This window comes from Pinus tabuliformis, chromosome 1_2, assembly GCF_031772625.1.
Source record: "Pinus tabuliformis cultivar Carrire ecotype Pingquan chromosome 1_2, CPIR1, whole genome shotgun sequence".
NCBI classification, from domain to species: Eukaryota; Viridiplantae; Streptophyta; class Pinopsida; order Pinales; family Pinaceae; genus Pinus; species Pinus tabuliformis.
Genome location: NC_142298.1, coordinates 1,085,088,785 through 1,085,160,873, shown reverse-complemented (window position 1 = coordinate 1,085,160,873; position 72,089 = coordinate 1,085,088,785). Strand labels below are relative to the sequence as shown.

Sequence of the window (72,089 nt, the reverse complement as noted above, 5' to 3'; positions counted from 1 at the left end):
ATTTTGATTTCTTTGTATGTAGATGATATGATCATAACAGGGAATGTTAACAATCTGATCAAAGAAATCAAACAACAGATGTCACAAGTGTTTGAGATGAAAGATCTCGGAAACCTTCATTATTGCTTGGGATTGGAGGTATGGAGAGACTCTAGACAAACTTTTCTTACTCAAGGGAAGTATGCCAGAAGCTTGTTGGAAAGGTTCAGAATGGAGCAGTGTAGATCAACAGCAACACCATTACAGCAGAACTTAAAGTTGAGCAGTGACAATGGTACTAAACAGGTGGATGCTACCATGTAGAGACAGCTAGTTGGAAGTTTGATATATCTGACTATAACTAGACTAGATTTGGCATATTCTGTTAGTGTGTTAAGCCAGTTCATGTGAAAACCACTCGAGAGTCACTGGGTCGCAGCAAAAAGTGTGTTGAGGTATCTTAGTGGTACTAGTAATTATGGCATTTTGTACACTGACACTTCTGATGTTATTCTAGCAGGTTTTTCAGATTCTGATTGGGTAGGTAACTTGGATGATCGAAGATCTATCACAGGTTACACATTCATTGGATCCGGGGTCATAGCATGGAGCAGCAAAAAGCAGCACACTGTAGCTCTATCTTCATGTGAAGCTGAGTACCAAGCATTGTGTGCAGCCACATGTGAAGCTATCTGGTTGAGAAGACTTCTCAACGATGCAGGAGAAGAGCAGAAAGAATCAACTATGATCAAAACTGACAACCAGAGTACCATCAAGCTTGCATACAATCCAGTCTTTCATAAAAATACCAAGCATATCGATACTCAAGTTCATTTTGTTCGAGAGAAACAACAGTCAAAAGAGATATGTGTTGAATATTGTAAAACTTGTGATAACATGGCTGATATTTTTACTAAGCCTCTTGGGCGTGTAAAGTTTGAATTGTTTAGAGGGATGCTAGGAGTTCAGGATAATCCTTTCTCCATTAAGGGGGGGAGTTGAAAATAATTAATATTATTTTGTATTAATGGAGAAATGGTTACACAAGTTTTATGTGAGTGGGTATGTTTTAAAATTGTTTTTGTTTAGTTAAGGATTAAGAAAAATAGGTTTATAGTCCAACACCTAAGACATTTGGTAGGAGTCAAAGGATGTCTTTTTATGAACTGGAAGCCACATAATTCAGTATGGCTTGGTTTTCCTTGAATAACAATGATGAAATAGTAACTAGTGATTGACGTCTCCACTCTTAGTCTGACAACTAAGTTATGATAAGTTTTCCCACAATGTAAAAATTTCTTGTATGAAAGGATATAGAATATAGTTTGAGTGGGCCTAATAGTTAGGAGCATGTGTTTCCTCTTAAGAGGTCACACGTTCAATTCCAAAGGCGGGTAGAGTATGTGTGACTCTAGACTTTAGGAAGCTAAATCATTACACAAAAGTAAGTCATTTATCCCACAAATAAGAAAATGTCATACACCAATTCCATGTTTAAAAATAATTAACTTCCTTTTAAAAAAATTTAATTCATCAAATTTTATAAAGTAAATTTAAGATGAGAAAAAACATGTTCACTCTCTTTGTATTCTCTTGAAGGATGCAAATTTTTCAACAAAGAATAACAACATATCATAATTTATGTAGTGATTTTTTAAACATATTTTATATGTTGCAAACGTTTACTCTAATAAATCATAAAAAGATTCTAACCATGTTAACTATTTAGAATAGAAAATGTATTGTAATATTTAGAAAAATATGATGTATTATTCAGTGAAATGCAGAATCACGCACCACTTTTTAATAAAATAACAAATTATTATTCTCATTTTGAAATGTAATTTAGTAATTTAGTGTCTTTAGTATAATAAAATTGCACTTTGGGAAAGCATATTCAGCAAATACAAATATCCAATTCTATATTGTTAAAATAGGTGAATATGCCCCATATATATATATATATATATAACATTCAATGTATCTTTATCAAATAATACCCCAAATTTGAATTTAACACTGATTTGAATGGCATAATTATTAATATTATATTAAATATTATTAATTGTCATGCAATTAATCTTATAACAAAAATCTCATTGGTTCCATGCGTTTTTTTTTTTGCAAAAATTGATCAAAGATAAATGTTCAATCATATTTGCAAATAAATAATAAAGTTGCACATGGGAGAACATGCTAAGCGAATACAAATCTCCAATTGTATATTCTTAAAATGGGTGAACATGCTAAACATATACGTTTGTGATAAATTTTCGTTCTTGATTGATGAAAAACATGAAATAATATGCGATGACTTCAATGATTTTTATCAAGTATTAAATAATATGCATAAGAAAAAAAAGTCTTCATTACTTTTACACATAATCCACAATACAAAGGGAAAAAACATTTTAAATTGGAGCCTAACCATCCAATATATGTCATAAATAGTTGGTTAGTATTTTTCAAAGTTCAATAATTAAACTAAGCCACAGGGAAAGCAAGTTATACAGCCTTGTAGTACTTTGAGCTTCTAACGAAAATTGTGTATACTTGTATTAATTAAAAATACAATTAAAATTATACTTTCTAAAAATAAATATTATTGACTAGAGCCAAAACTGTGTATAATTGTATTAATTAAAAATACAATTAAAATTATACTTTCTAGAAATAAATATTATTGCCAAATTTAGAGAAACTATCACCAAACAAATCCAAATCCGAATCCAAATCCAAATCCAATTTATGGAAAACAAACCGCACATTAAATTTTCACTCAGTAATCATTTTGTGCACGGTTTAGTTTTTGAGGCGAAATTATTACTTTGAGTGTTAACCCGGATTTTTGTGGACGCCCCAATATGATTCCCGCCACAATTCTTTGAGATGATGATAATGGGAAACATTAAATAGTAACATTATTAAGTTGAAGTGCATATTTATTTACAATATTAATCCAAGGTCTTGGTCATAGAAACGCACTTTAAATGGCTATGATTTTCTCATCATACACTTGGGAATTGTTTAACTTTTGCACAATCGTGATCCACGTCACTTAGACTTGGAATTTGACTTACCCACCACCTAGAAATTTTCTTTTTAACACTTTGACATCGCAAATATGTTAAATTGTGGATTATATTTTGATAACATGGTTATATGTATTTTAATTTTTATAATTCATTTTTGAGGTGTTTATTATGTGTTTATGTGAATTAAGTTGGGATAGTGGTTTTGAAATGTGCAGGTTGTTTTTCCTATTGTATAAAGAAATCTGTGTTGTTGTGCCGAGAGTTCAATATATGGAAGATGTGTAATTTTTTTCATGTTTAGTTTTGAATTGATGCATTGTTGTTTTAAATAAAAAAAAATATTAATCATAATGAAAAATAAAAATATTTTTTTGAATAAAAATCATACTAATTATAATGAAAAAATAAAAATAAAAGTGTATGTTTATTTTTAATTTTAATTTAAAATATTAAAAAAAACAATAATTTTATTCACAATTTAATGTGGAGGAAAGGAAATGTGGTAGAAATATTTCATTTTGTTGATAAATAAAATATTTTTATATCCATGTAAAGTAATATAATTTTATATTAATTTTAAAAATATATAATCTAAATGTCTAAAGAGAAAAAGTAATTAAAAAAAAAATTCAATTACTTCTTAATAAAAGGGTATCTCTTCTTTTGCAAGAGATTATCTTAGCTTGTACATTTCATCCAATGATTCTTTTGACATTACCTTAGCATGTACATTTCATCCAATGAGTCTTCTTATTCTAGGAGACTCATTTATCATCTTGAAACACATGCAACTTGAAACAAATACGCGATTTTAAATGAGAATTCATTCTTAGAAAAACTAAGAGGTTGATAAAAAAATATGAACTACAAAATTTCATGGTTCCATGATGCAGGACCGTTCAGCTCAAGAAAAAATCATTGTATTTTAGTAGATATAGGGGGTGTTGTGTTTTAAGGAAGCTGGTTTCCTAAGTGTTAAAATTAATGTAATTACTTAGCCTTTTGAGTGATTTTAATGAGAATATGAATTAATTAAGTATTGTGAGGCATATTTGTAAATGTTCACGAATGTTGGAGAACATGAAAGATTTAGGATAATTGAAAGATTTGGGAATCGGTTGTAAATCTGAGATTAGGAGTTGGTTTCATGATTTGTGAATTAAAGAGGATCCTTAGGGATAAAGATGAGATTTTAGGATTTTGTTGAGAAGTTTATGGATCTAAACCAGGAATTGGTTATAGAATTCTTTTGTATAAATGGAGCCTAAAAGGCATAGAAAGAGGTTAGCTACTTATTTAGTTAGAGGGTTTGACTGTAAGCCTACGGGCAAGTAGGAAAACAGAGGCCACTGATTAGAAAATCAAGCCAGAGAGAGTGACTCTTATGTAAATATTTATTTATCAACACAGAGGATTTGATTCCTGAATTGTGTAGTGTGTATTGATTAATTGAGTTATAAATTGTGTGTGAAAACTAGAGTTTCTGCATGTAGGTGGAGTTCAGGAAGAACACAGAGAAGTGATATGAAGGATCGTATTAGATAGCTTGAATCCATTTGAAGGATCACAGTCGAGATTCAGAAGTGACTGTGTTAAAAGCATGCGGAGTTAAATCAAGAGGGAGTTGTGTTGTAGGGCATCTAAATGCTGAAACCCTAAAGAAACCCGAAACCAAAGAAATAGTGAGAAATGGCATAAAAACGAAGTATAGGGAAGGATGAAGAAATGAGGTGACGATGTACACAAGCCGTTGGATCCAAGAGATCAATGAACAAGGTTGAAGGCAATGGGCGATCAAGATTAAGTCACGCAACATAAAGTAAAAGAAATGAACGACGAAGATTAAACCTAAGAGTTAGTGAAAGACGAGAGTGATTTCCTTAGGCAGAAGTGGTTATCACACGACATCAAAATCATAAGTGGTTTCTAGAGAATGAACCCGATGAAGGTATAACCCATATCTTAATTGAGTTGAAATACTGAGGAGATCGGACCGTCCATTGAATCTATGATCGGATGCATATTGTGTGCAAACAAGCATGGGGTTTAATTTGGAAATCATACCTGATGAGAGTTTATGCAACATAGTTAGATCTCATTGATATCCAGTGATGAGAACCGTCCATTGGTTGATGGATCAGATAGTAATCGCATGGAAGACTGTGCACAGGTTAACATTCTGAGCGGACTGGATATGGTTATGGACACAAGTTAAGTTTGTTTGAGTTCTGGAGGATTAGTGGAGATTGCACGATAGTCGTTGATCTGGTGGAGTGAAATCAATGGTGGAGGGTGAATGCGATAAAGGTGAGCATCAGAAAATGTGCAAAGGCTGCAGAAAGGCAGAAATGTAAAGTTAAGTGGGTTATTAGTATATTTCTATTATATGAACTTAAAATAGGAATAAAGTGAATTAAAAGGTTTAAGTCACGTGTAAACAAAGTCTAACCATGGTATGGTTAAGACGAGGGGATGTTAAGAATTAACCGACGTTAAGGAGGGTTAAATAAAGTTCCGCAGGAAAGGTTAATGAAGGTTTAGACTATTGGTTAGTCAAATATAATGTTTCCACATCAGATTTAAATTAAGAAGCCTTAAGCCTTTATTTTTGAAGGTTTTCAGAACGGATCAGGTGATTAAGGCCTGGGACCAGTGACATGTAATTTTATATGCATAATGTGGGTATTGTCGGCTTAGGCTAGCATAATTTTGATATGAGAGTAGAATTGTGGTTGAAACAGTTGATATCAGAACAGAAAAAGGAAATTTTGTATTATGTTTTAAGGATGTGGATGCAGGCAAGAGGAGATCAGGTTATCTAAATATGATAAGTGAAGGCATGACATAAGATGAGAGTAAGTGATACTCTTAAGAAGGGATGTAGAAGTATAAAAAAAGCATAGGGGTGTTTGTTTTTTTGAGGAAAATCGAGATTCACTCAATGTGAAGAGTGGATAGAGACTGCTTGTGAAGTCATATAGGTATTTTTTTTATTTAACTCTGGTTTGCGTTTTTCAGGTTAATGACAGCGTAAAGATCGATAGAAGGAAACAAATAAGGAAATTTTTATATGTTCTAAAGAAAAAAGTGAATGAAAGACTAGATAAATAGGTGGAAGTGAACTTGAAGAATCTGACTAAAGGTTGGACAAATAGGACAAGAGTGTTCTCAGAAGGAAGCTGAGCAGCAAGCTTTTGAAATCTTGGAATGATATTTGGTATAAATGTCATTGATATGCATGTAACAATAATTAGTGAAGCATCTCAGCAAGGATATCACAGCCTGAAGAGCAGTGATGAGGGAAGCCAGTAAAGGTTTCTGAGAGAGAGTGGTAAAACCTAGTATTTCAATTACATTCGAAATACTAGAGGACAATTGTGTTCTCATAAGTGCAGATGAGTTGAAGCCTAGAGCCTGGAGTGTTCATCATATGGTTCCAGAGGAGAGAACCAGATAGATGTCAAAAGACTGAGCTCAGAGGAGAGAAGCTTAGTGAGGTATCATGCAGCAGGGAGGACTTGTTGTTGCAGAGACTTGTGCAGCTCATAGTAAATGAGTAAGAAGCTCATGAAGATAGAGAAGGAGAAAATGCCCACTGATAATCATAGTAGAGGTTGTGAGGAAGACCACACCAGTGAAAAAGTGAAGAAGGAGAATGCAAAGGTAAATGGAAAGAGGATGAGTCAAGAGGAAATTGACAAAGAGATTGTTGAGATGAAAAAACAACTCAATGTATTAAGGATGATACTTGAGGAAAACCAAAGACTGGGTTGGGTCTTGAGAAAAAAGGTAGTGAAATGGTCTAAGTTACATAGAAGGCTACAACAGAGGTAGGTGAAGTGGCTGGTGGAAAAACTTAGAGAAGCTGAGTTGGAAATGGAAGTGTCCATTTGTGAACCAGAACAGGGTGAAGTTCTAGGTGAAGATGAAGACTTGAAGACTGAAACTTTAAGTGGGACCAAAAGGTCACATGATTTTAAATCTGATGATTTGTGTATGTTTGCAGGTGAAACATGTAAAGAAGGAAAATTTGCTGATATTGTCATAAAGGAGGAAGAAGACATGAAGAATCTAAATTCTGTTTTGAAAGAAGAAGTGGAGAAGGATATCAAGTAACCCAGTGAAGGGCTTCAAGAGGCTAAATAACAGACCATCGAAATATCTCTGAGTCATGTAGAGGACCTGGAACAACAAAAATACTTTAGTAAAACATTGATGTTTGAAGTTGTTACAACACGAGAACAATTTCTTGTGAAAGAAGGAGTTGAAATTCAGTCTGAAAAACTGATGTGTGAAGCAACAGTTGAGACTTTTGAACTCTGTAATTTTCAAATTGATAATTTAAGTATAAATGCAGGAATCATAAGTAATGATGAAGTACTTATGAAGTGTCACAGAGAAATTAAATTGCTAGAGTATTTACTGGAAAATTCAGAGTATGACAGTGTGATTGTAGAGGAAGGAGTTCACTACAGTGGACAAGAGTAGAAAGACATCATTAGAGTAGATGATGTGGAGGGGATACTAATTGATAGTCTTGAGAGTACTTTAGAGAATTATTTAGAGAAGTTGATTGAAAACACTGATGTGATGATAAAGGAGGAGAAATTAGAGCATCATATTGATGTGTTGGTAAAGGAAGAAAAGGCACAAAAGCCTTATGATTTTTATGTTAACAATTGTTTTGTGAGTGCATGAGGCGATTTCTAGAAAATCCAGAGAGAGGCTGTGAAATTTGTAGCTACTTTCTGTGCTAATCCATAGATTTCTAAGTAAACAATAAGGTTTCATTTCTTGAACAAGAAGAAAATCAGGGGTTGTAGAAACCGCGCCTAAGGTAGACACTAGCCGTCCGAACTCTAAAGAATTAAAGATTTCATTCCTCTTTTGTAATTCTTTCATTCCACTTTTACAAACTGCACGAAACCTCATGATGCTTTTCATGGGTAATCTTGCTAAAATTTGGAGCAACAAATCTTCTGTTAATCTCTTTGCAGTGTCTTATGCGGTTTTCATCTTGCCACTCCCTTCCATTTTTGTCAAGACTACAAGCGTTGCATTAACACGTATTCGAAATCACATGGATGGGAAGACTCCTATATATATATATATAAGCAAGTCCGTGAAAAAATCTGGTGTAGAAAATAATTAACTCTCTATGTATGCTCTATCATTCATTTCATTTGGAACCTGCTTTATTATACTTCCTACGTCAAGCAAAGATTGTGTGCACGTGTAGTGATTAAAAATGGAGTTCTCTATAATGCGATTTTTTGGAGATTCCAGTGACGGAATCCGGCGGAAGAAATTGAGGTTAAATCTTGATTTGTTGCAGTTAAAATGGTTTTTTAACTGCATATTTGGATTCAGCACCCTCGAAAACCCCTGAGACGCTTTCATTGTGCAGAAACTAGCTATCAAAAAATTGTACTAAGTAAGTTTTATTTGTAAAGTTATAGGAACTTTCATCCAAAAAAAATCCAATTTCAATTTATGTTAATCATTTTGCGCCCTGGTTAGTATTTGAAGCCAATTATTACTTTGAGTGTTAACCCAAATTTTTGTCATGCATCGATATGAATAGCTCCATAATTCGTTGATATCATGGGATGATAATGGAAAACATTAAATAATAACATTATTACCGAGCCAGGGGTTTTCGTAATGCTAAGATTTTCTTTCCATAATACATCATAATTCTTTGATATGATGTGATGATAATGGAAAGTATTAAATACTCATTTAATTTATTTTATTTATTTATTTACCATATCAATCCATATCTTGGTAATGCTAAGATTTTATCTTCATCATACATTTGAGATTTTAAATGGTTAAGACTTTTATTTATTTGCAAATGTTTTTTTAGTGGAAGTTTGGGTTTTAAATGGTTAAGGATTTTATTTATTTGCAAAGCTTCTTTTCATTATGTAGCTCAAAGTCCTTTTCGTATAAATGTGATGCTTTAAATGACTATAATTTTCGCTTTATTATACATCAAGGTTTTTAAATGGTTAGGATTTTTTATTTATTCGCAAAGCTACTATTCATTATACGTGGAGGGGTTTACATTGCTTAGCCAATTATTTGCACTTTTTTGACATTTTTTTCGGATTCTTATTCCTTGAGGTTTTTTTGTCAAGTTATATGATATTTATTATATTATTTATAAAATTAACATTTGCACCAAAAATGTGCAAATCTGTGCCGATAAAAGTATAAGAAAGTAAAGTGATGCTAGAATGGCCGGAAACAAAGATGTGGATGTGGAAGGCGTAGAAGTATAAGTTAAAGTAAGGTGATGTTAGCATTGTCAGAAACAAAGATGTAAATGTGGAAGGAATGAGGAATCAGGGGTTAAAATATTGGTAAAATACAATTCATTTAAACTTAATAATAATAAATAAATAAATAGAAACTTCGAATTCAATTTTTTCTCTTCATAAATTTAAATATTTTATATTTCTGCATCCATGTCTTTGCAAACTCATTTAAATTTAATAAAACAAAATAAAATAAAAACCTCCCATTCAAAATTTTCCATTCATATTATTTTTATTTAATGTTTTTTCATTGAATTATTAAATTAAACCTTAGCATTCAATTTTTTCCTTTCATATTATTTTTATTTAATCTTTTTTTGATAGAATTATTAAACTAAAATTTGATAAACCCATCTTTAATAATAAAATATACAAGATTTTGTTTAGATAACATTGTTCTAATTTTCTTCCTAGAAAATAACATTATATACATTGATAAGATCGAAGGCTATTTAGAGGAAGCAGGACGTGATGGCACGATCTTAGTTGGGATAGTCGTTATCCTTCTTCTCTATGCTGACGATATTGTTCTTTTGGCAAGGTGCCCTTCTGATCTTGATAAGCAACTCAAGCTTCTTAAGGATTTGTGCTCTACGATGGGTTTTATTGTTAACACTGACAAAACAAAAGTTATGATTATCAAATCCAATAACGACACTTACGCTAATTTTATGTATGACAATAATAACTTGGAGGAAGTGTATTCTTACAAGTACCTAGGAATTGATATCCATCACAAGCTCAACTGGAACCATAGCATTGAGAAAATGATTAATGGGGGGTGGAAAGCTTATTTTGGTCTTGAAAATAATTGTAAAACTGCAAACCTCGTAATGTGGGATAAAAAGAAGTTCCTCTTTGAAACTTTAGTCACTCCTGTTATCTTATATGGCTGTGAGGTTTGGGGTTGCAGCATCTCCAGAGAATCATGGAGAAAGATTAGCAAATCGAGAAGCGTTTTATAACTAATAACCTGAAAATTAAAAGTAATACACCCTATCCTATTCTCCTTATAGAAGCAGGTCTTTCCCCTATTGAGAGCCTAGCTATGCTTAGGTTTCTGTTGTACAAGCACAAACTCAATAACATAGATGATCATAGACTTCCTAAGCTAGCTTTAAATTCCAGCCAAAACCACCTAAGGCTCAATCGAGGATGGCATAAAGACACAAGGGCTTGGTTAAACTATTGGGAGATCAACGAGAATGATACATTGCAAAACATAAATAACATTAAAGATATTGTTACTTCTAAGTTCAAAGAAAAATTGTGGTGTGAGAAAGATTAAGCGTCTAAAAGAAAATTAAGTTATTATAAGAAGGTCATCAACCCCACCCTAGAAGATCAAAAGTATCTCTCTATTTTAACTAGCTCAAAGAAGAAAATTAATATAGCAAATATTAGAACGAATTCTCATGAGCTCCATAGTGAAACAGGTCGTTGGGCAGTTCCTAAAACGCCATGGATGGAAAGGATCTGCCATATTTGTGAGAATAGGAGCATCGAGGATGAAAACCACTTCCTCTTAGAGTGCCCTACGTACAACCACATTAGATCTCAGTTTCACAATCTTTGTTACAATACTGACCTTTCTAGCCTTTTACAATGTCAAAATTATAGTGAGCTCGGGAGGCTTCTCTCCAAGCTTTTTGAGCATAGGAATAAAATCTTAAATCAAAATAAACAATTTGTTTATTTAGGTCCGATAGATCAATGTTTGGTCTCATCATCATCATCATCATCATCATCATCATCATCATCATCATCATCATCATCATCATCATCATCATATAGATATATATATATATATATATATATATATATATATATATATATATAGATATATATATATATATATATATATATATATATATATATATATATATATATATATATATATAATCTTATTTTAAAGTAATGTTTAAGGCAAATGTCAAATTGGTTGAAAAGGTTTTATTGTTTGTAATACAAGAAACACGGCTCGTCACAATTGTTTAATTGCTAAACTAAAAAAAAATGCACATATTCTAGTATGAGAGAAAACAAGTGTTCTTAACCATTAAACTCATATAAAATGAAATTTAATGAACTAGTGAAACTATATAAATTAAATGGTTGATAAACACCAATAAGCATAAATCTATGATACACATCAAATCATTTACTTCATGATACATTTCATGTTGCTAAAATTAAAAAAATCATAAAAATTAATTAACTTATAACTTTATTTTAAATAATAATAATAATAATAATAATAAGAACTAATATACAAGTTAAACATAAATATATTCAAAAAGAATATGGAACCAGATCCTTGATTAAGTAGATTACCATGAAGATTCCTAATTTGTAAATAGATTTTGTGACAATATCATGAGTTGTGGCGAATCAATATCACATGTCCAAAAAACCATAACTCATTTCATATGGTACTTGTTCATATGATTTTTTTCTTAATTAATCAATTTAATTAAAAAGGAAAAAAGAGCATAATTAATTTGGAAATAAATCTTAGCCATTGATTTATGAATACTACTAAGAATATTTTAAAATAGTATGTGGAGATTAGATCACTACTATCCACCTAATAAATATTGATAATTAAATTAAAATTTTGGAAGCCTTGTTCCAAAATACATATATTTGTCCACACAATTATTAAATAAATAATATTTTAATTTAAATATATTATTAAATATTATCAAAGGCTAAACAAGAACCACTCTCATTGACTGCAATGTGAGTAGATGTTCTCACCTAGTCATCATCAAATTCTTTTGACCATTTCTCTCCTTCGACTTCATCTACATTTAGCATTCATTTATAATCACAAACTACAAATATATGCCCTTCAAAGTTAGTCACTTTAATACTATGTTGCACCGAAATATAACATCTTAATAATAGTTCAGCTTTAAAGCTCAATGGCCCTTAAATTGTGCTCCATTGTCCCCGATCCCCATCAAAAGTAACTAAGCTGAAACGTTGCCCATCATGTACATCATTTAACCAGTGGAATTTTCCATTTGAATATACTCCTTCTCCTCGAGGGTAAATTACATTGCCTACATGGATCTCCAATAGAGTCCATTTATTAGTCTTGGAATCATACATCTCAACCAGTGATGTATCATTGTCTATTGTAGAATTTCTTCCCACGATGAGAGTACAACATGTAGCGCAAATATCAAAAGCTAGAGAAATGAAATCGAATATTCTCTATTTATGTTCAAGACGTTCGGGTAGTTCTATCCAGGTTTTGGTCACAGGATTGCATATGTAAACTTCATCTTTTCCACTGCAACAAAGTAAGCTCTTTCATTCGGCCACAATGACAACAGGGATTGGAAGAAAATCCAGAGAGAGACTGTGAAATTTGTAGCTACTATGTTTGTTAATCCATAGATTTCTATGGAAACAATAAGGTTTCATTTATTGAACAAGAAGAAAAGCAGGAGTTGTAGAAACCGCTAAGGTAGACGCTAGTCGTAGGAACTCTAATGAATGAAACATTTCATGCCACCTTTTACAAATTAGACAAAACCTCACAATGCTTTTCATGGGTAATCTTGCCAAAATTTGGAGAAACAAATCTTTTGTTAATCTCTTCATAGTCTCTTCTGTGATTTTCATCTTGACACTCTATTCCATTTTTTTCAGGACTATAAGAATTTCATTGACGACTTTCTAAATCACATGGATGGAAAGATTCCTATATATATAAGCAAGGCCATGAAAAAAATATGGTGTAGAAACTAATTATCTCAACTATGTATGATCTATCATCCATTTCATTTGGGACCCGTGTTATTGTACTTTCGACATTGAGCCAAGATTGTCTGTACTTATAGTTATTTAAAATATAGTTAAAATTGTACTTTGATGGCCATATCATCTGGCGAAGTAAGTGTTATTTGCAAAGTTATAGAAACTATAACCAATAAAATCCAATTTTAATTTATTAAAAGAAGATGGGGAAATTAAATTCTCTTTGAGTAATCATTCTACTGACTAGTTATGTAAGGACCTGCGGTCCTTGGCACGCTCGCCAGATGAAGTGCGACCAAGTTCGACAGTGAACGAAGGTGCGAAGTGCGAGTCCTAACCAAAGTGCGCAAAGGTTATGTGATAATAACGCATGGAGGAAGGGCGAGACATGTTTATAGGCGTGGGAGCATGGATGGAGAGCACCCACGGGCCGACCTATGCTTACAAAGCGTTAGAACGAAGGCCGACATGGTTGGATGGCGTTTTGCAATGGAGGTATGGGGCATTGGCAAGTCGGCTGGGCAGCCAAGACTTTCCCAACGCAATTTATATATATGTGATGAGTTTGGAACAAAAGATAACCATTTGACAAGCAAGTCTTCAAGATGAAGTGCGTGGAGAAGAGGGCGCAAAAAAGAGGAAGGCACAGATGGATATGCACCCAAGTCTTAGGTAGGTCTTTTGAACGCACAAGTCTAAACGAAGGCTGGTCAAAGTAGGGCGTGCACAGGTGTGGTGCCTAGTTGTGCAAAGGAGCGCTCGATGGTGAAACGAAGGTGTGGGCGCCTGGTTTGTATGACGACTTGGCACGGGTTCTTGGGTGACTCGGGTGAGCACCCACCCGTCGTGCAAGTGCGCACGGTGTGACTTTTGGTGAAGTGTTGAGATTTTGAACGGAGGTGTGACTCGTGCGGAGGCGCCCGTGTGTGGCAACTTGGTTACGACGAGGCGTGCCCAAGTTGCGCAAATAACACGATCGTGCGACAAGGTGAATGAAGGGTTGGTGAGTCTTGCGGCGACCGCGCGGAGGTGCCGACGAGCTGGGCAACCGAGTTTGCCGAAGTTGAAAATTGGCTAAGTGTAAATTTGGGGTTTCCCAAGATTTAACTTGTACTTGTAAAAGAAGATTATATATATTGATTCGGGCAGACTCATATTGCAGGGAATTGCCCCTCCCTTTCTACTGTTGTGCATTTCTCTTGTATAATGATGTTTATGTGAATGTTATGGGCTTTCACTTTTATAAAGGATAAAAATAATACTTGGTAACGAAAAATAAACTAAGTGAGGAATGTTAGGCGTAGTCTACAACCGTAAGTATTGGTGAAAAGAAAATGATTGGTAGTGCTGCACCTTGCTATAAGAGGTTGAAAGACTACCACAGGTGTAGGGGCATGACAATTGGTATCAGAGCTGATGATCAGGAAGCTGATCGGGTTGACGATGAAGTGTTGATCCCACTGCACTATCGTGACAGGTGGTATCAGAGATGGTGAACTGAATCAAGGAGCTGATTCTACAAAGACCGAAGACTTGGAAGGAAGTTCAAGTTTTGCAGGTGACAGGTGGAATATCAGGGTGATTCAGGTGAATGGTGAAACAGGTTTAGCAGAGGTGAATCTTAATGCTTGGACCAAGCTGAATGACAAGGCATGGCAGGTTTGGAAGAATGTGAAGGGAAGCTCTTGCTTACCTTATACAGGTTGAAGCGGATGAAAGAAGAGAATCCCCAGATTCAAAAGGAACTTGAAGTCTTGGAAAAGAATGTTGAAGATGAACTTCTTCAACTTGGTTGGACAATGGAGCAAGATGAAGTTGCAGATTGTGCTAACAAGGAAGAGGAAGCCGTGATAGTTGAAGATGTTGCAGATATGACAACGATGGAGGATGAACTTGAAATTGATCAAGTTGGACCAGGATCGTGTAGTTTGCAGACATGGATGGATGAGGATACTCACATGGAGGAACCTCATGATGATGAAGTAAGTATTGATACTTGTGTTTCATTTGAGCATTTGGTAGATGGATCGTATGCAGGGAAGAGCAAAGTCAGTTTGTCGATGCTAGGGAACATCTTACCATGGATGTCTATGATGAGACCTTGTATGGAGAAGTAAGGATTGTTGATTGTTGCAGGACTTGTCCGGGTTGTTTGTGACCTTATGGTAGAAGGTGAAAAGGCCCGTGACAAGGGAGGAACATGATGATCGTTACGGAGGATTGGGTCATGCTTTAGCCACATATTGGCTAAGTGCCCGGCATGACTCATGGACAGATTGAAGAGGGCACACACTTGAGATTAATGATACTTGGGTGGACTTCTCATGGCCGAGACCAAGAGCAAGTCTTGGTGGAACCTTTAGTGGGGGAGCTATGATGGAAGGGACTCGTGATGATGATGGTATGGTTGGGTGACCAAGTTCACTAGACCAAAGATTGCAGACTTGGATGAGGATGACCGATTGTTGTGATGGGTCTACTTGGTTGGACAACATGGGCAACTTAGTCATGGACATTAGGTTGAAGACATGGAGCATGGCAGTCTTATGCAGGGACATTATGCAGGAGCACTTGTAGAGATGTCACTTATGGGCATCCAATGAGGAGTGTCAAGGCAGGGATGTTGCGCAGGTGGATTTGCTAGTGTGACATGGAGATGTTTTACTTATGAGCCGATGGAGAGGCTGTGCACTCTTGTACAACAAGGCCATGGACTTGGATGGAGTTGTGAGTAGACTATGGAGCATTCCTACTACATGGAGAGCTGAGGCATCTTGCAAAAACCTTTGGGCCGGGACTTGTATTCTTACTGAGATGTTGGTTGGAGATGACTCATGGAGCTCATGATGACATGAAGTTGTGACTTCCAGGGAGACTTCCTATATGGTGGACTTCGACGATCTGATGCATTGAGGAGCTGAGGTCATGGGTGTGGCTTGGAAGAGTGACTTGATGTGGAGGATCGATATGAGATACTTTAGAGTGATGGAGTTACAACGATGATGATGCCTTGGTGGCAACACTTGGGCATGGGTTGAGCCGAGACTTAACCACATTTGGACACATGGGAGTTGATTGATCTATCATCATGGGCAAAACATGGATAAATGAGACATGTGTATACTTGTTTCTATGGCAGACTTGAGGGATGGCACATTGCAGATATGATGGAGGTTGCTTCATGGACCTGGATGTGGCACATTGAGAGTCGAAGTTTGATGACATGGTCTCTTCATATTGAGGGGTAGATGTGACTAATTTCATGCAGCACATTGGTACTAGACATGATGGACAACATGTTGCAGATGAGATGAGGACTACTTCATGGACCTGAGCATGGCTTACACTTATATGGAGATGGATTCTCGATCGAGTCGAGGATGTGATGGGATGTTCTGAGAAACAACTGATGGTGGCATGAGGATGTGCATTCTCATGGTTTGAGCATGAAAGTTAGATTAGCTACCCAACTATTTCAAGCTATCGGGGATAGCGGTGTGCAGAGATGTGTTAACATTTGTTGGAGTATCATGGCAGTAGTTCACATGAGGATGACACATGATGAGGTTGACACGAGAGGTTGCAGGAAGCATGTAGCTTGAGATGGAGGGACCAACCTTCCACGATGGGGAGCAGCATGTGGAGATTGTGACAAGGTGATCGATGATCATGGATTGAGATGATTTCCGATGTGTGACATACTGATGGGGTGTATACCTTGGTATGGTGATCTTGGTGATAGATGGTTGTCGGGACGAGACATGATAGAGACAGTGGTTCTACATATGCTCAGAGATGGTTGCAGTATGTGGAGGAGTTGACATCATGGATGAAATAGATGTTGATGATCTTGGTGGATGGCTACCAAGATGGCATGTTGTCGAGGATGACAACGACTTTAGGTGGAGGAGGATGTAGGGACCTGTGGTCCTTGGCACGCTCGTCGGATGAAGTGCAACCAAGTTCGACAGTGAATGAAGGTGCGTAGTGCGAGTCCTAACCGAAGTGCGCAAAGGTTATGTGATAATAATGCATGGAGGAAGGGCGAGACATGTTTATAGGTGTGGGAGCATGGATGGAGAGCACCCACGGGCCAACCTATGCTTACAACGTGTTAGAACGAAGGCCGACATGGTTGGAGGGCATTTTGCGATGGAGGTATAGGGTGTTGGCAAGTCGGCTGAACAGCCAAGACTTGCCCAACGCACCTTATACATATGCGATGAGTTTGGAACGAAAGATAACCATTCGACAAGCAAGTCTTCAAGAAGAAGTGCGTGGAGAAGAGGGCGCAGGAAAGAGGAAGGCACAGATGGATATGCGCCCAAGTCTTGGGTAGGTCTCTTGAACACACAAGTCTAAACGAAGGTCGGCCGAAGTACGGCGTGCACGGGTGTGGCACCCGGTTGTGCAAAGGAGCGCCCGACGGTGAAACGAAGGTGTGGGCACCCGGTTTGTCCGACGACTTGGCACGGGTTCTTGGGTGATTTGGGTGAGCTCCCGCCCATCGTACAAGTGTGCACGGTGTGAATTTTGGTGAAGTGTTGAGATTGTGAACGGAGGTGTGACTCGTGCGGAGGCGCCCGTGTGTGGCAACTTGGTTACGACGAGGCGCACCCAACTGCGTAACCAAGTTGGGAAAACAACACGATCGTGTGACGAGGTGAATGAAGGTTTGGTGAGTCATGCAGCAACCATGCGAAGGTGCCAACGAGCTGGGCAACCGAGTTTTCTGATGTTGAAAATTGGCTAAGTGTAAATTTGGGGTTTCCTAAGATTTAACTTGTACTTGTAAAAGAAGATTATATATATTGATTCGGGCAGACTCATATTGCAGGGAATTTCCCCTCCCTTTATACTGTTGTGCATTTCTCGTGTATAATGTTGTTTATGTGAATGTTATGGGCTTTCACTTGTATAAAGGATAAAACTAATACTTGGTAACGAAAAATAAACTAAGTGTGGAATGTTAGGCGTAGTCTACAATCGTAAGTATTGGTGAAAAGAAAACGATTGGTAGTGCCGCACCTCGCTATAAGCGGTTGAAAGACTACAGCAGGTGTAGGGGCGTGACAAGTTAGTATTTGAAGTGAAATTATTACTTTGAATGTTAACCAGGATTTTTGTGCTGCACCAATATGAATAGCTCCATAATTCGTTCATATCATATGAAGATAATGGAAACCATTAAATAATGAGTTTATTACCATGAAATGCATATTTATTTACCATATCAAGTGAGGTTCTTTGTCATATAAATGCACAATTTTAAACTACTAAGATTTTCTTTTCATAATGCATCATAATTCATTCATATAATATGGTGATAATGGAAAGTATTAAATAATAACTTTATTACCATGAAATGAATAGATATATACCATATCATTCAGCGGTATTGGAAGGTCTAAGATTTTCTCTTCACCATACATTGAAATGGTTAAGGATCTTATTTATTTTCCCTCTTCATTATGGAGTTCAAAACCCTCATCATATAAATGTATTGTTTTAAATGACTATAATTTTCACTTCATTATACATTTATGTTTTCAAATTGTTATGATTTTTATTTATTTGCAAAAGTCCTCTTTGTTATACATGGAGAGTCCAAGGTATTCTTCAAGTATATGTATAGTTGCTAAATTTTATATATCCAGTGTAACACCCTTGAGCATGGGACACCTAGGATTCACTTTTACCAACATTTATTCTCATTTTTACTTTTACTTGAGTTCATGAAACAATTTGGTATTAAGTTTAAAGACATTTTTAAAAGAATATAGGAAAAGAACATTGTGTTTGTTTTTTTTTAGTATCCTGTTAAATTCTTCTTAGTTAAGGAAACAGGTGAAAATATTGAAGGAGGATCTTGGCTTCTAGGTAGTTAAAGGAAAACAACTACTCATTTCCTAGAGGAAAATAAAAATGGAAATGTTTCTATCAACCGGGGGGAGATAGAGATGGGATGAAAAGACATTGTTAGAAAATAAAAGGGTCTTCCAAACCTGGTAGTAGGCAATGGAAATCCTGAATAAGGTCATTTTGAACTGGACTAGATTTATGAGGTCCTGTAATAGTTTCATATTTAACTATTCTGGAATCCAAGAGGATCGGGGGGAGGCCTGGACGTGATTGCCAAGCTCACTGGTTGGGTGGTTAAAAAGTCAATTTCCTTGTCATATTCTGTGACAAGCAGGATTAAATAGATAAGTATTAACTTTTTGAATAAATTGTTTCTCTTTTTCATAGACCACAGAAATGAATGATTTTTCTAATGTTCTACAGGAATAAGTAGAGGTTATGTAATGAATGAAATGAGTATGTATTTTGTTTTGGAAAGATAGATGAGGTTATTGTAAATAAGAGGGACAGTTTCATTTTAAACCTATGGTAGCAGTAAGTAGACAACGCAGTAAAAAAATAAATATATTTTATGTACTTTAACAGTAGTAACAATCACATCAAATACACAAAACAATTCTTGGGTATATTCGTTTATAAAAAAATATAAAAGTAAACTAAGGATGGAAAGAATCCATAAATGATTAGACCGGTATGATAGAACTGTATATGATAACCTATAAACAATAGAAAAATATATGAAGTCAAGTTGCAAACACATTCTACCATAGTATAAATTACCTGTGTGGAATGGAATCATATTTCCATAAGAAATTGATATACATTTATTTAATAGTGTCAAGTCTTGTTAGTTCAAAATGACCACTAATAGGTGTGACCCAGAACAGTCGAAACTACTAGTTAAAGAAACTGTTACCCAACACCACATGGGCATAGAAACAACTTTGTTTAGATGCTGGTGCCTCTCTATTGGGTGTGTGAGATTATTCAAAAGAAACAAGTATTAAACATTGTAGGGAAGAAAATGAATAGAACGTAGAAATTTAAATAAAAATTATAATTGAAACCTTAACTTTAATACACAAGAATGCAAGGATTTTTTGAGTAATGATCAACAATCACATTCTAACTATTAATGTTAAGAATTGAGCATTTAAATTTGGTGGTCGAGCCAATGTAAAAACAATAAAAACTCCATTTTTTTCATTACAAGAACCGTGAGAATGAATGAACCACAACATTAATGATAATCGAGTTACAAATCGTAAACCCCAGTTGGGGAAACTTCTAATACATTATTGTTAGAAGAATCCTAACCAAGAACTGCAAGGAATGATGGTTCCTCTACCCTTCAACAAAAGAAAAACAAAACCTCGACACTTAGGTCTGATAAATATTGGATTTTTTCAAGTATAACCTCGAATGGCGGTCGAGCCAGATGCTAGAGTCTAAAGCTAGCGATGAGATGAAGGCCTTAATATGTAAACATAAAAAATAAATAACACTATTATCATGGGAGGAGTAATGCTCTTGAAAAGAAATAAATTTCCATCTTGTGGCTGCAGAGAAAAAGAAATTATCGTGGAAAATTATATTACTCGTCAGTGGCAACATGAACTAGAGGAACCACACTTTCTTAGGTCCAAAACCCTATAAGTGTAGCCAGCCCAAATAAGATTCTAAGTTAGTTATACAACCAATTAATTTATATTTACATGGGGTTCTACACTCTGGTGAAATGAAGTTTACCTAGGCACCTTCGCCAGAGTTCCCACGACCATTATGAAAGGAAAACCCAAATTTTCTGAAGAGTTGTAGAGCCTACCTAGAGAGAAAAAAGGGTCGAATGACAAACCAAATGATGGATTGGGCGGGGTACCTTTACCCTAACTTCCATCCATAAAAGGAGTATCGTCATATTGGTGTATGGGAGATCCATGGTGGAGAAGTGATCATGCTTCAGACTGCTTGCTTCGGTTAGAATCATGTCTAAAGGACAATTGTATGTCACCTTCAAGAAGTTTCGATACTGAAAAACCCCAAATGCATCAATGTATTTCATAACTTACATTCTAATGTTTTTCAATTGGATAGTGTAACTCCGACATGAAAAGTGGGTTAATGAAAATATAACCGTAGTTGATATATAGCTATTAATGGGTTACTATGAAAGAAATTAACGTTGTTATATATATATCTATATATCTATATATATATCTGTATGTGTATGTGTATGGATATGGATATGGATATGCATATGCATATGCATATGTATCTGTGTGTGTGTGTGTGTGTGTGTGTGTGTGCAAAAAGTGGAAAGATTTAGTTATACCCTGTGTGTTAGCCATTTCCAATATATTTATTACACACGTATGGGTCTCAAGATCATTAGTGTACAATAAGTAGTAATACGTTAAAAAAAAAAAGAAAACAAAATGGTTCTTTTCTTACATATTTTGTGTTGACATGTTACAAGTGGTATCATAGCCCGATTACAACACTATGGGTGGGTTGGGAAACTAATTGAGAATTCATGCATTATGACCACAAAGCAGAGCAAAGAGTAATTGGAATGAACAAAGAGAACCATGATGCACAAGGGAGCAAGAGGTCCACAACCGAATAGACTAATAATGGAACCCAACCATACATCTGGTGCAGGTGCTAACCCATAAGTGTGCATGCACTTACAGGAGAACCATCAAAACCCCATTGTTATGTTTATGGAAATAGTTCAATAATTAAGAACTGAGATGGCTAGTTTAAGGGAAAACAATGAAATATTAATGCAGGATGAGGAGTGAATACTGAAGAGCTCACCAGATCGTCGGAATCATAGAACCGGAATACCTAGTTCTAGTAATGAGGACCAGAATGATGGACAAGACACGAAGGTGAAAATGTGCTAGAAGGAAGTCATACTCAACATTCAAAATAGGATAAGGATGGAAATGAGGAAGAATCTCACAACGTGTCATACCATCAAAAGAGTAAGAAATAGAAAATCGAGTTAAGAGGGGAGTTTCGGAAGATAAAACCTCCAATATTTGATGGAGAAATGGAGGAAATTGTTGAAGCATGGATAATTAACATTAAAAAATATTTTCATATTTATGAATATGATGATAATCTGAAGGAAAGATTAGTGATTTATTAGCTCCAGGGTAAAGCCACGCTATGTTGGGAAGAGGCTAGGTTTGTACACGCAATTGATGAAAAAAAGGTGAAATGGGGAGACTTTCAGAGATATTTTTGAAGAGAAATATCTGACTGAGTGATTTTATGACATTAAGGCGAAATAATCTCACGATCTGCAATTGGAACAACTTTCTATGGATGATTTTGTGGCCAAATTTACGTCCCTCTTGAGATATGTACCTTACATTTGGGAGGAAAAGGCCAAAGTGTAGTGCTTCATGAGTATCCTACTTATTTTTATGAAGGAGTGTTTGGAATTCAATAACCCAAAAAACATGGATGAGGCTATCAGGAAGGCACAAATTTGTTATCAGTAAATGAATCACAAGGGGAGAGTGGTAAGTCATGGCTTAACAAAAATTCATCAAAGAACTTTAAGAAACTAAAAGGCACGAAAGGGGGAAATACCATAAATATGCACAAGAATCAACTAAACAAAGCCTTTGGAAGAGGGCAACAAAAATTTAAATCCGGAGTGAATCAAAAGAGATGGAGGTCTCCATTAAGGTGGAATCCAGAAAATTACAAAAACCCCGATTGTAGTGTTGGGGCTGTGGACAGCTGTATTATTATAAAAATTTCCATCATCAAACGAGAATGGAATGAGCTACTAACATTCAAGATGATTCAACAATTGGGGAGGTGGTGTGAAACATACCCAGGATGAACTTTTCCTTGGATGATACTCAAGTAGAATATCAACCCACTATGATCAAACTGGAAGGTAAAATGTTTAATTATGTTGTCTCAATTATCATAGGCCCGAGAGCTATTTTAAGTTATGTCAACCCTAAAATTGTTGAAAAATTTCACTTGTAAACCAGTAAATTTAAGAATTCCCGGTTAGTGCAACTACCTACTCAAGAAAAATAAGAGTGGTGGCAAAAGTAGATAATTTTCCCATTGAAATAGCATGCCATCCAATTGATGTAGGGTTCCATGTGTTACCATTGTGGTATTGTGATGTTCCTGATAGTGATGGATTGGTTGGAGGACTATTGGTCTTTAGTAAATTGCAAAAATAAAAACATTAGCTACCTTAACAAGGAAGGTGTTAGACATCACCTCCAACGAGTTAAAAGGCCTATGGTACTGTGACCCATCATTGCCTCTCAGTTATAAAAGTGTAATCGTAAAGGATGCCTGATATATGTGGTATAAGTGGGATTCAGTAACTCCAAATATAGGTCGTACCCCTTAGGAAACTTGCAAGTAATTCAAGAGTTTGTTGATGTGTTTTGAGAAGAAATACTAGGGTTACCTTGGAAGCAAGATATTGATTTCATAATAGAATTAGTTCCAAGGGCTGCACCGGTGTCTCAAACTCCTTACTGAATGAGTATACCTTAGTTAACAGAGCTTAAAATGTAATTACAACAATTACTCGATAAGGGTTATATTTGCCTAAGCGTGTCTCCTTGGGGAGCCCTTTTCTATTTGTCAGGAAAAAGGACGACACTCTAAGGTTATGTATCGACTATAGAAAAATTAATAAACTAACTATTAAAAACCAATATCCTTTGCCAAGGATCGATGACTTGTTTTATCAAGTTAAGGGAGCTACAATGTTCTCTAAGATTGATTTATGGTCTAGATATCATCAAATAGAAGTGAAAGAAGAAGATATTCCCAAAATAGATTTTAGAACATGCTATGGTCATTATGAGTTTATGGTTTTTCCCTTTGGGCTTACCAAAACTCCAGCCACTTTTATGAGTCTTATGAATGGCATATTCCACTCCTATCTTGATAAATTCATTCTAATTTCTAATGATTATATTTTGATATATTCCATAAGTCTAGAGGAACACAAGAAACATCTGAAAAACGTGTTGCAAACATCAACAAATCATCAATTATACGTAGAAACTATGATTTTTACAAGGATCAGATACAATACTTAAGCCTTGTAATTTACGCAGAAGGGATATCTGTAGATCACGAGAAAATTAAAAGTATCATGGAATGGCTGGTTCATACTAATGTTGCTGACATTCGATCCGTTATGGGCTTAGTGAGGTATTATTTCCATTTTATTGAATGATTTTCCAAGATAACCTATCTTATAACGACCTTACAGAAAAAAGGAAAAACCATCAAATGGACTGCTGAATGTCAGCATAGTTTTGAGTTGTTAAAACATCTATTAACCATTGCCCCAATATTAAATATTGTAGACCCGGAAAAGGAATTTGTGGTCTCTACTGATGCTTATGAAGGAGTGAGAGGAGTACTAATGTAGGAGGGGAAATGGTTGCCTACAAATCTAGGAAACTGAAGGAACATGAGTAGAAATATTATGCTTATGATTTGGAATTAACTATAGTAGTGCGTGATTTAAAAGTATGGATGCATTATTTATTGGGCAATAAATTTATACTCATGATGCATCATAGTAGTTTAACCAACTTCTTTAAACAACCTAATTTGAATGCACCACAAGCATGATGGACATACTTTTTAGGTGAATTTGATTTCAATATCAAACATCTTAGAGGAAAGGAAAATATGATGGTAGATGCATTGAGTAGGAAATCACACCATCTCTATGAAATTTCAATAGTCAAGTATAATATATTTCTCATATTAGATTAAGGAAGTTGTTAATAAACACCCAAAATATAAGTTTTTATCGCAGAAAGGCAAGCAAATAAATAGTTCATAACAACAAGCTAATTATAAAATAAACAAATATAATTTATTAACATTTAAAGGTATAATATATGTTCCCAATCAAGAAGTTATATTGATTATTTTGGATGAATTCCATAAGAGGCCTTATGTTGCTCATCCGAGATATCAAAAAATATTCTCTGCCATTAAGAAATATTTTTTTTGGCCCCGAATGAGGAGAGATATCACAGAATATTTGGCCAAATGCCTAGAGTGTCAACAAGTTGAAGTGTAACATTAGGATCTAGTGGGGATGCTTAACCCATTACCCATTCTGGAATGGAAATGAGAAGTAATTACTTTTGATTTTATCACAGGGCTACCTAAAAGCAGAAGGAAAAATAATTCAATCATGGTAGTGGTTGATAAATTAAGCAAGGTATCCCACTTTATTCCTACCCAATCCACATACAAAACTAGAAAAATTTCAAACATATTTATGCGAGAAATTTTCAAGCTGCATGGGATGCCTAAGGTGATAATTTCAGACGGAGATGTAAAATTTACATCCTCCTTTTGGAAAAATCCCTTCACAGGTTTGGGTACTCAAATTCAGTTTAATATTGCTTATCACCCACAAAGAGATGGGAAAACAAAACGAGTAAACCAGGTGTTGGAGGATATGCTACGAATGTATGTGATGCAACAACCCAACAAATGGGAGGAATATCTTCACTTGGTATAATTTTCCTACAACAACATTTATCACGAATCTATGAAATTAATCCCTTTTGAGGTTATTTATGGAAGGATATGTAAAAGTTCAATTAATTGGAATATCCCAGAAGATAAGCTAGTGTTGGAACCTATTATGTTAGCAAAAATGGAAATCAATATGACATAATTTAAAGGTTGCACAGGATAGAAAAAAGGCTTATGAAGATAGAAAAACAACGTATATGGAATTTTAGGTGGGATATCATGTCTATGTTCGAGTACGACCTTGGAAAGCACTCTGCAATGGAAGGGATGTGAAAAGTTAGTCCCTAGATACTATGGGCCCTTCCAAATATTGGAAAGGATTGGACCTTTTGCATAATAGTTAGCACTACCCAATCCCATACGAATTCATAATGTGTTCCATGTATCCTTATTAGAAAAATACATATATGACCCTAGGCACATTATTAACTGGCAAGAAGTGCAGTTAAGAGTTTAATTAATCAATTAATTATGATGGTTGAACATGTTGTAAATATTAATCATTAATGACATGTTATCTTGTGAGCCATCCCCCAAGTTAGAGTGTAGTGAAAGCACTTTGGCCCAGAGAAGGCTACCTGGGAGGATGAAAGTTGGATGTGGGAATCATATCCTAATTTCTTCCAGGAGAGACGAAAAAATCACCGAGGATGGTGTTTCGCTCAAGGGGGTGAAGATGTAACACCCCTAAGCATGGGACAGTTGGAATTCACTTTTACCAAAATTTACTCTCATTTTTACTTTTACCTAAGTTCATGAAACGATTTGGTATTAGGTTTAAAGACATTTTGAAAGTACTATAGGAAAATAACATTGTTCTTATTTCTTTTTAGTATGTTGTTAAATTATGCGTAGTTAAGGAAAGACGGGAAAATCTTGAAGGAGGATCTTGGTTTCCAAGTAGTTAAAGGAAAACAAATACCCATTTCCTAGAGGAAAATAAAAAAGAATTTGTTTCTCTCAATCAAGGGGGAGAGAGAGAAAGGATGACAGGACAATACCAGAATATAAATTGCTTAAATGAGTATTCGAGATCTGGTAGTAGCTAATGGAAACCCTGAATAAGGTCATTTGGGATTGGATTAGAGTCGTGAGGTCCTGTAATAGTTTCATATTTTACTACTCTGGAAGCTAGGAGGCCTGGGTAGAGGCCTGGATGTGATTTCTAGACTCACTGGTTGTGTGGTTAACATGCCAATTTCCTTCTCAGATTCCATAATAAGTGGGATTAAAAAGATAATTATTAACTTTTTAAATAAAGTATTTCTCTGTTTCATAGACCACTGAAATGAATGATTTCCATAAAATTCTACAAGAATAAGTAATATTATGTAATGAATGAAATGTGTATGTATTATATTATGGAAAGATAGATGAGGTTACTATAAATAAGAGGGAGGGTTTCATTTTAAACCTGTGGTAGTAGTGAGTAAACAATGCACTGGGAAAAGAGATATATTTTGTGTATTGTAAGAATAGTAACAATGACATGAAATGCACAAAACACTTCATGGGTATATCTATTTATTAAAAAAAAAAAAAAGTAAACTAAGGATGGATATAATCCATAAATGATTAGTTCTCTATGATAGAACCATATATGATAACCTGTAACAGCAATATATTTTATGTACTATAACAGTATTAAAAATGAAATCAAATGCACAAAACACTTCTTGGGTATATATGTTTATAAAAGATATAAAAGGAATCTAAGGATGGAAAGAATCCATAAATGATTACACCGGTATTATAGAACTATATATGATAACTTATAAATAATAGAAAAATTTGTGTGAGTCAAGTTGTAAACAAATTCTACAATAGTATAAATTACCATTGTGGAATGGGATCGTATTGGCAGAAGAAATTGATATACATTTATTTAATAATGTAAAATCTAGTTAGTTCATAAGGACCACTGATAGGTGTGACCCAAAACAGTCCAAACTGCTAGTTAAACAAACTATTACCCCACACCACATGCGCATAGAAACAACTTGTTTAGATGTGTATACCTCTCTATCGGGTGCATGAGACTATTCAAAAGAAATAAGTATTAAACATTTTGGGATGGAAACGAATAGAACCCAGAAATTGTAATCAATATTATAATTGAAACCCTAACTTTAATACATAACAATGCTAGGGTTTTTTTAGTAATGATCGACAATTGAATTCTAACTATGAATGTTAAGAATTGAGCATTTAAACTCGGTGCCCAAGCCTCAATAGAAATAATAAAAAATCTTTTGTTCTCATTACAGGAATCATGAGAATTACTGAACCACAACATTAACGATAATTGAGTTACAAATCATAAACCCCATTTGGGGAAACTTCTATTACATTCTTGTGAGAAGAATCCTAACAAAGAACTGCAAGGAACGATGGTTCCTCTACGCTTCAAGAGAAGAAAAACAAAACCTCAATACTTAGTTCTGAGAAATATTAGATTTTTTCAAGTGTAACCTAGAATGGCGATCAAGCCTAATGCTGGAGTCTGAAGCTAGATATGCGGTGAAGGACTTTATCTGCAAACATAAACAAAGAACAAACATTGTTACCCTAGGAGAAGTAATGTTGTCGGAAAGAAAGAAAATTTCTTGTTGTGGTTTCAAAGAAAAATAAATTACCGTGGAACGTTGTATTACTCATCGGCGCAAACCATGCAAGTGTAGCCAGAAAAACTCAAATTCTAAGCTAGTTATACAACCAACTTATTTAGATTTCCTTGGGGTCCTACATTGTGGTGAAGATCTTGGGCACCTCTATCGAAGTTCCCTCGACCATTCTGATAGGAAAAACCAAATTTTTTGAAGAGTTGAAGAGCCTTCTTGGAGAGACAAAAGGGTTGAATGACAAACCAAATGGAAGATTGGGAGAGGTACCATTATCCTAACTCCCACCCAAAAAATGAGAGCTATCATATCAGAGTATGAGAGATCCACAGTGGAGAAGTGACCACGCATCGGACCGCTTGCTCCGATTACAAGATTGTCCCAAGGACAATTGTAGTTTACCCTCGAGAAGTTTTGATAATGAAAAAACCCAAATGCATCAATGTATTTCATAACTTACAATCTAATGTTTTTCCAATCGGACAGTGTAACACCAACAAGAAAAAAGGGTTAATGAAAATAGAAACTTAGTTGATATATAGGTATTAATGGGTTACTCCAAAATAAATTAATGTTGTTATATATATATATATATATATATATATATATATTTTTGTGTGTGTGTGTGTGTTAAAATTATATGCAACAAGTGGAAAGCTTTAGTAATACCCTGTCCGTTAGACATTGCCAATAGATCTATTTCCTATGTATGGATATCAAGATCATGTAATGTATAGTAAGCAGTAATAAGTAAAAAAAAATGGCTATTTTCTTACATATTTTGTGTTGACATGTTATATCCAGGTTTTCAAGTGGTTTTGATTTTTATTTATCTGCAAATTTACTCTTCATTATACATGTAGGGTTTTACATTGCTTAGGCCAACCATTTGCACCTTTTTTACATCCTTTTTGTTATGTTATTTATAATATAGATGTGTCGTAATTAAAATTTTGTGATAGACAATATGGTGATTAAAATATAATGACATATATAGCATAAGCCATAACATTTAATATTGTATAGAAACACCAATATTACTTACGATTATACACCTAATACATGTTTAGTTTAGTTACTATATGGACAACCCCATGAAGCTATCCGAACCATACATACCTTCTCAAATTCTAATGCGATGCACTAAGATAGATATAGGTGGTCACATTCTAAAGAAATCTTGAAGAGAAATGTGGATATCACAAAATGCAACATTAAATATTAGAGAAGGTGCAACATTAAATCCTGCAAAGCAATGTGGATATCACAAAATGTAATATTAAATCCTGGAGATGGTGAAATATTAAATACCACAGAGAAATTTGGATATATTGATATTATTATTAACAATAGATCATATTACACAACATTAAAGCCTGCAAAGCAATGTGAATAACACTCAATGCAAGTAGTGAGTCCCATTAAAATGTTCGACCTCTGCATGAACTTCCTATTTCAATTTCTGAGAATGAAGGCGTACGAGAAGTAAATCATTTAATTTAATGCTACTGCAACCCATCATTTTGACTTGAAGGCCTGGAATTTGACGTTACATAGGATTTTTTTCCTTTTTTAAATGTATTTTACTGTCAATGTATTTTTTATAACATCACTCGTGACAGGTAAACAAAATTCAAACCGTAAATTTGGCACGCATATATTTAAATTGAATTTCATAAATTTTAAGATTTGGTTGTGAACAGGAAGGTTTGAGGTTTAATTAGATAAGTTCCCATAACTAATTGAACCATTTCCTTGTTCCTTAAACTTTAAATTCCCACAACTCCACACTATTATTTCCTTGACTTAATTCACTGATTACCTTACTCATCTTTACATGAGCAGGTGTGCCATGTAAGAGGAGGATTCAATAGGAAAAAGATAAAGTGAGGAAAAGGAAGGCATATTAGACTTTTTTGAGAAGCCTGCCCAAAAACCATTGTTCAAATGTGTAGGCCTACCACTGATTGAGTCGACTACCATTGGTTCATCACAAGTAAATAAAGTAAGAGCTAATTGTTTGCACTGAAAAAAAAAGGTTTGGCAATGTTTTCTTTAGGGGCCTCCTCTTAGTTGGTTTTGTATCAGAATTGAGTTGGAAGTGAACTTAACATCTATGTTTGATATGATCTTGCTAGGAACACCATGAAGCCTCACTATCTCTTTGATGAAAATATGAGCTACCTCACTAGCTAAATTCATAAACATAACTCTAATGATGTGAGCTACCTTACTTAACCTGTCAACCAGAACCATGATGGAATCATCCTACTTTGATTTCCTCGGAAAACCTATAATGAAGTTCATGGAAATGATCTCCCATTTCCACTTTGGAAAGGAAATCAGTTGTAATAACCCACTTGGATGATTACACTCTACTTTTACCTGCTGATAGTCCAAACATCTCGCGACAAACTCAACCAAATATTTCTCCAAGTTCATTCAACGATAGAATTTATTAACTGTTGTCAATAAATTTTGATATCCTTGGTGACTTGAATACAACTTAGAATGAAACTCCCTCAAGATAAGCTTCTTGAGCTCACTGTCAGCTAGTACGTAAATATTGTTCCTGAGTCTGGCCAAGCCATCTACCATGAGGTGGTACTCCTCATCCCTATCACCTTCACCCTAATACTGTAACCTGTGCCTCAAATGCTAATACTTGTCATCATGTTGTCCTACTTGCAAGATCCAATCCTCAAATTTTATCCCATACGAACGCACTCCTGCAATGTGATTCACCTACACTCTCCTACTAAGAGTGTCTACAACCTAGTTCTCCTTTCCCTTGATGTACCTAATCTTGAAGTCAAACTCATTGAGGATAGCCAAACATCTAGCTTGTATGGAATTCAGATTGAATTATGATACAAGAAGATAATATATCCACCTTTTCAAGACAGAATGATATCTTCCAACTCAAGATCGTTGGTCACATATTTATGCTTGTGCTTTTCCAACTTCCTTGAAACATAGCATACAACTTGTCCTTCCTACATCATGACTCCACTAATTACTCCATTGTAAGCATCCATACATACCATAAACTCTTTGTTTGGATCTACAATATTCAAGATCAAAGCATTTGTAAGAAAATGGTTCAATTGCTCGAAACTAGTTGCACACTCCTCAGTGCATTAAAAATTCTTCCCTTTTCTCTGCAAATGTGTAATAGGATAGACAATCCATGAGAAGTTCTTCATAATAACCCTAGTCCCATGAATGATCTGACCTTGTCCAAATTCCTATAGGATTTCCACTCCATGATAGCTCTGATATTTTCTATGTCCACTTCTATACCTTCCTTGGGAACAACATGTCCCAGACAATGAAATTCTATCTGAAAGAAACTCCACATGCAAAGCTTGGCATATAATTGATGCTCTCTTAGTAGTGTTAACATTGTTGCTAGGTTTTCTACATTCTCTTCCTCATTCTTTGAATATATCATTATGTCATCAATGAATACTATCACAAACATTTCTCGATAAGGACCGAACACATTATTCATCAAACACATGAAAGTAGTTAGAGCATTAATAAGACCAAAAGGAACCACTACAAACTCATAATTCCCATAGCTGGTACAAAATGCATTCTTGTAGATGTCCTCTTCTTTGATGCGTACTTGATGATATCCTGATATAAAGTCAATCTTCTAGAGCACTGTTGCTCCCTTAAACTGACCAAACATGTCATAAATCCATGGAAACAAATACCTGTTCTTGATAGTATCCTTGTTCAACTTCCCATAATCAATATACAACCTCAGAGTACCATCCTTATTGTTCACAAATAATGCTAGTGCACCCGAAGGTGAAACACTTGGCCTTATGTATCCCTTGTCAAGAATTTCCTTAAGGTGCAACTTCAATTCCACCAACTCTTGAATGCTCATCTTGTAAGGTGCCTTTGGTGCTGGTCCTACCCCCAACATTAACTCAATAGAAAGTTCCACTTCCGTATGAGGTACCTCTTCACTATGACCTGACCCGACCTCCTACTTCTAGTTAAGGAATTTGGGCATATAAAATGACCAAAACTTCACATCCTACAGGGACTATAGATCATCCAGAAGCTAAAGAAACACCCCAAGTGGTCAATCCCTAATTCAGAACCTTGTTTATGTGACCTAGACCTATAAACACATTCTTGAAACTGTCGGTGTCCAGTTTTGAGCCTCCATATACACTCACAAGCATGGCTACCAATGGTTATGACCTAAATTCCTCAGTTTAGTGCTCATGATCTCGAGAACTAAACCCCATTTCTAGGCCAACCCCTAGAACAATTCCTAGAAATTCCTATAACTTTCCATAATCACATTTAACTTGATGGCAAGGGTAAACATCCAAACTTGAATCTAAATCTTGACCTAGAGTTCCTAGAACACATTACACATTTTTTTCAAACACACGACAAACATGTAATTTATATGTCATGAACACATATCTACTCATAAGAGTTTGAGATTCATCTAAGAGTCACCAAGAAGGCTCTATGCCCTCTCCACATTGTTGTAAAAACACTTATTAGTCCATATATTCATCAACCATTAGGTAACCAATGAAATCATGACAAGATCTATAGATAAAATACATCATATAACCAACAAAGAAACCATGGAAACTTAGCCATATTGTCACCAGCATAATCACTATAAGTATACATTAATCATAGTAGAAAAATAACTCTTATTAAATATGAAAATAGCAACCAAGTTAGGGACTTCCACATACCAACCTATCATAGATTGGGCTGAACCAAATCTATCTCTCAACCAATCACCCCCATGCCATATTCCAAGCACGAATGTGAGACATCATAGAATAAACCAAAACACCTAGGTCTTCTAGAGGAAAAATCACCTCAACCCTCAACCATACTGATTCCACATCTAGAGTCAGACATCACTAACACCAACCAGATAATCTCTACCCATTTTGTCTAGGTCTCCAAGAACTATTAACTCAACCCACATCCTTACATGGCTCTAGAGACTTTGTCCAACCCAACTCTAGGGACTAGTAACTCAACCCTCCAAGGGCTCTAAAGTGTTTGTAACAATCTAGGATCCAAGGTTAGTAACTCAACCCAATTTGTTGTAGGGCTTCAAAAGTGTGTGTTCCAAACCAAAACCATAAGGAACTTGAGCACTAATTAGAAAAACAATCAAATGGAAAAACCCAAAACATCATGGCTATCCAGGAAATGGAAAGAAAATGATAAAACCACTACCAATGAACTAAAATCTCCATAACAATGACAACACATAACCAAAAAATTATATACATATACAATGCATCGAGAAATAAACAAGGAAATCATGCATGCAACATGTTACTTGTAAATAAATCCAGCTGTAGATGTTGATCCAATTGTTCCCTTGCACTTTCCTACTTTCCTTTTCCTTATTTCTTCAATCTAGGTGAATTCCCAAGTGCTCCAAGATTTCTGTAAGTGTGCACGAGTGTGAGAGAATGATAGAATGAAATGAGAGCTCCAACACTAGACTGACAAAATTTATATATTAAACCTCAAAATCCTTTTTATCATTGAGGCCTCTATTTTCTTCATTTTCCTTCATTTTTCCTCTAATTTCATTATCATGCAATTATGTCTCTCTTTACCTTCCTTTTCTCCTATTTTCCTTTATTTTCATAAATAAATGTCAATTATTGCCTCTTTTCCTTTTCCATTGCCTTTGCTAATTCTCATAGCCATTAGTTAATCACAAGTGATACCCATTACTATGTTTTTCCCAACATTTAGCTTGGAATATGTGTCACATGACCTTGGTCTTGTTTTATATACATGGAAAATCAACCAGGGGCTATTACAAAAAGGAAAGTAGCATGCTCAGTTGTGTTGGGTTAGGACAAGAATTCTCGGCAGAGGTAGTGGATATTACATGTTACCTATTTAATAGATCACCTTCATCAACAATTGAGAATAAGACTCCACATGAGGTATTGACTGCTAAGAAACCCTCTCTCACACATCTCAAGTTATTTGGCTGTGATGCATATGTACATGCTCCAAAGGAGTAAAGAACCAAGTTGGATAGTAAACCAGAAGGGTGCATATTTATTGGATATAAGGATGGTTTAAAATGTTATAATATTTGGAACCCAGAAATAAGGAAGGTTGTGTACAACTGGGATGTTGTGTTTAGAGAGGTGAAATATGTTATTAAACATGAAGTCCTATCAAAGGAACCTGAGAAGATATAGTTTGAACTAAAGGAGGAATAATCAAACTCTACAACAGAATAGGAATCAAAAGAGGAACAACCACACACTCCAATTTTGAGGAGATCAATCGAAGAGACAAGGAAACAGAGAGGTATAGTTCATTTGAATTTTGTTCAAAATTTTCTTTGTCTACTACGGATGATGATCTGTCAGCGAGGAAGTAAATTTAGAGGATGGTAAACTCTGGAAGGAGGCCATGGTTGAAGAAATGTCATCTTTGGACAAAAATGAGGCTTTGGATCTTGTGGAGTTACATGCTGGAAGTAAACCCATTGAAATAAAATGGGTGTTTAAGAAGAGGATGAATGCAGAAGGAAAGGAGGAGAAATACAAAGCTCGGTTTGTACCAAAAGGTTATTCCCAGGTATCAGGAATTGATTTTAGTGATATTTTTTCTCCTATTTCCAAGATAGCCTCTATTAGATTACTTTTATGTATTATTGCAACTTTTGATTTTGAGGTAGATTAGACGGATGTGAAGAAATAATTTCTTCACACAGATTTACAAGAAGAGATCTACATGAAGAAGACAAAAGGATTTATGTTGAAGGGAAAGAAAGAACTAGTATGCAGGTTAAAAAGCTATTTGTATGGGCTAAATCAGTCACAAAGGATACAGTATCAAAAGTTTGATACATATATATGGGGACTTAGTTTCACAAGGAACAAAGTAAATCATTGTGTGTATTTTAAATTAATTGGTGACTGTGTTATTTATTTGGTCTTGTATGTGGATGATATGTCGTGATTGGAAATTACAAAGAAATTATCCAAGATTTGAAGACCCAATTGCCCACTTAATTTAAGATGAAGGATCTTGGTGCTGCAAACTATATTTTAGGCATGGAAATCAAAAGAGAGTGAGAAAACAAGAAGCTCTATTTAAACTAAAGGAAGTATTTCAATACAATATTGTAGAGGTTTAATATGCAGGATAGTAAACTGATGAAGGTTCATATTCCTATAGGTGTAAATTCATATGCTAAACAATGTCTGAAGACACAAGAAGAGGAAGAGGAATTAGAGAAATTTTGAGGGAAAAAATGGTCCTCAAAACAAAAAATTACAACAACAAAAAAACTTTATAAGAACCAATAAAATTCAATACAATGATGTCAACCATAGGCGATGATTCACCATTTTTGGAATAAAAAGGTCAAAAGATAAAAAAATTACAAATTACTTTTTCAACTTATCTCCATAAGATTTTACTGACATTTCGAGAGGGAGCACTTGTTGGATACATAATTTAATTTTTCATCCAAGGAATATCCATGTTGCATACTTTTGATGGACCCTACTGGTGGGCTCCAATATTACAGCAAAAATGCTGCAACTCTTGGGAGTCCCTTCTTTACTTTTATGAACCCGGTAGTTTGTAACAAACTTGGAAGCGATGGTGCTGTATGTACAAGTACTAGCTCTTACTGCAGGTTGTCACCTGATCAGCTGGCACAAGTTCGCTAGGAGTTGAAGCCAACTTCTATGAATTCTTATAAGAAGCTTTTAACTGTGATGTATGAAAGCTAACTCAAAAGAGGCTAGTCTACTTGCAGAAAGAAGCTGAAAGCTGAAAGGAAATGCAAACCCTAGTTTTACCGACTAACCCTACTAGTGCAAGAAAAGAGATGAAAGCTGCTTAAATGGATGCCATTGAGTCTTAGAAAGGTAAAATGAACGTGACTAAGCTACTTCTGAAGGAAAATATGGAAAAAGCATCTTTTTGTATTTTTGAGTAATTTTGCAAAATTATTATGCATGTGCTTTAACTATTTTTGACTGTGTAGAGGTTTATTGGCGAAAGGAAATGGAGTGGGCACTTGCAGGAGGTTGGGAAGGTGAGAAGAGGACCTAAGGGGTCCCTAGCACCCTTCTGGAGAATTCCACAATGATCAGATCTCGAAAAATTGCACGCGTGAACTTCTACAGGAAGTCTGCAGGGGATCTACAGGGAGTTCTACAGGAAGTTCTACAAGAAGAGGTCGAAAGTAGATTTTAGAGGGTTAATGGTGGAAAAATGGTGGGAAAGTGGAAATTCAGGATGGATAAGGATTTTAAGGGGTCTAGGACCCAGTAGATGAAGCTCAGGAGTGATAAAGATGGTTGGATCTGTTCAAAGATGAAGGAAGCGATTTTGCACAAAAACGTGGAAATTAGGGTTGTTTAGGAAAGTGTGACAAATGAGTGAAGAAATATTGAATTAGGGGCTGGAACAGGTTGTATGATGGAGGAAGGGTAGGTAGGAATGTATTACAGGTTCTCTTCACACTATTTTCCAAAACTAATCGAACAAAGACTGAAAACACCAGAGATCTATTTATTTTGAGCTAATCTGCCCTTAAAAACTAGAAATATGATGAACAAAAGTTTATAGATAGAAAATCATGCAAGAGAGCTATGGAAACTGAGCAAGAACAGATCTAAACATGAAAACACAACTAATATCAACTTTTCAACTTAAAATCTAACACTAGCAATTGCATTGGAAGGCAAAAATAGTGTTTTTGTGGCAACAAGTGTGCCTTGGTCTCAGTTCATGGTCCCAAGGAGGGTGAAATGAGATCAAGGACTACTTGATAGCCTTTTTGTGGATCTTTTCTGTTGTGAACCTGTCAAATCAACCTGAAGCATGAACAACTATCTTTAATCATCAAAAACAACCTAAGTAACAAACCAAGATTCTAACCTAAATAAAATAAATTATTCTATGGATGCAAGAAAAACACATAAAATTATACAAAGGAGGTACTGGCACTTGGGTTGGGCCCAACCCCAAGAGCTACAATCTCCTAATAAAACTCAGAGCTGGTGCAAAGCGAGATTCATCTTCATTAATTAAAAATAATAGTCATGTCACAAAATTGTTTACAGCAAGAGCTCGACAATGAGCTGAATGTAGAGCTGCACTAAAGTGAAAAAATAAATTGTTCAATAGCTAATCTACAGAGGCTTGAAGCCTTCCTACTTATGCAAATGAGGACTCCCAACAGTCCTCCTTAACTTTATGAGCTTGGCTGCCCAAAACTGTAGTTAATCAGCCACTTCACTAGACCTGCTCAGCTGCCCCTTGAAATCATCTTTGGTGGGTTGCTGAACTCCAAGCCGATGGTGGAGAACTCAAGGAAGGGGTCATTTAGTGCAGGACACACCCCTCCTATAAATCCTCAGCCTTGTTCCTTCATATTTGGCTACCAATTTGCTCATAAATGCCTGACCTTGGTCCAAAAAATGTCCAAAAATATGCAATAAGCATGTATTAGACTTTGTGGTCAAGTGACTATTCCCATTCATTCAATTAACATAGATATATTCAAAAGCATGCATAAAACTATGAAGAATGCTGGATTAAATGAGAATAATAGGCAAAATGAGCCCATAAAGTTACCCATTTTTGGGGGTCATCACCTACTACAAGAAAAATGTGAAATACATGAAAAACCATTATCGTAATAACATTTTTTCATGTATTTCACATTTTTTGTGTAGCAAGGTCCATCGAAAGTATGCAACATGGGTTTTCCTTGGATTCAAAATTTAATTTTGCATACAATGAGTGCTCATTTAAAGTTTGAGTAAAGTTGTAGGGAGATAAGTTGAAAATATGAGTTGAAAAAATAGTATTTTCTTTTTTCCCTCCAAAACTTGATGAGGTAATCTAATCTTATTTTATTATTTCCACTATTAGTTTATAATATTCCTTAGGAGATGCATTTTAGACCTCAAAATTTCTCTAATGATATGTATCGTGTTCCATATGCAAGTGTAGTTGGTAGCCTGATGTATGCAATGGTCTGTACCATACCATACATTTCACATGTAGTGGGAGTATTGAGCAGGTTTATGTCAAAACTTAGGCAGGAGAATTGGACAACAGTGAAGTGGGTGTTCAAATATTTGTGTGGCAATAGTGATTATGCTATATGCTACTAAGAAATACTAGGATTGGACAACTTTTCGGACATACATGGCTTTGTTGATGCAAATTGGGTTGGAGATATGGATCCAAGAAGATCTACAAGTGAGTATGTGTTTAACCTATTGGGAGGAGAAGTAAGTTGGATAAGAAAGATATGGCATTTTAAACTACTAATGTTGAATACATGGTACCAAATCATCCAAGCAAGGAAGACATTTCGCTGCAGAGATTGTGCTCAAGTATGGGTTTGGTACAATGAGTAGAAGGATAGATTGTGACAACCAAAATGAAATTTTCTTGGCAAAGAACCCCACTTATCATTCGAAGACAAAACACATTGATGTTTAGTATCATTTTTTGAGGGATATGGTTGAGGACAAAGCGGTGTTTCTAGTAAATGTGGACACTTTGAAGAATGTTGTAGATGCATTGACAAAGTCTGTGGGCATTGAGAATTTTTCTTGGTATATAGAAATAATGGGTGTTGCAGGCTTGAACCAATGACTATGAACTCTTGTGCTCCCCTGTGTGGAAAGAAAACAAGAAGTGGGAGGGTATTGGGTGTGTGTAGAGTCTCCAAAATGTATTCAATATATCATCCACTTTCACCTTTAACGCCACCATTTCACTCACATGTCACAACTCCATGACCATATACCCTTTCATTACCCTCCATTTTTATAACTATATGGGATGCATTTGTGTTTTCCAAAAGTTAATTATTTCTAGTATTATAAGTGAATTAAATGGTTAAAACTTAGAAAAATGACATGTACTTTTTAATACTTAAAAGTGGCTTGAGTTTCATGACATGCGTAGGTCATTTGGAAGCTTCCAGGGTACCCTTATGTGGCCTCCAATGCTCAAATTCGAATTCCTTTCAAGATATGGAAGGAGATTTGGATAAATATCAAAAAGGATATGTGTCTCATCATGACCTATTTGAATTGTAACTCTATGAGATTTTCTAGGGATCCAGGGAGAGAATAATTGACCTCCAATAATGAGGTAGCTTCTTATGTTTGTGTATAAGTAGGAGAACCTCCTCCCTTCAAAGGCATGTGTAAAGTTGGAGAGACTCAGGTGTCCAAGTTAGGATTACTTATGAATGGAATTTAGATTTAGCACCATGCTCATGAGTGATGTTCACCTCTTTCTGGTAATGCTTGCATTGGGAGCCTCTCAACTTGCCATCTCTCATGCTTTTGGATTGGCCACCTACAATGTGTGAGATTTATTATTTTTCATATATTAAGATTTATTGCTTTCATAGATTAAGATTTATTTCTTTCATATATTTTCATGTGTGAGAGGTTAAGAGTGATTGTTTTTATTTTCTTTCATATCTAGAGGTTAAGAGCGATTGTTTTTATTTTCTTTCATATCTAGAGGTTATGTGCGATTGTTTTTATTTGATTTCATATCTAGAGTTTAAGAGTGATTGTTTTTATTTTATTTCATATATTTTCCTATGTGACAGGTTAAGAATGATTTTTTTTACTTTCATTTCATGCTATGTTGTTTTGATTATTCATTTCATAGGATCCTAATTTGATAATGCACACATAATCCCTTAGAGTAGATTTCATTTCATGTAATTTCAATTCTTGCAAGTGTGGTAGATTAAGATTTCATTCCTACAAGTGTGATAGAATAAGATTTCAATTCTGTGCACTCTACTATAATTGTACTATAATTTCTTTTGAATTGATTGTTGAATTAGAATAGGTGAATTTGGTTTGTCATTATTTGGTTTCGTAGTTAGATTGATCTAATTTGGAAGTTAATTTATAGCATATATAGTGCACGTACACTTTGAAAGTTTTACGAAACCCTCGGGTTGACAATTAAATGATAGGTAATTAGTTTGCCTCAACAATTTGGTGCCATTGGCGGGGAAGTGTGCATAGGAACTAACTTTTAGTTTAGAGTTCATTTTTTTCAGTTTTTTTTTTCTAGATGCATGATTAAAACATGTAGATGCATAAATCGTTTAGTTGCATATCATATATATATATATATATATATATATATATATATATATATATATATATATATATAGATATATATATATATATATATATATAACCCTTCAATCACCTACATCTCATCCACCATTTATGCAACCAAGAAGAAGATGAAATTCTACATTCTATTCCATGATCAAGTAGCAGCTACAACTTCTCTACATATGCACAGTCTGTCCACTTCCTAGGTAAGTAAAGGTATGTTCTTTTCTATATTTTAATCATATAATTCCCTGAATACTGCTTTCATATCTTTTCCCGTATGAGAGTTTAAGAGTGATTTTTTTATTTTCTTTCATATCTAGAGGTTAAGAGTGACTGTTTTTATTTTCTCTCATATCTAGAGGTTATGAGCGATTTTTTTTTATTTGCTTTCATATCTAGAGGTTAAGAGTGATTGTTTTTATTTTCTTTCATATATTTTCCTATGTGAAAGGTTATGAATGACTGTTTCTACTTTTATTTCATGTTATGTGGTTTTGATTATTCATTTCATAGGATGTTGATTTGATAATGCACACATGATCCCTTAGAGTATATTTCATTTCATGTAATTTCAATTCCTACAAGTGTGGTAGATTAAGATTTCATTCCTGCAAGTGTGATAGATTAAGATTTCAATTTTTCACACTCTACTATAACTGTACTATAATTTCTTTTGAATTGATTGTTGAATTAGAATAGGTGAATTTGTTTTGTTGTTATTTGGTTTCATAGTTAGATTGATCTAAATTGGAAGTTAATTTCTAGCATATACAGTGCACGCATGCTTTGCAAGTTTTACGAAACCCTCGGGTTGAAAATTAAATGATAGGTAATTAATTTGCTTCAACATTTTGGCGCAATTGCTAGGGAAGTATGCATAGGAACTAGCTTTCAATCTAGAGTTTATTTTTTTCAGCTTTTTTTCCTAGATGCATGATTAAAACATGTAGATGCATAAATAATTTAGCTGCATATCATTTTTACAATCTATATATATATATATATATATATATATATATATATATATATATATATATATATATATATATAACCCTTCAATCACCTACAAGCTCATCCACCATTTATGCAACCAAGAAGAAGATGAAATTCTACATTCTATTCCATGATCCAGTAGCATCTACAACTTCTCTACATATGCCCAGTTTGTCCACTTCCTAGGTAAGTAAAGGTGTGCTCTTTTCTATAGTTTAATCATATAATTCCTTGAATACTGAAATTATAATTTTTTGAAAATACTTCACCATATTTCCTTTCTCATTTGAAAATAAACTGTAAATACCTTTAGTTTGGGGGGGAAGGGACATCCATTTACTATCACATCCATATCACTTCGTTCCATTTCACTTCATTTCATACCAACATACTTGTACTAATCAATTATGATTTCATTATGGTTCAAAAGTTATGTGATTTGAAAAAAATGCCTAAATGATGAGCGTATTGTATGGATGATTCAAAGATGCATTCTTAAATATGTTCAAAGAATCTTGTTGCAACAAAAAGAAACAAGGTATTGATACACAAGAACCAATACCAATTAAGATTTGGTTGTCACACAAGAACAAACCAAACATGTTGGAATTCAATGTATGACAAGGAATACTTTGAAAAAAGAAATGAAATTGTCAAAGGCAAAGTTTAAGGATAATTGATATAAACAAAGCTCATTCAAAAGCAAATCATGATTAAGCAATGCAATAGATTGCATGAGGACATGAAATAACATAGGTTGGGGGGTATGTAGAGTCTCCAAAATGTATTCAAAATATCATTCACTTTCACCTTTATCGTCACCATTTCACTCACATGTCGTAACTCCATGACCATATAACCTTTCATTAGCCTCCATTTTTATAATTATATGGGTTCCATTTTTGCTTTCCAAAATTTAATGATTTCTAGTATTATAAGTGAATTAAATGCTTAAAACTTATAAAAATGACATATAATTTCCAATAATTAAAACTAGCTTGAGTTTCATGACATGTGTAGGACATTTGGAAGCTTCCAAGGCACCCTTATGTGGCCTCCAATGCTCAAATTCGAATTCCTTTCAAGATATGGAAGGATATTTGGATAAATGTCAAAGAGGATATGTGTCTCTTCATAACCTATTTGAATTGTAACTCTACGAAATTTTCTAGGTATCTAGGGAGAGAATAATGGACCTCCATTATTGAGGTAGCTTATGTTTTTGTATAAATATGAAAGCCTACTCGTTTCAAAGGCATGTGTAATGTTGGGGATACCGTGGTGTCCAAGTTAAGATTACTTATGAATGGAATTTATATTTAGCACCATTATCATGAGTGATGTTCACCTCTTTCTGGTAATGCTTGCATTGGGAGCCTCTCAACTTTCCATCTCTCATGTTTTTGGATTGGCCACCTACAATGTGTGAGATTTATTGTTTTTCATAGATTAAGATTTATTGCTTTCATAGATTAAGATTTATTTATTTCATACCTTTTGCTGTATGAGAGGTTAAGAGTGATTGTTTTTATTTTCTTTCATATCTTTTCCAGTGTGAGAGGTTAAGAGTGATTGTTTTTATTTTCTTTCATATCTAGAGGTTAAGAGCGCTTGTTTTTGTTTGCTTTCATATCTAGAGGTTAAGAGTGGTTGTTTTTATTTGCTTTCATATCTTTTCCTATGTGAGAGGTTAAGAGTGATTGTTTTTGCTTTCATTTCATGTCATGTGGTTTTGATTATTCATTTCATATGATCTTGATTTTATAATGCACACATGATCCTTAGAGTAGAGCTCACTCCATGTAATTTCCATTCCTGCAAGTTGTTGGGTACAATATAGGGTCTATAAATGTACCAACATTTAATTTGTCAATCCAGATTGTTCGTGAACTTTGAGATGCATCACTGGAAATGCTAGAGAAATCCCCTGGCAACCTACAAAAGAAATGATAGTCTATATTGCATATTAATCTCATCAATAAATGAAATCCTGAACTAAAAGAGAATTCGAGAAACACCAATCCAAAAAATTAAATCATGTGGGAAATAAAAGGCAAACCAATGCGAAAGGAAATTCTAAGTACGAGCAAACAGAAAGGGAATCATAACTGGAAACCAAACATTGTCGACGCAATATCAAGAGACTATAAATGCTGGAAAGAATTCAAAATCATTATGCCCGTACTAACTCTTCTTGTACTAATAGTCTAATTCTGTGTGAAATTAACTTGAAAGCATCGACAAGTAAATCTACTGCGTAAATAACTTATGAAAGAAATTAAATTAATATGAATCTCGCCTTCCTTGTCCCTGAAAATAAATCATGTAGGACTGTCCATAAGTTTAATGAAAAGTAGATATTATTGTTTTTAACATGATACAATTTGTTTTCATTAATATCGGCTCCACAACATACAAGTAATATATGGTTTTTGTAAGCATAGATTGATTGAATATGTCAATATCTCAAAACCATAATCACTCACATTGTTTTCATGTTCTGGAATATACATCAATTATAGCTCATCAACGCATAAGCCGATCTTGTAACTAATAACAACTAGAGGGACACAATTTTATATGAAGAAATATCCCAGTGTAAGCACAAATATCAAGTATAGGAAAAATTTAATAATGCGAAAAATCAATGAAGTTTAGAGATGAAAGGAAAACATTGAAGCAAATTAAATAACATCAATTTGGAGAAGGAAAGAGAATATAAATTACTAAATAAACTTCACACAGTAAATGACAATTTAAACGCTAATTATTTAAGAAATGAAGAGTGGTGGTGAGCTGGTCTAGAGGCCAACCCAGCCAGCTCACACACTAGATTAACCTAGTTCACACAACAGTCAAAATACATGATAGAGTAACAGAATGTATTCAACCAAAGTCAACATCTGGCCCTGATTCCGATAGTTACAGCCTCGACTATTCTTATAATATACTGAAAGACCATATTTGAAAACCATTGTGGCTTGCCGCACCATTATATCATTGACCACAATGATGAACATTGCATGCGAGAAGGGTTGTATTGTTTTTGGAGGAAGCATAACAAGTGGATATAGTAGATCATCCCTTCTATACCAACGGTAAAATCCAGCCACATGTAACACAAAAACCAATATGATGCCGATGAGAACTGAAAATGAGTGTAGTCCAGAAACTGTTCAGAGTACAGGTAGACATAAAATGGTGCAGACATGTAAATGCAATGGTGCGGGCACATAAATGAAATTGTGCAGGCACATCCCAAACTATAATCAAACTGATTTTAATCCTGCAACATACAAACCTTAATTAAACTCTCATTAATGCTATTTTAATCCTATTAAGGCAAAGAAGTAACAAATACTCTTCGAAAATAATCATTTAGCCAATCGACATCATGAGATAAATAAATAAAAATAAGACAAAAAGGAGACCCAACATCCCCCCATGCTAACCATATTGCATCTCCTCATGCAAGTAAATCCAGTACTATTACTTCCTCACAAAAAGATAAAATTAGAAACATTGTAGGCATTCAAAATGATGTTCCTACAATTTTTCGTGATCACATTTCCTGTGCTAGATAAATATTGCTCTAAAACATAGTGTCTGCTGGACTCTTTATTTGGTTAAACTGATTTCAAGAAAAGCTAAAACAAAAGCTACAATGAAAAGCTAAATTGCACGGATGGTGTTATGACTTGAATAAAATATCTAAATTTTAAAATTTCCAAATGAATATCTCAAAGGCATCCCTCATCAAAAGTTTCACTTTTAATATCCTCATTGTAAATATGAGTGACCTGATTTTTTTTTTTGAACCATAGTATTAAAAGTGGACATAGAAATACCTTCCCACAGTGATTATCTTACCATTATCCATGTATAAGTAAATCTCTCTTGTTTGGGCATAATGAGCTACCTGCACTAAGGGTCCCACACCCATAAAAATCATTCCAAAAAGATATAAATCCAAGGCATAACAATAGAAGGATGTTAAAGCCATTCTGGAAGAGATTAATAGTGTGTTTAGGGAAAGGCAAAAACAACCAAGTAAATGATAGTGTAAAATTAACTTTAATGCTTTAGGCATGGCCGTGTTGCCAGCAGGCATCCATAGCCTCAACAGGGGTACCTTTTAACCTTATGAAATGATTTTTTCCCACCTATTTGATATAGATTCGAAGTTTTTTAAGAAGATTTTATTTTTTTCTCCTTTTAGAAGTTAATTGAAGGCCATTGTCCTTGCTTGGCAACCAGCTATCGATAGTGCCATTCACGAGAACTAACAAGAATGAACAAGCCGACTCGCGATGAGACCTCTCGTCTTCCAGTTTTTCAACTCAAAGCCATTACCCTGGCTTGGTGTCTAGTGCAGTAATGTCATTCTCCTTAGGACCCATGATCATAGTAGGTAAACTTGCAATGAGACCTCCTATCCCTCAATTAATTCGTTTATGATTTTTATTTTTATTTTTGAGAAAAAAACTCTAATTATGATTAACCTCAGATGGGTTACTTAATAGGTGGGGAAGAAAATATACTCCTTAAGAGTGTAGGATGGCATGAAAAGTTTTTAATTACTATTCTTTACTGGTTGGTCATGCTATCCTAAGAACTTATTTAAAAAACATCTTGGATAATGACCAGAATATTCCTCGACTTGATCATGCTAGGGTTCTTTATGAAATCTTGTTATAGTTTTGTAGGCATGGTCCATCATACAAGGTTTTCCATTTATCCCTCCGAAGAGGACTTAAAAATATGTTTTGAATAATAGTTTCTAAGAATAGGAGAAAAGTATTACATGTAACTTATAACAATATCCTTGTCTGACATGTTAATCCACAATCAAAGTCACTTTAAAATATGGCGTACTAAGTGTAAATTAATTCTAACAAGTCTTACCATGAGAGTGCATGATAATATAAATTTCAAAAGCTATGCTTTTGGGGAATCACACGTTCAAGAGTGTTGTTATGCATATTTATTCATTATTCTCCTATTATCCTACCCTATTTTTAAAGAAAGAAATATCGCCTTTAAGTGAAGGAATACTTCCAATGAAGCCATGTGCGTAACAAAATGCTGATTATACTCACACTTAGTTTTAAAGAATATACTTCAAGACATACCAATGCATGAGAAACCAATTTCTTCATTTGATATGGTACTAAGAGATTCTGAATGATGAGGAAATAAGGTGGCTTGATGACTGCTCGAAACCAGGATTCAAGGGAATCCACATATGTATGATTCTCCAACTGATGCAAGTATTCCACAATTTGATAGTCACTCTCTTGGAGGCACAAAGAATTTGGTGAAAGAAAAAAGATAATTCCCTCAAGTTCAGGCTCAAATATTTGATTTTAAAATTGGCAAGAATGGTTGAGAGAGATTCTAGGGCTTTGAGTTCTAATAACATTTTGAGAACATGTTCCAATGAAAGATTTTTCCTCTGCTGGTATTTGAATTATATCTTCATTGGGTAGATGTTCTATAGTAATGGGGGAAGTTTTCAAATTCATTCCCTTTCCAAACATGGAAGATGTAGCATTTTGTTCAATGGGAAGAATAGGTGTTTGAAACTACTATGCAACCTGATGGTTTAGATTAGGGTTTATGATATGGTTTGGGCTAGGGTTTTGGTCAATGCTTGGAGTAAGGTTTGGATTTGGATTGGGATTAGGCTTTGGGCTAGGGTTAGGTCTAGGTTTTGAATTAGAACTAGGGTTAGGTCTAGGGTGTAGATTAGGGTTAGGTCTAGGGTATGGACTAGGACTAGGGTATGGATTAGGGTTTGAATGAGAGCTAGGGTATGGGTAAGGACAAGGAGTAGGGTAATGATTAGGATAAGGGGTAGGGTATGGATTAAGGCTAGGGTAAGGTTGCACATACGGTTGGGAACATGGAGGAGGATAACTTAATGGTGCATTGGAAAGAAATTGTGGTTGTTGTTGGTGCTCATATGATTGAATTTGCATGGGAGATTTCCCTAGAGATAAGGATCCAAATGATTCTTGAGGCCATGGTGATATCTGGCTTGAGGATGAGGGCCAAGGAGAGGGCCACTACAACCATGAAGTAGGATATTTGATTGGAGGAGGATTAAATTTTTTCCATGAAACTGTAGGATTATAAACATGTTGATGAGCCTGCTCAGGAAAATAAGAATTATTCCAAGTATCAAATGATAATGGGTTTTGAGTTATACCTGGTAGTTGATTTGATTCCTTACTTGATTTCCTAAGTACCTGGAGTAATCTTGGTAGTTATGGGAAAAATTCTTTTGGATGATCGTCTTCACAAATTTTGCAACTTTCCAAGCTACTAAGTGGACACTTTCCAAGGAGTTGTTTCTTTCTACAGTTGGCGCAGAATATAAGCGGTGGGTTTTCATCCTGTTTCCACTCTTCCTGCAAATCATCCAATTTGGAAATCAAAGATTTAATAATATCATTTTTATGTTCAATCAAAATATTAAATTTTTCAATTGTTAATTCTTCATTGGATGAATTGTATGTCTCTGTAGCAGCATAAAAATTCCTCATTAGATGATTCCCCAAAATACCATTTTCTTGTTTTTAACAATCCAACTGGTACATTCATTAACACATCAATGGTGTATATATATATGTAGGGTGGGGAGTTCTTTCAACATTAGATAAAATGAGAAACCTTAAAGAAATAATGCAGGAAATAAATACATTCAAACAACATAACATTGCAAGAGAAACTAGGTGAAGGAAAAAAACCAAATGTGGCAGATCACCAAGGTCAATCACCTGAGCGCCTCCCTGGAAACGATGCCAAAATCTTGGGTTCAATATATGGTTTATAAATGTATCAACATTTAATTTTTCAATCCGAATAGTTCGTGAACTTCAAGGCACATCACTGGAAATGCCAGAGAAAGCCCCTGACAACCTGCATAACAAATGATATTCTATCTTGCATATTAATCTCATCAATAAATGAAATCCTACACTAAAAGAGAATTTTAGAAACACCAATCCAAACAATTAAATCGCACGGGAAATAAAAGTCAAACCAATGCGAAAGTACATTCTATGTATGAGCAAAAAGAAAGGGAATCATAACTGGAAACTAAACAATGTCGACACAATATCGAGAGACTGTAAATGCTGGAAGGAATAAACAAGAAATTCAAAATCATTATGCCTGTACTAATTCTGCTTGTACTAATTTTGTGTGAAATTATCTTGAAATCATCGGCACATAAATGTACTACGTAAATAACTTATGGAAGAAATTAAATTAATATGAATATCGTCTTCCTTGTCCCTGAAAATAAATCATGGAGAACTGTCCAGAAGTTTAATGGAAAGTAAATATTATTGTTTTCAACATGAAACAATTTTCTTTCGTTAATATCGACTCCACGACATACAAGTAATATATGTTTTTTGTAAGCATAGATTGATTGAATATGTCAGTACCTCAAAATCATAATCAATCACATCGTCTTCATGTCTGGAATATAAATCAATTACAGCTCATCAACGCATAAGCTGATCTTGTAAATAAGAAAAATTGGAGGGACACAATTTGATATGAAGAAATATCCCAAGTGTAAGCACAAATCTCAAGTACAGGAACAATTTAATAATGCAAAAAATCAATGAAGTTTAGAGCTGAAAGGAAAATGTTGCAGCAAATTAAATAACATCAATCTGGAGAAGGAAAGAGACTATAAATTATTAAATAAACTTCATATAATAAATGAAAATTTAAATGCTAATTAATTTAAGAAATGAAGAGTGGTGGCGAGTTGGTCTGGCGGCCAACCCAGCCAGCTCACACCCTCGATTAACCTAGTTCACACAACAGTCAAAATCATTAGATGCAATAAATAAATAGACAGAACATAGATGAAAATTGCTTCAATTAATTCCTGAAAAAAAATATTTACATCAAGCAGACAATGCTCAGCTCCAACAAGACAAGAGGAGCGATCCACCAGTTATGAACTACCTGAGGCTACATTGGGATAGCTCCTCTTCCCTTCTGTGCCTTCCTCTCGTGTGCACTGTCCCTGGCTCGATCAATTTCCTTCCTTACTGTCTAATTGTCTAATTAATTGACTAATCTATGTTTGCTCTAGTCGATTCCTTATATAGACATCAAATTACATACTGGGCCTTTTAATTCAGCCAATTAAAATATAGAAGATTATTAGTTTTAACAATTTTCCGAAATAAGAATTAGTTTGAAACTGAGTGTTGAAAGAGGGAACGATTCTGGTGAATCGTTCCTCTTTTCCTAGAGTAGCTGTGGGTGGGCCAATTGCTTCCTCGAATTCCATGTTTCCTTCTCACGCGGCAATGCATCATATCAGATAATCTGGTGTTGTGGTCGAGCTGGAGTCCAATGACAGCTTCTATCCTTTCCCTCTTTCATGGCACTTCACTGACCTGGAGCTTATTCCCCTTATTGTGGTATTCATCATGTCATTTCGCTTTCTGAGAGCCAAGTGTACTTCAGTTGTGAAGCAAGTTAACATTGCCTCAAAAGAAGAGCAACAAGATCCAATAAAACCACCAATGTTGTGTAGTGTCTACGCTGAGTTATATTTATTTTTTGTAAATAATTTTCCTGATTTGATGGAGTCTCTAACTGCTTTGAATCAGATGGATTTACCAAAGCACGACAAAGTGGGCATGTCTTCTCCCTCTCAAACCATTATGAGACACATTCATCAGAGAATATATGTTTACAATGTAACAATATGGGAGTGTGCATTTTCTCCTATAAGATTGCACACAAGTCTCGAGTAGCAAGAACCTCCTCCGCAGTAGCATATGACCCATACTGGACTTCTTTGCGAGATAGATCCTTCAATGCTACAAAGAATGATTGCACCTTCTCCACGATTGATGTCACCTTAAAGGTAAGGTACAACCCTGTTGTGAGAGATGAAAATAGGCTACCATATTGTTCGTTCAAGAAGAAACGATACCAAATAGGTGTAGAAACCAATACATGATACAGTAATAGAATGTATTCAAAAAAAGTCAACATCTGGCCCTGCTTCTGATAGTTACAACCTCGACTATTCTTATAATATATCGAAAGACCATATTTGAAAACTATTGCAGCTTGGCGCAATATTATATCATTGACCACAATGATGAACAATGCATGTCAAAAGGGTGGTATTGTTTTTGGAGGAAGCATAACAAGTAGATATAGTAGATCATCCCTTCTATACCACCAATAAAATCCAACCACATGTAACACAAAAATTAATATGATGCCAATGAGAACTAAAAATTAGTATAGTCCAGAAACTCTTCAGAGTGCAGGAAGCCATAAAATGGTGCAGGCATGTCCCAAAGTATAATGAAACCGGTTTTAATCTTGCAACATACAAACCTTAATTAAACTCTCATTATGCTATTTTGATCCTGCTAAAACAAAGAAGTAACAAATACTATTAAAAAATAATCATTTAGCCAATCGAAAACATGAGAGAAATAAATAAAAATAAGACAAAATGGAGACCCAACACAAGTTTCGTAGATTAAGATTTTATTCCTGCAAGTGTGATAGATTAAGATTTCAATTCTTTGCGCTATACTATAATTGTACTATAATTTATTTTGAATTGATTGTTGAATTAGAATAGGTGAATTTGTTTGTCGTTATTTGGTTTTGTAGTTATATTGATCTAAATTGGAAGTTTATTTCTATCATATATAGTGCACACACGCTTCGCAAGTTTTACAAAATCCACAGGTTGACAGTTAAATTATAGGTAATTAATTTTCATGAACAGTGTGATATTATTTCCACGACTAGCCCCATGTGCATGCGAAAACCCAAGGATGAGTGGATACAAGTATGGGGTGCGAACCCAAAGATGGTGGGCAGGCCTACCCATAGTTTTTCACATGGTTTCACTTGTGGTTTTTGGCATAATGGTTTTTTCCAATGGTATTTTGTAGATTCAGTTGAGGGAGATATGGTTATGTTCTAATGCAGGGTTATTGGATTAGGGTTTACGAATGCTTCGACATGTATATATATATATATATATATATATATATATATATATATATATATATATATATATATATATATATGTATGTATGTATGTATGTATGTATGTATGTATTTTAACATTGAAAGGAATATAATGATAAATCAATTTCGTTTTCCTGGTTTAGGTTCCAAGAGAAAATCTCGGTGTATATTTTATGTTCTCACCATTATTTATTTTACTATTTTAAGAATTTGTTTGCACATAATAATTTTAGAGGGTTAAAACCTACAATGTCTAGCATGTTTAGCATTACTACAACAATGGAGATTGTAAACCTCCAAATCCCAAAAAACATGCATGGGACAATGTTCCTCCTTATTACTTAGCTACTTAAACTCCTATATTGACACATTCACACTTTCTCCCCAATCCACATCAAGGGATTAATATGGGCTTCATTAAGTAGAGACTAGATGTAGCTTCCACAACACCCTCCAAAGTTTGATCTTGCACTCAAATTTTGGGGCCTTCCTTGGCCTTCCCCTTGATTGTTGCAAACACTTAAGCTCATTTCACGAGCTTTCTCCATGTTCTTTGAACCCTTTTTCTTGTTGGATTAATTGTCATCTATTTGCATGTTTTACTATTATGTCATGTTTAAAAACCTTTTCTGATGGTTTTGATGGTTGGCCTTTGTGTATACGAGTTTTGCTAGCCATGTAAACATTTGGCGTACTTCTACACAAACTCTAGAGCACTATCGCACAAGTGTCGTCATAGTCGTCCTAAATTCTATCTCAATCAATTAGAGGGTAATTCTTCATTTTTTCTTATGATGGTCTATGTTGTCTTGTTTTCGAAGTATGGTAAGTGTGTGATCAAAGTTCAATTTTATCATGAGTCTATCTCCTTCTCGCACTTAGCCATTTTTGGAAAATCATTTTGACCAGGCACCTCAGCTTCATCAGGCCCCAGCTAAGCTATGCATTCCATAGTCTCATCCCTCATTGATGTGACCTTTCCGCTTGGAACTACACAGTGCATGGTCACTATCCTATAGGAATGGTGTACCGCGCAATCCCAAAGCCCAACAACCTTCCTTGACCTCCAAAATTGTGCAGTTGTGCCTCCCAGTATGCCTTGAACTATGCACTTCTCACTTTCAGTACTCAATATTTTCCTTTGCCTACTGGAACCTTGCAATACGCAAAGAGCCCAACCTCCCTTGGCCTTTAGAACTGTGCATATGTGTCCTCCAGTGCATTTCCTTCACTGAGAGCTCACTATGCTCAAGAACTATGAAGATTTGTCCTCAAGGTCTCTATGCTACCGAATCCCCTTTTGCCTCTGAAAACTATGCAGAATTGACCTCTCAGGGCCTCATCTCACATCAACCATTTATCGCTTGAACTATGTAATCCTGACTCTCAAACGCCACTACGCAATTTTTCTCCCTAATGGGGACTGTGCTGAAAATTTCCTCAATCAAACCTGAGATATGTTGTGTGCAATCTCAATGATTAAGCTCTCTCCTTGTCACCTAGAACTATTCAATGTGTAGTCAATGGGCCCTCCCTCCTAGCCTATCACTTGTCCTAGACCGAGTTCATGGATAATAATGCATCATCTTAGGATACAAAGTTTTCGGATTGTTGTCATCCCATCATGAGTGAATTACAGGAACATATATATTATCAAGTCATGGATAGATGATATAGAGGGAGAAGGAGGAGGGAAGAATTCGTAAAGACTCACTTGTAGTTGAACGAATGAGTGGACCTACCAAGAGAAAGAAAAGGAACACAAGTGTGCAACCACCTTCCACGATGGAAGATCATTGAAGACCCCACATCACAAGGCTATATAGAGTAGAAGAAAAAGCATATCCAAGAAGATATCTAGCACTCAGCAAAAACAATGACTTGACATTGCCACATCATCAAGCTATTCCATGTCAGGAATGCCATGTGAAGTCATGTCATGAGTTCTCATATGCCACACCACTATTGTGGGCCATGTATATTGCAAATAAAATGTATTGTAAAGTGGAATTCCAATGGGCACACACGAATATGAAGAGTCATGCAAGTTGAAAAATTCATAGGAAGTTGAATAGTCATGAGGGTAGTCAAAGAGTCACAAGGGGTAAGCATCACCCTTTGGTTATATATACCCCCTCATTGTATGGGAAAAGTATTTTTCACCTTGGCTCCTCCCACAAGGCATTAGAGAGATTAGTTAGCTCTTTGAGGAGCAAGGAGTGGCTCTAATGTCCCACTACTGGGGCTAGTGATGTATAATATATATATGTCTCTTGGATCTTTTTATTAATAATAGAAACCTTTTTAGGCTAGCACATTCTTCATGCATGAACTATGAATGTTTGTAAGACTATTCTGTGGACGTATGTAATTTAGTTTGCTTTCACATGTACTAAGATAATTGAACTATTTTGATATTTTAGTGTCTATCTTGTTGAGAATGTGTTGTAATTCTTGTTATTGTTGTCTCATCCTTATGGACTATTCTGCAGGATACTAGACAAATATTTCCTTGTTTATTGGTTATAACAATTATCGCATCCGCTATGGACTATTCCGCTGGATGTTAGACGAAATCCCCTTGTTTGTTTGTTGTAACAACTATAATGTCTACTTTGGACTATTCAACTAGATGTTGGACAAGTATTTCTGGTTCATGTGTGTCTCTTCCTGGGTTGTACTATTACGCCTCACTTAAAGGCTCACTTTTCTCTCCCCCTTTGTAGTAGAATAACCTTGACATAGTTATGTTGCACACTCACCAAGCACACTCCCCTTGCTTTTCGAAGATACCATTGCATCACTCTCTTGTGATGACAAGTAGAGTCAAGGAAAGTATTTAAGGAATTGGGAACTAGGCCTTTATACCAGATTGGACTCCTACACCAAATGGTGTGAGGTTTCATTGGGACCTCATATATGGGAGATCTATTGAATGTTGGTGAGTCCAACACCATCAACATGTCTGGTGCTAGAAGGAGGGAAGCTGGTATTTTATGGCTGATTTTCCTGCCGACCCCACTAATCCGTATTTTGGTCAAGGAAACAAGGTTCACTCCCTCTCCTCTACTTGTAATTCTAAAGTTGGTAACCCTTCACCGTCAAATCCTAAACTCGAAATCCCCTATCAAGCTCCGGGTCGTTCACCCGATCACCCATTAGTTTGCAAAAGTTTTTGGGTTGATTCTGGGAGTAATGATTCTTCAATATTCTCAAAAGAAGAATAAGACCACCCCCACAAGAGTAGTGGTCTCATTTGTTGAAGAATAGTTTCACGCCACTCCTGAAGAAGTATCAGACATTGTGGGAATGGGAGAATATCCTCCACTCTTTCAAGGAGGAGAAGGAGGTCACCCCTTACTATCGGGTTCAACTTTCGACGGGATAGGCGGAGAGGAGGAAGAATAAGAAGAGGAAGAATAACCATCAGATTCAGAAGAGGAAGAGGAGGAGAACGATAAAGAAGACATTGGAGAGAAGAATCTAGATTGGATGACTTAGGGCTAACTGGCACTTCCGGATGTCCTACGCAAGATTTCAAGGCATGCAAAGAAGCTCTTAACAAAATATGACCTTGACAATTCAGTGAAGGCTGATAATCACTTGGACAACTTTTACCTAAATCTGCAAACGCTAAAGTTACATTACGAAGATGTTGGACGCATAATTTTTTCATGTACCTTTTCTGGTAGAGAAGTTCTATAGTATCACAAACTTCCTCCAAAATCCATCCAAAATTGTAAGGCCTTTAAAAGGATATTTTTCAAAAATAAATTCTAAAGACAAAACCCTCGCCATGTTATTAAAGGAGCTGGGTAGTCTTAAGATCAAGCAGAATGAAAAAGTTAGAGATTTCAATAAGAGGATCAGTGACATCTTGAAAAAAAATTTGGACGACACAAAATCTAGTGAATCCATCACCATAGACTACTACACTTATGCATTGCTGAGAAGTATTGCATAGTTTGTAAAGAAAACTGCGAAAAAAATATTGACTGAAAAATATGAAGATGCTATCTTCGTTGAGAAGGAATTACGTGCTATTGGAGTCATCACAGATTATGAGTCAACAAAAGACTCTAAGGACATGGCCAAAAGGTCCCACGCCTCCATGAGCAAGGCTAAGGAAACGGAATCGAATGATCTTGAAATCCTAACTTATCCTGTGAAGTCCCTGACCAATGGAATGGTTGAACCCAAACAAAGGACAAGAGAGATTTCCATGAGCAAAAATCCCCCCAAGTTCATGCTCAGACGGAATTCAACTTATGGCAGCAACAACCATCAACCAGTAAAATCTGCACAAAGTTCTAATGTGGTCTTAAATATCAAAAAAATTGGCATAGATTCATATTACGTGTTTCATAATGAACATCATATGGAAAAGATGTTCCCACAGTGGAACCAACTCATGAGCAGAATGGTTGTGCAGTTTTTTAACTCAGTCATGGTTGAGGAACAAGCTGAGCTCGATGAAGAGAGAGAATAATTTTTTGCAATTGATGAATCTCTAATCATTGGGCATGCAATCAACATGTACCATTGTGTTCTCACAACCCAAATGAGAATTGCTGATAGGCAGCCTCCGAGTGATGGTCTTTCCCAGAAGCAAAACAACCGACATAACTTAAGAATCTGAGGGCCGACCACTATGATTGAGGTTCCAAAACCGGAATTCAAAGAAAATTTGTTAAGAAAACTCAATCCTCTGGCTAAGTCAATGCATAACACTCAAAGAAAGTCTAGTAAAGAAATCTCAATGAAAATTCATTCCAATAGCAGTAAGGATAGAACCATTCCCCAGGAAACCACAAACCAAGTTCCATCCCCAAACACCTCAGTCAGGCTTCCCGCTGTGGATGATAACATTGTAGAGGATATGAAGAAGGACCATAAAAATATCTCCTTGTTCGAGCATACAAATATCATGAGCCAATGAGACATCCTTCTACGGACACTTAGAAAAACCTCTACCGATAATGTTACCTCCTCAGACAAGGGATCTAGTTAGTCTCCTGATGCTCTTGCATTTGTACTCAATGCACTCACGATGGAGGAAAACACACTCTTCCCACCATTTTATTTAACATTCAAAATCTTAAAATTCAATGTACATAATTTCTTGGTCGATTCCAGTGCATCGGCGAATGTGATGCCACTATCTGCGGCCAACAGGATCAATGATAAATGGGAGAAGATCGATGCATAGATCATTCAACTGGATATAACTCATGTCCAGGAAATTGGTGAACTCAAGGATGTCATCTTTCAGTTATCATCTGATGATCGAGTTCATCAATGTATCAATATATCGATTGTGGTCATTCCAGAAGCATACATAGTGTTACTTAGCAGTGACTGGTCAAGGAAGCTTCAAGGATACTTTTCCATAGACTGGTCACACTTATGGCTTCTGCATAGGGTTAGGAAAAATAATATCTAGTTAGATTCAAAGAGATATATCAAGCACATGGTGACTCCCTTGAATGGCCATAATGATCCAATGACTTTCACAAAGCTATTGTTTCGAAATTATTTTGTGGAGACACAATTGGGGTGCTATCTTGCAGAGCCATCTCTAGTTCCACCAAACATAGTTGGATCTCCTTCCATGTCCAAATGGTGATAATGAACTTTGTACAATTAATAGTAGTAGTAGTAGTTGTAGTACTAGTGCAGTGAGCACTCCCTATACAAATGATATGTGGACTATGTACTTTGATCGATCCAAGACACACAAAGGCACTGGAGCTAGTTGTGTTTTAATAGATCCGCTGTAGAGAAAACATTTGATCTCTAGTCTCTTGGAATTCGAGTGGACGAATAACTCTACGGAGTATGAAGCACTCGTCTTGGGCTTACAGAAGGCCATTGATCTCACTGTTGTCATTCTGAAAGTGGCAGGTGACTCTGAAATCATGGTGCGTTAGGTATGTAACACTATACATTGTGCATCAACTCATCTTAAAAGTTATCAACAAGAGGTATGGTGACTTATCTCTCAATTCCAAGCTTTCAATATTATTTGACTACCAAGAATGCATAATACAATAGCGGATGCCTTGGCAAACATTGTTTCTAGGATGTTACCATTACGGGATGGATTTTCTATTGAAATTTCATAGAAATCATCTCTCTCAGATAATATAACTAACTTACACATTTTTTATGACAACCAATAGATATTGTAATTTTTGGCCAATGCTAACATATTCAAAGACAGAGCGATTGAAGAGGACAAGCATGAAAAGGAACTGCAGGATGCATCCAATATAATTAAAGGAAACCTCATCCCCAAGGGTTTGATTTCATTAGAGAAGTTATATGATCTACAGAATCACTTATGGGGGCCCGTTAATGCCAAGACCCACATTTCCACTCTGTTGCATGAGAAAATCAAGTTGGGAATTGAGAAACTTCTAAATTATGTTAATCTCACTACTTAATGCACACCAAAAGAGCAGTAATCCTTCATTCGCTTATTGAAGCAGTACCATGATGTCTTCACATGGATTTATGATGAACTCAAGACATATGACACACAAATAATCCAGTATGTGATACCAATCAAAGAAGGGGCCAAGCAATTTCAACAAAAATTGAGGAACATTTACCCAATGCTTGAGCCCCTCATACATATGAGTTGAGAAAATTTTTTCATGCTTGGATCATCTATAAGGTGCGACATTCAACGTGGGTATCAAACTTGGTTCCCATAAGAAATAAGTTAGGGAGATCTGCCTGTGCGTAGATTCCCGCAATCTCAACTGTGCCTCGGACAAGGTTAATTACCTTGTGCCATCCATGGAGAAAATACTACAAACAATATCGGGGGCCAAAATGTTTTCCTTGCTCAATGGATTCTCAGGTTACAACCAGGTTTTGGTATGATATCCCGACATATTAAAAAATACGTTCCAAAAAAAGTGGTGCACATTCGCATTTCAACGAATTCCATTTGGGCCAGTCAATGCTGGTGTGACATTCCAATGTGAAATGGACATGGAATTTCATGATCTTATTGGACAGAGTGTAGTGGTCTAGCTTGATGACATGATAGTATGTTCCAAATATAATTCAGACCACTTGCACCATCTAAAGAATATTTTTGAGCGATGTCATAAATATGAGATATCCTTGAATCCTAAGAAGAGTATCTTTGCAGTCCTCGAAGGTAATCTCCTTAGAAACATCATTGCTAAAAGTGGGATCAAGGTAGATCTGGATAGGGTCTAGACCATCAAGGAGATTCCCTACCTAGTGAACAAGAAAGTCATGCATACTTTCTTGGGCAAGATTAACTTCCTCTGAAAGTTCATCTCTGACTATGCTCAAATTGCTAAACCAATACAAGAGACAATCAACAAGGATGCGGTATATAAATGGAATAAGAGGGAAAAGGATGTGTTTTCACGTATTAAGCAATCTATGGCAAAAGCAACGACATTGTACAACCCTAACTTTGGTAAAGACTTCTTGCTCTACACTTTTGCTTCTAACACTTCTCTTCTTGTTGTGCTAACTCAGAAGGATGAGTTGGACAATGAATAACCTATCTCCTTCATGAGTGCAAGTCTACAAGGACCAAAGCTCAACTACCCACCATGGAAAAACAATCTTATGTTGTGTACAAGGTGGTAAAGAACTTCAAACCCTATTTATTAAAGAGCCATTGTGTTATCTTTGTTCCACCCCTAATAGTAAGATCACTGCTCATTCGACAAGAGATGGGTGAAAGAAGGAGAACTTTATGATAGGTTTACGAGATTATGATCTAGATATTGAGATGGTTCACACCATCAAGGGTCATAGTATTTTTTAGTTAGCAGCAGAGGTAATAACCGCTAAAGAGGAAGAAGAATATCTCGCAAGATAGGAGAAAGAAATTGAAATGTACAACATTCAACAAGCCACCCCCACTATAGATGGAGACTCTTGGTACATAGACATGCGCCAGTTCCTCGAGCATGGAACCATTCCCTCCCACTTCTCTACATGGAAAAAGAGGGAACTCCGACTCAAAGCATTGTCATATTAGTTGGTGCATGGGGTGTTGTTCAGAAAGCACAACAATGGAGTACTTCTAAGGTGTTTGAAGCCAAACGATTCATAAAATGTTTTACGTGATCTCCATGACGGACCATCCACAAGACACTTCATAGGAAACACTACATCAGATAGGTTAATGTGGGCTAGGTTTTACTTTCCTACATTATTCAAGGATGCTCATGCTTATGCCTACAAGTGTCTGGTCTGTCAAAGGTGTGCCAATAGAAATTAGGAGTCAACAACCCCGCTACATCTCTATAGTGGAAGGACCTTTTCAACAGTGGGACTTGGATATCATTGGGGAAATTTTCCCACACTCATCGAAGAAGCACCGCTATATCCTAACTGCTACATATTATTTCACATGGTGGACAGAGGCATTTCTGCTAAAACAGGTAAACAATCATGAAGTCATCAACTTTCTGCAACAAAATATCATCCCCAAGTTTGGCATTCCTACGTCACTTATTTTTGACAACGCAACATACTTTTCCTCATTAAAACTTTATGATTTTGGTATTGAAAAATGGTATTATCTTGAAATATTCTGCTAATTATTATGGCAGTGAAATGGTCTTACTGAATCCACAAATAAGAACCTCATCAGTATCATAAAAAAGATCATATTATCTTAACAATGAATCTAGCACTCTGATTTAGTGAATGTCTTATGGGCTGACCGAGTCATGCCTAAACCTTCTATGAACACCCCGCCTTACTTCCTGGTGTATGGAAAATAAGTCATCCTCCCATCCAACATCTACTTACCCACTCTCAAATTATGCCAATAATCCCAAGGCAAGCTATGTCTTTTAGTTTAGCATAGGATGGACAATTTACACAAGCTACAGAAATAAAGGATGAAAGATAAAGAAAAAAGGTCACATTGCCAAAGTCGTATCAAGAGATGGTTTGATAGAAAATCTACAGGGAAAAATAACTTCAGTGTGGGTGAGTTAGTCTTAAAGTGGGACAAAGACCATGAGGAAGAAGGAAAACACACTAAATTTTAGTCCCTATGGATTGATCTATACATGGTTCACGAGAAGCTTGCCCAACACACGTATTGTCTTCAACCACTTGATGGGAAGATTGACTCTCTCCCTATCAATATCCAAGACCTAAAGAAACATTTTCAATGAATATCTAGGGTTGTGCTAGACACTATGTACATAGTCTTTTATTGTTTGTTGTTTATGTATTTACTTTAGTCTTGTGTTTTTTTGTCATCTGAATAAGTGTTGTTCTTGACTACATTGTGGCTTTGAAGTGTGTGTGTGTGGCTAAAGTCTAAAGAGCCTTGTGACACTCCAACATTTGGCTAGCATTTTGTTTGTCTTCCTTGTATTCGTTACATCCTTTGACCAATGAAGTTCTGCCTGAAAATACGATCCTTCCGTAAGGACAGTTTGGTCTAACCATGAACCTATGTCTAGTCTCGAAACTTCATGCCTATAATCAATTTTCTTCTTTGGTGTTTTCAAGCCTATCCAACTAGTAGAAATGGAGAAGGGGAAAATATAAACGAGAAATCCTAAATCAGGGGTATTTATATGCTTCTCTAAAGGAACAACCTATATTTCTCTCAATAAGTCGGGATCCCTCTTTCACCTCAACATAAATAAGTGTCGATGCACAATTCTCTCTAAATAAATACATAAAGGCGAAAGAAGACAAAGGGTTTGGGCGTAGATAGGTGAAGCAAGAAACTTTGTCAGGGTACTTTCTAGGCTCGCTGGAAACATAGTAATGTTTGTGTTCCTATGTGACACTGGCTATTGTCTAGGCCTACTGGCAACAGAGCAACACCATAGATGAAAAACTATACTATGAAAATATTAAGCTCGTGAGCTAAACTACCCTTCACAACTTGAGACATTGTGATTGTTTTGAATCTTATGTTGTGTTCAACTAAGAAATTATAGAGGGGACCATGTCTTCCATGGGGTAAGTGGGGAAACCACAGTAATCTGCATGATGAGTCAATACTCCCTAAAGAACCAAGGCCCTGCACAGAAGAGACCAACCAAGACAGAGAAGCTGGAACTCAACGAGTGTGCCGCCAAGTGTTGTAGTTGCTGCAACACCCTAATTTTTTTTGGCTTGCACTCAAATATTGGAGCCTTCCTTGGTATTTTCCTTGATCTTTGCAAACTCTTAAGCTCATTTCATGACCTTTCCCCAAGTTCTTTGAACTCTTTCGCTTGTTGTATTAATTGTCATATTTCGGAAAATTTGACTGTTATTTCATGTTCGCGAACCTTTTTAGGTGGATTGAAAGGTTTTTCTTTGTGTATAAGAATTTTCCTATCCATGTAAACATATGTCGTACTCATACACAAATTCTTGAACAATGTCCCACAGTTTTCATCCTAAATTCTACCTCAAGTGTCACACTTGTTTCTTCTTGTCATGGGACAATCACTCAAAGGGTAATGCTTCATTTGTTTCTTTGATAGTTTATGTTATTGTGTCATCGATGTATGTTAAGTTTGTCATCACAGTTGAAGTTTAATCATGAGTCTGTCTCCCTCCCTCACTTAACCATTTTTGGAAAATCTTCCATACCAGGCAACTCCGCTTCACCAGGCCCCGACTGAGATGAAAATTGTGCAATCTCAGCCCTCATTGATGTGGCCTTGCTGCATGTAACAGCGTACTGCGGAATCACTTTCCTCCAGGATTGTTATTATATGCAATCCCAAAGCGCAATAACCTTCCTTGACCCCCAAAATTGCGCATTTGTGCCTCTAAATCTGCCTTGAATTGTGCACTTCGCACTTTCAATCATCAAGATTTTACCTTTCCTATTGGAACCCTACAATGCATAGAGAGCCCAACCTCCCTTAGCCTCCAGAACTATGCAAATGTGTCCTTTGGTGCCTTTCCTTTAGCCAAAGGTCACTGCCCTCAAGAACTTCGCATATTTATCTCTCTGCTGCCCAGTCCCCCTTGCCTCTGAAAACTGTGTAGAACTGACCTCTCAGGGCCTCATCCTACATCGGCCACTGCTTTCTTGAACTACGCAATACTGACTCTCATTGGTCACTATGCAATTTTTCTCCCTATTGGGGATTATGCTGAAAAGTTCCTCAATCAATCTTGAGTTGCACTCTACATAGTCTTAGTGATCGAGATCTCTCCCTATCACCTGGAACTATGCAATGCATAGTTACTGGGCCCTTTTTCCCATCCTATCACTTGTCCCTAGCCCATTTCATAGATAATAATGTATCATCTTAGGATAGGTAGCTTTCAAATTGATGTTATCCCATCATGAGTGAATTGTAGGAACATGTACATTATCAAGTCATCAATAGATGATGAAGAAGGAGAAGAAGGAGGGAATCATGCCTAAGGACACACTTGTAGCTAAACGTACGAGTGGACCTACCATGAACAAGAAAAAGGAACAAAAGTGGGAAATCACCTTCCAAGAACGAAGATCAATGAAGAACCCACATCACCAACTTATGTAGAGGAGAAGAGAAAGCATATCCAAGAACATATCTAGCACTTATAAAAGCAACGACTTGACATTGCCACATCATCAAGCCAGTCCATGTCAACAGTGTCGTGTCAAGTTGTGTCATGCGTTTTCATATGCCACATCACTGTTATGGGCCATGTATATTGTAAATCAAATCTATTGTAAAGTTGAAGTCCAATTTGGACACACATGAATATGAAGAGTCGTGTAAGTTGAAAAATTCATTAGAAGTTGAACAGTAATGAGTGTAGTCAATGATTCAAAAGGGGTAACCATCACCCCTTGGTTATATATACCCCCTCATTTTAGAGCAAAGTAATTTTCACCTTGGCTCCTCCCGCAAGGTATTAGACAGATTAGCTATCTCTTTGAGGAGAAAGGAGTGGCTCCAATGTCCCACTACTGGGTCTAGTGATGTACAATGTAAATATGTGTGTTGGAACCTTTTCTTAATAACAAATGTATTTTTAGGCCAGCACATTTTTCATGCATGAACTATGAATGTTTGTAAGACTATTATGTGGACATTTGTAATTTATGTTTTCTTTCACATGTACTAAGGTAGTTGAACTATTTTGGTTATTTTAGTGCTTATCTTGCTCAGAATGTGTTGTAATTCTTCTTATAGTTGTCTCATCCTTATGGACTATTTCGAAGAATACTAGAAAGGTATTTCCTTGTTTATTGGTTATAACAATCGTCACATCCACTATGAACTATTTTTTTGGATGTTAGATGAACATCCCCTTGTTTTCTGGTTGTAACAACTATCACATCCACTATGGACTATTCCCCTGGATGTTGGACAAGTCTTTATAGTTCATCTATGTCTCTTCCTGGGTAGCGCTGGGACAGGGTACCCCCAGTCAATTTTGTTAAAATATTGTAAGTCTCCACATTTTGAGGAGCGGAGCACAAGTAGCGCATGTTAAGTAGGAGTCAAGGGGTTTTAGGAAAGTAAAAACCCCTTATATGTTGGTATTGTTTTGAGATGCACCCATGGTTTGCGGACCATGGTATTCTAATAGAGAAGTATATATAAAGGCATGTCTTAGCAAGTCTAAGGCAATGAATCAACCAATCAATTAATGAACTTCACGATGATATGATTTTCGGTATGTAATTGTAGATCTTTGCATGTTTTGGGCGAAGGGAAGGATTCCTGTCATTGAGTGCAAGGAGACCTTGTTAGGTCTGCAGCTGAGTGTGTGGGCCCCTGTAGCTGTGTGTGCAGGGTCAGGAAAAGTTGTTAGGGAAGATATGAAGTAATAGAAAGATATTTGAAACAAAAATGTGTCTATTTTTATGCATTGTGTATTTTGTGTATTTATGTGCAACTGAATTATATTTATCTGTATTTTATCTTAATTACTCTGCAAAGATCTGAATCAACTATTAGATGTTATTTTATGGATGATCAGGGAGTTACATGAATCTTATAACTTTCTTTAACTGAAAATCATCTAAGTTTCATGAATAAGGGTTCATGGAGGTTGGATCTCAACTAAAACTAGAGAAAGCGCTTTAAACCACATCACATAACCTTCTGGATGTAGAAGCTTGGTTCTAGTATCCCCCAATATTGCCTCAGGTGAGACTACAACCTGTGCTACAGGGCTTGTTGCCAAAATGGATGGTCGTGTATGGTTTTTTAGGTTAGCATAGCTGGCTCTGAACGTGGATCCAAACCCCCTTAAGCCAACAAGTGGTACTATTACCCCTCACTTAGAGGCTCACTTTTCTCTCCCCATTTGTAGTAGAATAACCTCGACACAATTGCACTACACACTCACCAGGCACACTCCCCTTGCTTTTCGAAAATACCATTGCATGACTCTCTTGTGCTGACAGTTAGAGTCAAGGAAAATCTTTAAGGATTTGGCAACCAGGCCTTTATATCAGATGGGACTCCTATACCAAACGGTGTGAGGTCTGATTGGAACCTCGTATCAGGGAGATCCCTTGAATGTTGGTGGGTCCAACACCATAAACACGACCACATTACTCCCCAATGACTAAGAAATTTGTCACACAATCCAAAAAAACGGTGGCTACAATCAAGGTAAAGGATTGATGATAGGTGTGGAGTGTAGATCCCCTCCCCCTGTGATGTCAACGGAAAGGCAGGATGGGGGTCCACACTTGGCATTCTGCTGTTGGTTCCACCAAAACGAGTAGACGATGGAGGCTATATAATTGAAATCAATGATTAGAAGAAGGGGTAACCCCATGATGTCACGCCAAGGTGTGGGGGTTCTACAGTTGTGGTTGTGACGATACTCTTTATGATCTATTGTATAAACATTAAATTTCTTTCCCACCTAGAGTATTCATAACCCTGATCAGTTAGATCTCATCACCTACTGTTCATAATGCGATAATACTTTTCCACTTGCTGATTCCAAAAAGATGCGAGTGTTGCAACCTTCATCTTTGATACCACTTGTAACATCACCTAATAACCTCGTGAGGAAACATGAAGTTATAATTTTTTTTATGGAATTACGACATGTAACAAATTTGTATTTACTATTCTATATTCTTTCATTTACCATTAGATAAATATTCATCATTACATAGAGTAACTTTGGTAAAGGAATAATAAGTACATAAACATTAATAACCATTATTGTAACCCGTTAACATAAACTTAATAATGTAACCTTGCATCATTTTCATGGTTAGTTAATCATATACTTGATAATGTAGATGTCACGTCATGCAAGGAATCAACATCATTAGTATGACACAACAAGAAAACCATCATTAAACAACAATGTACCTTGGAAACCTGGAAGGGTGAAAGCCAACAAATCTATAATTTTTTTATTAATTCTCGTGAGGGTGTTCACCCATCACTCAATGGATTGTAAGGGATTCCATCACTCAACCATTGTCATAATATTTTACAAAAAAATGTTATCTTAAAAACATGTCTAGCTAAACTTTTTTATAATCGTTATGATATCATTTACCCAAAAATCCTTAATTTCTATGTCTTTGTGACCTAGTTGTTCCCTTAAGTGGACCATCGTGTAGTTGGCACCCCCCAATATACATGGACGATTAGTTATTTACCTACCACAATGTTAAACATAATCTACCTTTTCCATAAGTACCATCCTTTCTTTCCATTGTTGGCATCGACAAACTTTGATATCATCACAATAATCAATATTTAATAGTGATTCTTCAACATCTATTCATGTGCATACATGAAATTTAAACAAAATATCAAGTCATGCTTCCTTTAACAACACTGCACATATATTAATCATAAACATATAACTATCAAAGCATGTCTATAAAATAAAAACCACATTAACTAGTATTCATCTCACACAAGCACACATTCTTTTCCAAGATGAAAATCACTACAATTGTCCCTAACCTTTGTGCATGTAATCAAATAAACTTTATTCAAAAGAAGCTAGCCCTCAACTATTTTCTTTGTGTGTGCAGTCATGTTCCAAAATAACTAATACAATAGATATTATTCTTATGCATGTTCTTTCCAAAAGCACATCTTCCAAAGGAGAGCTATTAACAATAACTATTGTACATGAAAAGTACATGCTCTATTTCAAAATAAAGCTAACATAATCATCATTATTTTCTTCCACGTCACTACTTGTTCTTTCGATAGAAACATTTGGAGGATTATCCTCTCAATCTTGTTAGCTTAAGAACAGGGCTGACGAATGCTCGTCCAAACCCCTGCAACTAAACCCTAGACGCAACGCTCCATGAACACCCTCAGGGGGGGATCGACCCCCCCAGCCTTCGGCCCCTTCGTATTCGGCAGCCTCCCTCCTGCGCCCGCCGTTACCTCATCAGGCTCCCGATCCAGGGACAAAGGCAAAGCTCCGGCGGCAAACTACACCTCGAAAGCCAACGGATCTTCGGCTGAGAGAAGTGTCCCCAGCCAAAACGGGACAACAGGCTCATCCCCCTGCAAACCGTTATCAGAGGAAACACCCTCATTAATCATCGAAGACCCCTGGATCGAAGAATACAGAGATCACATGTGCAAACATGCCCTAATCTGTCATTTCATGGGAGTGCGACTCAATGAAAAAGCTCTCTGTTGGTGGATAAACCAGAAATGGAAGCCCAAAGGGAACTATGAACTGTAGTTAGGAGCAAGGAATTTTTTCACGGTCATCTTCGCCCATAGGGAAGACAGAGATCGCACTTTCGAAGGAGGCCCATACTTCTACAACTCGGCAGGACTCTACATGACGTACTGGAAGCCCAACTTTGTCCCAGAGCAGGAAGATTTCAAAAAAGTTCCAGTTTGGCTCAGACTCTACTCCTTGCCTGTGGATTATTGGAATAAGCGGATCCTGGAAGCCATTGGGAACAAGCTGGGCATCTTCGTCAAAACTTCAGATCTCACATCTCAAGGTAAATACACTGCCTATGCTAGAATCTGTGTTTATATGGATGTCTCAGGACCCCTCCCAAGTCATATTGCTCTGATCCACAAAGGAATTCATTGGAAGCAGTCCATCGACTATGAAAACATCCCTTTTAGATGCAGGAAATGCTGACAGCATGGACATCTTAGTCATGGGTGCCCCCTGAATCAACCCCCACCTCATCCCCAAGCGGACAAAGCGGACAACCCACCCCCAGATTTCATCCCTGTTTCCAGGAAAAATAAAAAGCAGAAAGGAAAAAATCCTCTGAAACACTCCTCCAACCCAACCCCCACCCAGCTGAATAGCTTTGAAGTTCTGGGCAACCTTGATCCAATCGAAAACCCTCTAGAATCCCATGCCCCCTCGACTCAAGATCCACCCAGGTAGTCTCAATCATCAAGCCCTTCAATCATCTCCATCCCAAACCGAGACACAGCTTCAAATCCCGCAGCCCAACCCCTGTCACAGTGATACAAGCCACGACCCTCTGCATACCCCTCCCTGCATAGAAACTCATCCAGATCGGTTGCCCTCAACTGCTCCTATCAATCCCCTGGAAGAAATCCTGGGTGACCTGGATCTCCAGGAGGTCAACGAGCAATGGTCCAAACAGGGAGTGAATGCCATTCCCCAGGAACACTTGGAGAAAATCAAAATGGCATACCTGCAGTTAGAATATCTCAACCAGAATGCAACCAAAAAGCAATGGGGAAACAACAACCAAATAGGCATCCAAGCCAACCTAGACCTGGACCAATACAGGCAGAAAGGTCCAGGAAGAAAACGGGGGAGAAAATCGACAAAGCAACAAATACAAGAACTCGGAAGGTGCCTAATCAATGAAGGAAAAATAAGGGCTCTGGTCCTATCCACATCGAAAATTTCTTAATGAAGATAACAACATGGAATATCAGAGGGCTAAATGGCACCTCCAAAAGACGAATCCTCAAAAACCATCTTTTCACGCAATCTCCAGACCTTGTCTTACTACAAGAATCCAAATGCTCATCCAACAGCATAGAGACGCTTAAGAAACTCTTTGCAAAAGGCTATCAATGCACAAGCATAGAAGCCATTGGGCAAGCAGGAGGGCTACTAATGTTTTGGAACAAAAACAAGCTTTTTATGCAAAATGCTCTGTCCACTGAGCATTCGCTATCAGTCATCTTCAACATGCCAGACTCACAACAAACGATATGCATCACCAATGTGTATGGACCTCAGTGAATTCAGGAGAAGTTCAAGATGCTGGAAGACTTGAACGAAATCAGACAACACCATGGCGCCAACCACTGGATCCTAGGTGGTGATTTCAACATGATCACCAACCTAGCGGAGAAGAAAGGAGGCCTAAGAAGACTGGATAAAGATGCGGAAGCTTTCAGTACCTTCATAGCTGCATCTAAACTCATTGATGTTCCCACAGTCAATGGACTACACACTTGGAACAATAAGCAAGGGGGAAATAGGCAAGTTGCATCAAGGCTTGACAGGTTCCTCATATCGGAATCCATCATGCTCCAGAATCTAGACATGGAAGCCAACATTCTGCCCATTGGGGGATCAAATCACTGGCCAGTACAAATGCACTTTACCAATATGAACAAGCCTCAAAACAGGCCTTTCAGGTTCGAAGGCTTCTGGATAGATCATCCAACCTTCATGCAAAATATACAAAGCTGGTGGACCCAAACCTCTGTAAAGATCCAGCAAAAGCTCAAGATCATCAAGGCCAAGCTCAAATGCTGGAACAAGAACACATTTGGTAACATTTTTCAAGCCAAAAAAGAGCTCGAGGAAAAAATGGTGGGCCTCCAACAAACAATGATCAAGGACGGGCCTAACGAGGAAAGGTTAGCTCAGGAATCAAACCTTCAAAAGCAATGGGAAGATAGGCTAAGACAAGAAGAGCTGCTATGGAAACAAAAATCAAGGGTGCAGTGGCTAAAACATGGGGAACGTAACACAAGCTTCTTCCATAAATCAACCATTTAACACAGAGCCAACAACCATATTCTATCCCTCAAAAAAGCTGATGGTGCTAAGGTATCAACCAAAGAGAAAATAGGATCTGAACTAAACTTATACTTCAGGTCACTACTCACTGAGCCCAATCGTGATAGAACCCAAGCTATCAACAAAGTCATTAGTGCCATTCCCCCCTTAGTTACGGAGGAGCAAAACTCCCTTCTCTTAAGAGAGTTCACTAAGCAGGAGATTGAAGAGGTCGTCTTCACCATGGCCACTAACAAAGCCCGTGGACCAGATGGATTTACAATTGAATTCTTCAAACCTTGTTGGCACATTATCAAAGCCAACCTTTTCAATCTGATCAAGAACTTCCACAGAACCAAGCAAGTGCTGCCAGCCATCAATGCTACCTTCCTCACCCTCATCCCAAAATCTGATCATGCTGACTCCCCCGACAAATTCAAACCCATAGCCCTATGCAACGTCATCTATAAAATCCTCTCAAAATTGATGGCCATCAGACTCAAACCTATCCTTCCCTCAATCATTTCTTAAGAACAGTTTGGATATGTTGAAGGAAGACAGATAACTGACAACATTATTCTCAACCATGAAGTGTTGCATTCTATCAAAACACAAAAGATCCCTGACATGCTCATTCAGCTTGACCTCTCCAAGGCCTTTGACAAAATCATCTAGACTTACATTAGAGAAATCCTCCATGCTTTCGGCTTCAGTCAGATTTGGATAAATTGGATAATGGAAACGGTCTCAAGAGCATTCTACTCAATCATGCTAAATGGAGGTCCCCTACAACCATTCCTCCCATCTAGAGGTATATGGCAAGGAGATCCCTTGTCACCTTTTCTCTTTGTCATCATGGCAGAGGGCCTCGGAAGATATCTATCCCAAGCAATCCAAACGAATCAGCTCAAAGGCATCAAAGCTGCGCATCAAGGCCCCACAGTAACGCATCAGTAATTTGTCGATGACACAATGCTCATAGGAACCCCCACAGTAAAGGAACCTTCAACAAGGTGCTAAGTACTTTCACAGAAGCCTTAGGTATGGAGATTAATCTAACAAAATCCAAATTATTTTTCTTCAACACTTCTATTCCTCTGCAGAGAAATCTCAACAAAATTCTCAAGATTCAGAGGAACTCCCTTCCAACCAAATACCTTGGCATCCCACTTTCAGAATACACCCCCAAAGCTGCAAATTGGAAAGATCGCCTCAAAAAAATGAAGGCCAAATTAAGTAGCTGGACTCACCGAGCCCTAAACATGGCCAGTAGACTGGTGCTGATCAAATCAGTTCTTCAAACAATGTCAGCCTACATGCTCTCAGCCCTAGTGGCACCCAAATTAGTATATAAATCCATTTGGAACATCCAGCGGTCCTTCCTCTGGAATGGAGATTCTAAGAAGCGCAAATGGGCCCTCCTCAAGTGGACAGACATATGCAAACCAAAACTAGCAGGAGGACTGGGCCTAAGAGATCCTGAAATCCTAAGCAAGGCTATAGCAGCAAAAATCTGGTGGAGATGGGTGGAGAATCCTAATTCCCTATGGGGCACCTTGTGGAAAGCAAAGTACACAAATCAAATCCAGGACCAAGACCTCATCAGGCTCACTAGCAACACTCAAGGTTCCCCCCTTTAGAACAAATTATGGGAGAATCGACATATTGTTCAGAAACATAGCTTTTGGGAAGTGCACCAAGGCAACACCGACCTCTTCTGTGAAGATTCTTGGCAGCAACTCCCTCCTCTGGACCACCCAAAGTGGACTACTCTCAAAAATGACATGCAAGAGACAGGGTTAAGAAAGGTAGCAGATTATTGGCAACCCCAAACAATGGCCACCACTTGTAAAAAATCGCTAACCAAAGAACAATGACTAACTCAAGACCACAATGGAAATATAGAACATCTCTTACAACATCTAGACCAGCGCAAGATCCTCACCTCAACCAAAGAAAACATCCTACAATAGGGAAATAATCTTAAAGGAACTTTCAATCTAAAAGAAGCCTACAAAATCATCGCAGCTTCAACTGATTGGCAACCGGACCCCAAATGGCACGCCCTCTAGAGCAGAGGCACTTGGCCCAAAATAACCTTGTTCTCTTGGTTGGTCCTGCATAACAGAGCGCTTACTTGGAACAATTTACAGAGACAGGGTTTCATCGGGCCCTCTCGATGCGCCCTCTGCGAGAATGATCAGGAAACGCTCAACCACATTCTCAACACATGCCCCACCGCCTGCGCTCTATGGGATGATATGGCCTTTGTATTCAGGCAATCCGACAGAAACAGAGACTCGATCTGCCTTACCCTGAGCAATTGGCGATCCTCCATATCCCCCAATAATCTGGTCAACAGGGCATGGAACCTCATTCCGGGAGCCGTGGTATGGATTATTTGGAAAGAGCGCAATGCTCGAATCTTCAAGAACTCAGCGATGACAGTGGACAGGCTAATAGGAAAAACAAGGCAGCTAATAACAGAAACGATCCACGCCATGGACATAATGCCGCAAGAGGGGAATACGTCACCGAATGACCAAAGGATAGTCCAAATCCTCAATCTCAAAGCCCAGACCACTCCCACAGGCAGGAACCAGGCCACCGCTGCGATGAAGCAGGAAAAATGGGGTACGCCTCCATTTCCATCGTTCAAACTAAACTTCGATGGGGCGTCAAAGAAAAACCCGGGAAAAGCTGGGTATGGTGGAGCAATCAGGGACCACACAGGGAATATCCAGC

At 36.4% G+C, this 72,089-nt stretch overlaps 1 pseudogene; it reads right to left on the bottom strand.

Moving 5' to 3' along the window:
* Positions 1-49,856: 49,856 nt before the first annotated feature.
* LOC149209931 (uncharacterized) lies at positions 49,857-69,761 on the bottom strand (annotated as a pseudogene).
* Between the last annotated feature and the right edge of the window lie 2,328 nt (positions 69,762-72,089).